Here is a 60948-nt window from a genome sequence, read left to right as displayed (position 1 = left end):
CTGGGATGGGGAAACTGAGGCAGGAGCTGGTGCGGGTCCGCGGCCGGTACCCGGAGCCCTTCACCGGCCCCGGGCGGGCAGCGGCTGCCCCCTCCCGGCCGCGGGGCGGCCCTGCTCGGCCCCGGCAGAGCGCAGCCGCCGCTCGGTTTACGGGAATTTCTGGATTTCGCTGTATTTTCGCCCCTTTCGCCCCCCTCTGTGCGTCCCTTCTCCTCCCTCCCCCGCCCAAAGAAACCTGAAACTCAAATTCACTGGTTTTTCTGCTCCACTCGCCTTTCAGGGCACTGATGGATGCCCAACGCTCCACAGAACCACTGCATCGTTTGGGTGGGAAGGGACCTTAAAGCCCACCCACTCCCACCCCCTTGCCCTGGGCAGGGACACCTCCCACCACACCAGGTTGCTCCAAGCCCCCTCCAACCTGGCCTTGAACCCCTCCAGGGATGGGGCAGCCACAGCTTCTCTGGGCAACCTGGGCCAGGCTCTCACCACCCTCACAGCAAAGAAGTTCTTCCCCACATCTCAGCTCCATCTCCCCTCTTTCAGTGTCAAACCCTTCCCCCTCCTCCTAGGGCTCCCCTCCCTCATCCAGAGTCCCTCCCCAGCTTTCCTGGAGCCCCTTGAGGGACTGGAAGGGGCTCTAAGGTCTCCCCGGAGCCTTCTCTTCTCCAGGCTGAACCCCCCCAACTCTCTCAGCCTGTCCTCCCAGCAGAGGGGCTCCAGCCCTCCCAGCATCTCCGTGGCCTCCTCTGGCCCCGCTCCAACAGCTCCATGTCCTTCTGCTGTTGGTGGCCCCAGAGCTGGAGGCAGCACTGGGGGGGGGTCTCCCCAGAGCGGAGCAGAGGGGCAGAATCCCCCCCCTCGCCCTGCTGGCCACGCTGCTGGGGATGCAGCCCAGGGTGCGGGGGGTTTCTGGGCTGCCAGCACATGTTGCCGGTGAATGTTGAGCTTCTCACCCACCAACACCCCCAAGTCCTTCTCCTCAGGGCTGCTCTCCAGCCATTCTCCGCTCAGCCTGGATTTGTGTTTGGGATTGCCCTGACCCAGATGCAGGAAATGGCTTTAAGACTCTTTGCTCAGACCCCAAAAATCAGAGCATCCCTTCCCCACTGTCCCTCCCGCTGCTCAGACCCCCCCCCCCCAGAAATCGGCTGGCACCCGTTTCCCGCCGTCCCACAGCCGAGCAGAGCGAAACCAGGCAGGTTCAGTAAAAAACAAAACTTTATTTGGTCCGTCAGAACCTGAGTTTGAAAACCACCCATGGATAATTCGTATCATACAGGGATTACTGATCTGATTTACAATTGATAAAATATCCTATGTTTCTTAAGAGCTGGACAGTATTTACAGGGTTAAAAATATTCACAGCTCAGAAAGACAGAAAGAGAAAGGAGGAAAAAAAGTGAAGGACGAATGATGCGGAGGAGGAAGGAGCAGGGAAGAGAGAAAACAGATCAACAAACAGAAATACGGACAGAGCTTGGCTCAGCAGCCCCGGCCCGGGGTGGGGGCGGGAGGGTGCCAGGGCATCCCACCCCCCGTACACCCCTCGGGGGGACACAGAGGGACAGAGGGACACACAGCCCGCACCCCCCCCTGCCCAGCCCGGCTGTGGGCGCAGGGTTTGGGGCGCAGGCTGCCCCCCCAGCACAGTCCCGGCATCTCCCACCACCCCCCAGCTGCAGGTCCACACAGCCTGGGAAGGAGAGGGTACCCTGGGGGACCCCCAAAACACACAAACACACACACACACGTACACACACCCCCACCCCACCCCCCACCCCCCCGCACCAAGCCAGAGAGCCACCATGCCCTGGTTTTGGGGCGGGGGGATCAGCCCCCAGGGACAGTGGCCTCACGAGGCTCGTGCAAGCCTTGCTCTTGTGCTCACAACCTTCTGCAGGACTTGGCCTCTGAAGGATGGGGCTCTCTGCTTCCCCCCACCTCCCCCCCCCAAATCACTGCCCCCCGAGCCCTGGGTCTGTACCTGCTGCCCTTCACCCTTTGCCCCCGCAGGGAAGTGCCCGGGGGGGGCTGAGCCCAGCTCGGGGGGCATGGCTTCTCTCCAGGCACTGCTTTCAGCGGCCGCCTTTGCATAGTAACACGTGTGTGACGAGTTGAAGGGGGGTCCCCGCTGCCGCAGCCCCCCCCAGGCATCTCCCCGTGGCCCTGCTCCTCGCCCCGGAGGGCACCTCTGCCTTTTGCCCCAAGATGCGGTGAAAACCCGGCAGCGGCAGCTTTTTAAAACAACCCGGAGCCCTCTCCCCCCCGGCCCCACGGCACGGGGGGGCACCCAGGACGGGCAAGGTGGATGGGGGGGTCCAGGCACCGCCGGGGATCCCTGCCACGAGCAGACACGGGGTGACCCCAGCACCCCCCGTCTCGGCTGCGGTGCCACCTCGGTCCCGGCAGCGGACGATGGGGGGGACAAGACAGTGGGACGGGCCCAGGGACAGACGGAGGGTCACACAGACGGACAGACGTCAGAGGTATATTCTTATTTTTTGGGGGGGGAGAGTCCTGAGCGTGGTGCCTGGGAAGGGCCTTGACAGCAAACTCCAGCCCCCCCCAACTTCTCCCGCAGCCCCCCCCGGGGCCGGCCGAGGGTCCCAGCGCGGGTACGGGGCAGGTGGGATCCTGAGATGGCCCCGTGCCCCCTCCAGCCGCTCCTCATAAAGTGCGTGGGGGGGGCAGGGGGGGCCGGGGCGGTGGGCAAGAGCTGGTCCTGGCCCTGAGAGCTCACCCCGGCCCCACGGCGCAGGGCAAAGTGCTGGGTGTGATGCTCCTGCTCTGCCCCACGGCTCTGCCCCACGGCTCAGCGCTGACACCTCGGGGGGGCGACCCCAGGGGAAAATAAAGGGGGAGCGGAGCGGGGAGGGGGGAGGCGCTTCGTCATAGGGGCCGGGGGCCATGGAGGCCGGCGACCTCGGGGGTGAGCAGCGGGTTGTGGGTGCCCTTGGTGGACATCCAGTCGTTGAGGAAGGCCTGGGTGGCTTTGCGGTGGGCCAGGCGGTGGGTGATGGAGAAGCCGGCGTTACCCTCCAGCTGGGAGAGGATCACCAGCACCTGCCTGCAAAGAGAGCGAGGGGCTCAGGGCCGGGCGATCCAGGGAACCATGGAGTAGGTTAGGTTGGGAAATACCTTGAAGACCATCAAGTCCAACCATCAGCCCAACACTGACAAACCCACCACTAACCCACGTCCCTCAGTACCACGTTGACCCATCTGTTAAATACCTCCAGGGATGGTGACCCCACCACGTCCCTGGGCAGCCTCTTCCAACACTTGACAACCCTTTCTGTGAAGAAATTTCTCCTCCTGTCCCATCTTAACCTCCCCATGAGGTTGTTTCCTCTTGTCCCATCACCTGTTCCTTGGGAGAAGAGACTGACCCCTCCTGGCTACCCCCTCCTTTCAGGGAGTTGTAGACAGCGAGAAGGTCTCCCCTCAGCCTCCTTTTCTCCAGATTGAACAACCCCAGCTTCCTCAGCCGCTCCTCAGAAGTTCTCCAGACCCTTCTCCTTGCTCTCCAGACCCTTCACCAGCTCCGTTGCCCTTCTCTGGACACGCTCCAGCCCCTCAATGTCTTTATTGTTGTGAGGGGCCCAAAACTGGCCACAGCACTCAAGGTGGGGCCTCACCAGTGCCCAGTACAGGGGGACGGTCCCTGCCCTGGTCCTGCTGGCCACATGTGAGATGTTTCCTCAAAGCCCTTTCTGCAAGGAAGTTGGTTCCTGGGAGAAAGCCCTGTGTGTAGAGCTACGGTGTCCCTGTGCTGGGGTCTGCTTGCACCATCGCTGACCCCAGGAGCAGAAGCAGCCCTGACACTCACAGTGTCCGTTCCCACCAAGAACATGGTCCTTGGTGGAATCTCCCACCCATCACAGTCCTTGGCAGAGCATCCCACCCTCTGCCCACCCCTCCCTGCCACCTCTGCCTTGCCCCAAGCCCCCTGCCCACCCCTGCCTACCCCAGACCTGTGCAGGGGGGGGACGCTGTCCTGTGTTTTGAGGCTGCCGCGTGTGGAGACGACGTTGAAGCTGTCGGTGCAGTCACACTGGACGTGCAGGTAGGACTTGGGGTGACGGTTCTCCACCACCACAATGAGCCCTGCCCAGCCGTGCGTCAAGTAGTAGCAGGTCATTCCCTCACGGCCCTGGGGCAAACAGAACGGTCAGGGGTGGGGTGAAGCCTCCGGGCACCCCCCCCTCCAAATCTCAGCCCTTGGACCAGCATCTTCCACCTCCAGCCCATCTGCTGGGGAACCCCATGCTGCCCCAGGGAGTGTGGCATCCATGGGACTAGGTGACACAGCCGTGACACGGCCCTGCTGGACTGAGGATGCAGCAGAGGCAGGGTCCAGGCTCCCGCCGGCAGCATCACCCCCCTCCAGCCCCTGCCTGCACCCACCTCGTGGCGCTCCCCCTTGTTCTCGGTCAGCAGGATGATGGCGTCTGCCAACGTGGTGGGTTGGGCCTCCACCTGCTCCACCATCACCAGGCGGGAGCTGTAGATGGCCAGGATATAGCTGGAATAATCGGTGGCCGGTCGGCTGCTGGTGGGACTGGATGCTGCAGAGATACACACGGAGGAAGCGGGGGGGATCAGTGAGACTGTCACCAAGCCACAGCCCCTGGGAGCAGGGTGCTGCTGGGCACCCACGGTGAAGATCAAGGGCTCTATCACCTCTGCCTCCCCCAAGGTCTCCCCCAGGAGTGTCCCTTACCCTGGGCGGTGGTGGGGCCTGCCAGGGTGGCGCTCCAGTGGTTGAAGGCACAGCACACCACGGCGTACTCCCCCGGCTCCAGCATCACGTCGCAGTTGACGAACTTCTTGACGGCTCGTTTGCTGTGAGCCATCAGCCTGCCCAGGCTCAACTTGTTCCCACTGGTGAAGGTGGCCCGGAAAACCATGATGCACAGATCCAGCAAGTGGCTGTCCACCGTGTCCGACCGCCTGTTGGGAGGGGGAAGAAGGATCACACGTCACCTGAGTGTCACCGCACAGAGCAGGTGGAGACCACGGGCAGGATGGTGGACCCAGAGGAGATCTTCCAGGCAATCAGCCCCAGGAACAAAGCTTGGGTTTAGCTAAAACATGAGCAGACCTGGAAGAACCACGATGGTGGCCCATCCCTGAGCTCTGTCACCCCATGGGATGGCATGGGGTGAGAGGGCGATGTTTTGGGGATTTCTCCTGGGTCAGGGTCACCGCCTGCAGCCCCTCCACTGCCCAGCTCACCTGCTGCCCTCCTGGAAGAGGGCAAACTCCAGGGCGGCACGCTCCAACACCGTCAGCGATGTCACCGTCACCGGCCCGTTGGCCTTGTTGGGGAACATGCCCTGCACACGCACCTCGTGCCAGTCCGAATGGAGCTTGCAGATGTCCACGGAGTCAAAATACCTACGGGGAAGCTGGGCTCAGCCCCGGTGGGGTCCTCGGTGGGCGCACTGCTCTGCCCCCTGGCCCCAGCTCGCTGTGAGCAGCAGGGACCCACAGGTCACCTGCACCCCCCCGGCGATGTCCAGCCCCGTTTTGAGGCCAGTCTGGATGGGGCTTTGAGTAACCTGGTTACTTAAAGATCACCTAGTTCTAACCTCCCCATCAAACGTGCCACTGTGGTAACTGGAAAGAGCCAGGAAAACAGAGCCATGGAGATGCTGGGAGGGCTGGAGCCCCTCTGCTCTGAGGACAGGCTGAGAGAGTTGGGGGGGGTCAGCCTGGAGAAGAGAAGGCTCCGGGGAGACCTTCGAGCCCCTTCCAGTCCCTCAAGGGGCTCCAGGAAAGCTGGGGAGGGACTCTGGATCAGGGAGGGGAGCCCTAGGAGGAGGGGGAAGGGTTTGACACTGAAAGAGGGGAGATGGAGCTGAGATGTGGGGAAGAACTTCTTTGCTGTGAGGGTGGTGAGAGCCTGGCCCAGGTTGCCCAGAGAAGCTGTGGCTGCCCCATCCCTGGAGGGGTTCAAGGCCAGGTTGGAGGGGGCTTGGAGCAACCTGGTCTGGTGGGAGGTGTCCCTGCCCAGGGCAGGGGGTGGCACTGGATGGGCTTTAAGGTCCCCTCCAACCCAAACCAGTCTGTGATTCTATGACACCCATGTCCCATTTTCTGTCCCCTGCCTGGTTTCCCTCCCCACAGCCTCCTGGGCACTACCGTACTTAATGAAATCGCTGTACTCCATCCAGAAGACGCCTTCACTGCTGCCGTGGGGCATCAGGTCATGACGCAAGGGAGTTGGCCAGTGTGGCCACTCATCGGACCAGCTGCCATTCCAGGAGAAGCGGCCCCAGGGGTTTCGGAGCCGCAGTAACCTGGGAGATGGGGAAAAAACAGCGTCAGAGGCCCAGGAGGAAGGAGAGCACAAGGAACATCATCTTTGAGATGCTCTCCCAGGTCTGCAGACCCAGCCAGCCCCTGCAGAGGTCACCATGCCACTCCTGCCCTTGCCTTTCAAAGCCCTCGCAGCATCCCAGAACTAATTTGCTGCCCCCACCACAGCTGCAGATGTCCACATCCTGCAGCTCTGGACCTGCTGCGGCTCCCTCTGCCCTCAGGGAAGGAGCTCAGTGGAGAAGAGGCTGCCGAGCGTGTGCCCAGGAGTGACGTGGATGAAAATGGGGCTTCATACAGCACCCAGAGTTTCGGGGGTGGCACCCCTTTCTACCCATCCCCCCCCTCCAAAGGTGAGAAGGATGCTCTAACTGACTTGAAAGAGCTCAACTCAGTCCTCTGAGGCTTGTGAGACAACCAGTTCTGCACCACCGTGCATCCTGGAGCAGCACAGCCCTGGACGTGAAGCCAAAGCCAGGTTTATATGACAACAGCATTGATGTGACACCCTGGGATGGAGAAACAGTGCTTGCTGGCCATGAGGATGGGACACCAAAGAGTCCCCGAGGTTTTGTCCAGCATACACTCAATTGTCTGTCCCCAGGGTTGGCAGAATGTCTGCTGTACCACGCCAGCCTCCACCCCGAACTCACCTGAAGCCCTGGACGTCCCGCACGTCCAGGATGGAGTAGGCGTGCCGTGGGCGCAGGCCCATGCTCTCATAGGCCACATCGTCCACCTTCATGTTGCCTCCGCCACAGGACGCGCCCATGAGGAACCTGCACCGGGGACAGCAGAACCCTCGGTGTCCTGCCAGGCCTGGCACAGCGGTGAAGCTTGTTCCAACCGCTCGAGGCACGGGACAGACCACCCCACTGGAGGCTCCTCGATATTCCCTCTCTTCCCACACCATGAACCTCCCCGGAGCAGAGCCTGGGCAGCAGCGAGCCCTCTCCCCGCGCTCACATCCACACTTGAGCCCAGGCTCCATGGTGAGTTTCTCCCACCAGTGCCCTCACCCGCGGGGCCAAAAGCTCTGCCCACTCACGGCCCAGCTTTGCCCAAACCTCACCCATTTTCTGCCAGGCCCTTGGGTCCTCCCCATCTCTGGTGGCTGGCAGGGCTCAGCCACCTGGCAAGCCACTCTGCAGGGGTGAGGACGGGCTATTTGGGGCAGGAGGTCTGCACCATGGGGGGAGACCACGTTCTGGGACCTCTGAGCCCCCCATGTGGCCCTGTTCTGCAGCTGGCAGGAGGAACCCTGCCTTCAGCCATCCAAAATCACTCTGATTTCCACCACGCAGAGCCCAGGAACCTGACTGCCCTCCTGCTCCTCCTAGTGATGACCAAGAGGTCTTCGCTTTTTGCTTTGTCTCCCATAGACCGTGTATAGTCATGCCCAGGATGCCAGGTATGGGTGGGAGAGACGTGCAGGGTCAAGCACTTAACAAAACCTCAAAGCGAAGCAAGCAGGTTCAGTGCCAGCCACCCCAAAACTCCCGCCAGACAACATACAGGGAAGTTCTCCAGGATTTTAAATTCATACGAAAATTAAACAAAGGAGAAATAATTTCTTAGAGCTTGGAGGAGGAGCTCTGCCAACGCCCCAAGGGTGGTGGTCTCCACCCCAGCACTAGCCCTGCTCCTCTGAGCCTCTACCAAGGAGAACGACCCCCCTCGCCCTCCCATCTCCGAGCGTCCCTGCTCCTGCCACGGCGCCCTCCTGCCTCCTCTTACCCAGCCTCCTTAGAACTCAGCATTTTGGCCCAGATGAGGTCAGTGTCAATGGGCTCCTCGCGAGGGTTAGTGGAGCTGACCTGCAGCATCAGGCTCTCGCAGGGGGCACCCGTTAGTGTAGCCAGGCCTTCAATAGCACGCCCTGCCTGGAGGGCAAAGTACGAACCATGAAGCTTGGCCAGCGCCTTCTCAATGAGGGCGACCCACAACTGCTTCCTCTGGGCCTGTGGAAAGAGGGAGAAACACGTCAGGAACCGCCCGGGCAGGAGAGGGGAAAGCAAAGACAGCGTGCACAGACAAGGTCCTGGGCTGAGCAACACAGGACTAACTTCCCTTCCAATGCTGGGGAGAACTCCACTTTTAGAAGACTCTAGTGTCTGAATTCATGAAAATATTCACTTTACAGCCAGGTCTGGGATGTGGGATTCAAGGTCTCGGTGTTTTCCAGCTCCCCAGGTGCAGGGATGAGGAGGAACGAGACCCGGGCACTTGACCCAAGCTGCCGACAGGGTTATTTCATACCATGAAAACCACGTTCAATATAAATTAGGAAGTTTGCTGAGGAGTTCTCTCTCTCTCTCTCTCTCTCCCTTGATGGCTGCCACCCTGAGAACTCCTTGCCCCGGTGCCAGAGTCCTGAGCCCTTCCCTTCCTCCCGAAGCCACAGCGTTCACAGGGTCCCACATTGGCTGGGAGTGCACGGCTTCTGCGGCTGGAATGGGCTGGGGATAGTCCTGGTGTATCATATATTAATATTGGGATTGATATTGGTTTTTTAGCATTATTGTTAATTATTTAGTCTTATCCTATTAAATCTATTTATATTTCAACCCTCGTGTTTCCTTGTTTTCCCTAATTCCCCTTCCTGGGTGGGGAGGGGGCATTGGGTGAGAGAATAATTGTCTAAATGACCATAAATTGTGGATTTTCTCAAACCATAACAGCCCCACTCCCCCAACCCCTGCCCTCCCGCTGCGATGAGGAGCAGCATGGCCAAGCCACCAGGAGCTTGTCCACAAGAGGCCAAGGGTGACCCCGTTCGCTGCCTGCTCAGTGGTTTGTTTGCAGAGTTTAATTTTCCTTGGGGAAACATCCTGGAATGAACACCCAAAAAAACCCGGGCGCCACCAGAGTTGCACCCCGGGGTGCCCAGGCAGGCAGGCTGGCAGGGGTGGGTGTCTGCTTCAGTCTAGGAAGGGACTAACGGTCCTTTCCTTCTGCTTCGATCTGGATTTAAAAAGGTTTAATAATGGAAAAGGGTATCGAGCACATCTGGAACAGCTGCCTTGCACTGGCACATCATGGCAAACCCGACACGCCTTTGGCGGAGGAGGGCACACGCGGCTGTGGGACCAGTTACATTTCACCCATGGAACAGAGACGCTGTTTCAAGGAAAAGCTCCAAAAACTGCCAGGGAGAGGGGTGAAGTCCTCTACCCCCGCCCAGGGCTGGTGGCAAGATGTCATTACGAGATGCAAATTTTACAGGGAGGAAACTCTCCCCGACGTCGCTTTGCTCTGGTGCCAGGCTGCTCTTGGCATCGTTAGGCTAACGACGGCTTCAGAGAGAAACAGAAGCGGCATTAATGCACCCAGAGGTTTGCGGAGCCTCCATTGGCCACGGCAAGGCGGGCTCAGCCTTCGCCACTACCCCCGAGCCACTGTGGCCGGGTCCTTGGCGTGACACGGGGTGCTGTCACCAGCCGTGCTTCGCTCCTGGGCAGGTTGAGGTTGGGGGGGAGGCACCTCCGCTCCAGCCCCTGCCTGCAGCCAGGACGCCAAGGGGACGGCGTACGAGGACAGAAGGCAAGGAGACACTTACAGAAGGCGAGGAGACACTTGCTGGCCTCCGGGTCCCCAGTAAATGGGGTTCGGTACCCGGTGCGTGGAGGGCAGCGGGGGAAAAGCACTGGTACAGTGACAGTGTACGACTCCCAGGTGGCAGCCGAGAGCTGGGAGAGGAAAGGAGGGCAGTGGAGATTTCTTTCCGATGGATAACGCAAGCTTACAAGTGCTTTTCACTGCTTTTTGAGTCCCTCACTCAAATCCATGTTGTTTATTTCTGCCTGAGCCGCAGCCAGGGAGCTTCGGTAAGAGCCTGGTTTTCCTTTATTTTTAAAACTCTCCAGTTTTTCCATTTTTAGCCCCCACATTCAGCTCGCACAGCTAAAGGCTCAGCAGAAAAATCTCGTCACGATTCAGATGCCCCTGGAAACAAAGGCAAGGCAAAACCAGCTCATGTGAAAACCTTCTGTCTTCAAAAAAAAATAATAAAAAATGCAGACTTGAAATTTTAGGAGAGGAAAGATGGATGGAAAAGAAAAAAAACCCAGACAGGCAAATCTTATGCTGAAAATGATGTGTCTGACTGGATTCTCTCTGTCTACTGTGAGGCAAAATGTAGACATAGATGACTACTTCTTCCCCTCTCCGAGGTTTCTGCTTAACTGGACCCGTTTTGCCAACCAGTGTCCTGTCCTGGCACCTACGTACGATGCGCTTTGGGGCTGTGAGTACTTTAAAAGAGAGGATTGGGATTTGCAGGACAAAATCCAACCCAACAGTCCCGTGTCCCTGTCTCCTCCCGACAGCAGCACTTTGTGGTGTTTGGCAGATTTTGCCGCCTGCGTTTCAATAAAGACGTTCTCAGTCTCCTTCATGGACGTGATCCCAGCGAGCGCCCCTGGGCCTGGCAGGCAGGGCAGGGCAGAACGCGCGATGACGTCCCCAAGTGGCCCAGGGACCTTCGTTCATCCTGGCAGATGCCACCCCAGTGTGCTCAGAGCAACTGGACGGGCACTGGCTCGAAACGGGCTGATTTCTCCTTTCCCCTCCCTCTCCACGGTCCCTCCCTGGCAAAGCCAAGCTGCCAGACCTCCCCGCAGAGGAAAGAAGCAGCTTTCCCTCAGCAGGGCAAAGCACACGGGTGAAACTATTTTCCTTTTGCTGGGAAGAATAAGGATGGCTTCTCCTTCAAGTAAGAGCAGGGAAGAGCGCGGGAAAACCAACTGCAAATGAAACTTCTCCATGGCAGCCTGGGAAATGCCAAAAGGGGGCTAAACAGATTTGGCTGAAGAGTTCCGCTGTCCTGAAGGTGCGGCAAAAAGTGGGGTTCTGAGCTGCAAATGCCCCATGCAGCCTCAGGCGAACCCCAGAAGCACTTCTTCCCACTGTTTCCATCAGTTGTCTCTGCGGGGAAAGCTGGGGATGAGCATCTCCCTGCCCCTGGAGCACTGCCCACCCCCTCCCGGCACCCCTGCCCCCTGTTTCCATCAGTCCTCTCGATTGGGAGAGCTGGGGTTGAGCCTCCTGTGGAGCACGGCCCACCCCCATCCCCTGTTTCCATCAGTCCTCTCTCCTGGGAGAGCTGAGAATGAACATCCCCCTGGAGCACTGCCCACCCCCTCCTGGTACCCCTGTCCCCCCCCAGGGCCGCTGACCTGTGAGAAGAGGAGGTACCCGCACTCATCGCAGGGCAGCATGTCGTCCACCAGCACCGTGGTCCACGTGCCATCCTTGCACAGCCGCACCTGGTAGGCACCCTCGGGGCACAGCGTCCTGGTGATCATCACCCTCTCCACCAGCTCCGGCCGCTCGGCCAGCACGGCCAGGGCGCTCAGGAACCTGCCGGGGACACGGGACACGGGACGGTCTCAGCGGGACACGGGCAGGCAGCTGCCCAGCCCTGCGGTGCGGGGGACCGTGCTCCTCAGCCGCTTGGGAAGGGGTGAGGAAGAGGATGGGGTATGCGTCTGGGGGGATAAATGGGTTTGAGGAGGGTGGAGGGGTCTGATCTGGAGCTGGATGAAGGTGGGGAAAGGAGGAAGGGGTGTCAGCCCGGCTCGGTCCCCCTTACCAGCAGTTCCCCAGCAGTCCCTGCAGGATATCCGAGGGCCTGGGCGTCCGAAACACCGACCACTTCACCGATCGGTCTTTGAAGATGCTACAGTTGATTTCGTGGGGTCGCAGCCACTGTTTCACCCTTTGCTGCACGTTGTCACCTTCCGGGAACCCCACGGATTTGGGCCCAGGGTGGAAACTGTCATCTACAAAATTGACTTTGTTCTGCAAGGGCGAAAGGCAAGGAGAGCATCAGCGCACAGCTGCACGGCACCGGGCTCCCCGGGGCATCCCGGGATGGGGCTGGCAGGGAAAACCTCCCTCTGCACCCCAGGAGTGAGAGCGGAGCCCCCAGTTACTCCCATTTGGCCCTTCTGACGCCGTGGTGGGGAGCAGGTCCAGGGCCAGTGTCTGCTGGTGACGGCACAGTGACATTTTGTGGGTCAGGTCCAGTGTTCAGCCCTGCCACGAGCCGGCTCAACTCTCCGGGCCGCCACAAAAATCTGCCTTTTTCCGTTTCACGGTACTTTGAGAAGGTAGAATGTATTTTTAGAAGGGTAAAATATATTTTAGAAGGTAGGATCTCTCATTAAGAAAGAATAATACCAGATACTTGGTATAAGCAATAAATGTCTCGCTAATGAATATACCCCTGGAGAAGAGCAGGAGGCTGATAATAAGGAACATCCCAGGATGTTCCATCCTTATTTCGATGCCACAGGAGGCATCGAAAGCGGCTGAAAAGCAGCCAGCTGCTGGATCAGGCATGAAGTCAACCAGAGTTTGCAGTAACTGGGGGAAAGATAAAGGTGGCAGTGGGAGATCACGACCACCAACTCAACTGGGGGCTGAATTGGACTACCCCCTCTCCCCCCAGCACGTGCATTTCAATTAAAGGACCTTGTAACTTTAAATGACCAGGAGAGACTGTACTAACCTATAGAAATTGTTAAGGTACTAATCAATAATTATAATTAAGGGTGTGTATTTCTGTGTTTTGAACCGTATAAATATTCATGAGAGTTTTTAGGCCGGGGGGGGGGGGGGGGGGGCTGGTTTTGGGCATGACCACCCAGCACCCGTCTCTGCAGAAATGCCATAAATAGAGAATATCTCTGCTGGGTGTGTACATTGGCGTCTGCACAGGGGGGACACGGCCCCGTTTTGGGACAGCAGCACCTCCCCGGGCAGGGACCGTCTCGCACTTTGTGCTGGTGCTAAAAGCCGGACCGTGGGGGACCTTGGCCGCCTCTACAAGTGACAAAGCCGGCGAGCAGCGAGCCTGCCAGGAGCCACCTGGCAAGTAAATGCTCCTCGAGGCCAGCCCTGCGCTCCGGAGGGGACACGCTGGGCTTGGCAGTCCCCTGTCACCCCCGAGGCGCAGCCAGGGAGGAAGTTAGGGGCAGGTTTCCCAATTGGATTCAGCCAGACCACAAAGAGGCAAGAAATTCCCAAGCCAGGGTATCCCACGTCCGAGCCCCCCTGCAATAGCCGACGGGTATTAAATAAAATAGAACGGACTGAAGGGCAGAAAATCCGGTGGGTTTTACTCCCAGAGGCGGGATTGAAGCACAGAACTGCAGCGAGGGGAGAGGAGCAGCTTCTTCAGACAGTTTAGCACAGGGTGAAATAACAACTGGGATTTCCTTGTCATTGTTAATTAAATGAAATTAAGTTCTTTCAGCAAAAGCCAGCTCTAATTTAAATTAGCTTTTACGCACACCAAACGAGTAGTTGTCCTCCCTCCTTTGTCGCAATCCTACGTGAATGCTTTCTACGTGGTGCCTCAATTAGCGCTTCCAGCTTCTCCGGAAGGATGTTTGTCACCTAACAGATGTCACTGCTCAAATACTGGGGTGGGCCAAAATGGACACGTCCCAGGGCTCGCTGGCTTTCTCTGCCCTATCGGCCACCAATCTCATCTCGCCACATCCCAGCCTCTCGGGGCTCAGCGGGGGCTCCCCAGGTCCCCCCCTCTGGTCACGGAACAGGGCACCAGTCCTGGAGTCACCGCCTGTGGGCATCACAAGCTTTCTGTCCCCTGTGGAGTCGCTGTGGTGCTTTGCCAGGCAGCAGGGGTGGAAGAAGCCTTCAGCCTCATGGCCAGGGTCTCCCCAGGGCCAGGACAGCAGCCACAGACCTCACCAGCATGATGACAGTGGCAATGTGAGAGCCACAGCAGCGCAGTCCCCCAGCAGCGGCAGGAAAGCCTATCAAGCTAATTAATCACCTTTATACCGTAATGTCTCCCTTCCCATATCTCGAAGTGCTTTAGAGAAGTTGTCACTATCAATATCCCCGGAGATGGAGGGGAAGAAGAGGCAGCAGAGCTGCAGGGGCAGTGTCAGAGCAGCAGGGACAGCAGCCACGGCAGCGATGAGCCTGCTCACAGACGACGTCCTGCTCCTTATTTCTCCTGCAAGGGGACAAATCTGGACCTCCTTCGCTCCTCCTGCTCTGCCAACATCCCTCTTCATGCCATTTTGGAGCAGAGACATGGCCTGTTCTGCTGCCACCTCCCCGGGACCGGCCAAGGAAGGCTGTTACTTGCCCAGCTGCCAGTAGCCAACTGTCTGATGGGTGGAGAAGAAGGAAAACAGAGCTGGGGCCTCTCGCGGCACGTGGCAGAGATGCCAGAGCAGGGCACCGACAGCAAGAGTCCTGGGTTGTCCTTCTAGCTCTGCAGCACGTGTTTATGCATGTTGTTATTCAGAAAGGGGGAAGGATGGTTAATCCGAGAAGTGTGGGACAGCGGGATAAACGAGAGAGGGGCCAGCACAAGACAGGGAATAAGATGCCCGGTGTGGAAGCAGCTAATGGTCATCTTTGCTGTCCTCCCAGATGGAAGAGAAAGGTAAAGCTAAAAGAGGGGACCACGAACCGAAAAGTGTTGGAAAAAGCACCCCTGGAACAGTGGAGGAGGGAGCACCCACAGCAGGAGCTCGAGCAGAAGTCAGCACAGCAAGGCCAGCTGCTCCATGGGACATGGGGGACAACCGGCAGAGGAGAACTTGGCCAGCCTGACACTCTCCTCCAGGAGACGGCTGAGCAGCCTGTGGACAGAAGGAAGCTTGGGGGCTGCCTCACACCCAGCCCCAGCAGGAGTGTTGGTGGGAGGCTGTAGGTCCACCAAGAGCAGAGCAAGCATGAGTACAGGAGTAGATCTGTCCCACCGTTGGGGCCAGTGTCCTTCCCCGGGACCTGCAGAGCCCTTGGCTCACCATAACCAGTGGCAGAACATAGCAGAGACTTAGTTTTAGGGGGATTTTCAGGAGATGGCCCACACTGGTTTACCAGCTGTTGGCATAGCGAGCTGAATGGGCTCAGCCAGGGCTCCAAGCAGAGCTGGGCTGGATGGGGCAAGTCAGATTCCCCTGGCAAGCTGCTAATTCAACTTGATCATCTCTCATAATTTATCCTTCAGGCCTGATCCCACTGGATGGAACACATGTTCCCTGCCTACAAAGAGGCTATTCACTTGCTTAAAAGAGGGGGATAAGCAGTATCAGGGTCTCTCTGCTATAAAGACACCCGCATCTGTTAGGATGGACATGTAGCAATTAAAGAAACCCATGACCCCAAACCAGGATGATTCTCAACAGCTTCCCTCCCGAGCCAAACATCTCTGCGGTCCCCAGTCCGTGCAGTGGAGGCACCAGCACGGACATACTCCTCGGCCCAGGCAGAAAAAGCCTTGTCCGTACGTCAAAATGGGACTGCAACTCCCTTTCCATCTGGTCCAGAAGAGCTGGAGGCTTCCCCCAGCAGGAGGGCAGAGAAAGAGCAGCGTTCACAGGAGCATCTTATGCCGCTCTGGGAAAAAAATGGGGCCATCACAGCCCTGTTTGAGCCTGAAACCAAACAGATCGAGCCAGATCATTCACAGGGGGAGGGGAGGGTGACAGCGTGTGCTCCTGAGACCCTCACCTGGAGCCAGAGTACAGCTAAACCTCAGCTCTCCTTCCCAAAACAGGGGTGAGACATTTGCAGCTGCAGTTGTGCATTCACGAACACCAAACCCAACAACGCCAAGGCCCAGCTCACGGTTCTCGAGCACCTGCGGGTGCTGGCAGTGGCGGCAGTGTCCTCTGCCCGCTGCATCCCCACCTCTCCTGCACCCACACAGACACTGGTGACACCAGTAAACCTGGACACACTCTTTCCCAGGCACCCCCGGCCTCGGGCAGGGAATTAGGTGGTATGGACCACCTAAGAATGTCCCCTTCAACCCAGATGTTCTCTCTCGCTGATGTAAGATATCACTAGGTTTCAGAGTTAACACTCAGCCTTCCTCACTCTTGCACCGGGAGTGAACTGGATGGGTCGCCTTCACCCCAGAGACTATATTCCACCAATTTAAAATATTACATTTCAGTGTTAATAACCAGCATCCAGCTGTTGCAGGTGAAGATCTGGCAACGGAGCTGGTGAGGGGTCTGGAGCACAAGTCTCATGAGGAGTGGCTGAGGGAGCTGGGGGTGTTCAGCCTGGAGAAAAGGAGGCTGAGGGGAGATCCCATCACTGTCCACAACTCCCTGAAAGGAGGGTGCACAGCGGGGGTGTCAGTCTATCTCCCAAAGAACAAGCAATAGGACAAGAGGAAATGGCTTCAAGTTGCACCAGAGGAGGTTTAGGATGGATATTTGAAAATTTTTTACATTGAAAGGGTTATTAAACGTTGGAAGAGGCTGCCCAGGACAGTGGTAGAGTCAGCATCCCTGGGGGTATTTAAAAGCCGGGCAGACGTGGTGCTGAGGGACATGGGTTAGTGGTGGGTTTTGTCAGTGTTGGGTTGATGGTTGGACTCAATGATCTGAAAGGTCCCTTCCAACCCAGATCATTCTATTAATTTCTCTTCTCTGGCACCCAAGACCCAGAAGGCAGCTTTGCCTGTGCCAAGCAATGCCCTAGACCCACAGGAGAGGCAGGAAAGGGACCCCCTCCAAGCGAAACCAGGAGCAAGGCTGGTTCAACAAGCACTCACCTCCCGGCAGAAGGTCACGATGTTCTCCCAGAGGGCTTTGGCCTCTCCCTCATCCGTCTGCCGCCTCTTCTCCACGTGCATGCTCTCCCGTCTCTTCAGGGGCTTGAGGCCCTTGCGCTGGGCCACGTACTGCTGCGGGGTATGGCAGGCCACGCAGTGCTTGGCCTTCACCTCGTTGAGCAAGGTGCAAGCGGGACAAGCCCACTGGCCCGGCCTCTCCTGGCTGCTGGGCAACTGGGAGGGGAAGAGACGGGCGACCTTGCGGGCGGAGGGGGCCTTGCTGGAGCAGGAGGAGCAGCCGCCTTTGTCACAAGCCCCGCAGTCGGGGCAGCGGGGGGACGGCTCGCCCTGCGTCCCGTGCTCCTGGAAGCCGTGCAGCTTGGAGGAGCCGCAGGCTTTGCATTTCTGGGCCAGGGTGGGGTTCTTGAGGGTGCACTTAGAACAGGACCAGGTGGTGAAGTCGGGGCTGGAAGGGCTGCAGGGGGTGAACCTCACCGAGTCCCCCACCAGGTTGATGGTGTCGCTGCCTTTCTGGGCGCTGCAAGCCTCGCATTTGCTGGCCCCGGTGGAGTTAAGCAGGGAGCAGGAGCTGCACTTCCAGTGGGACGGACTGACCTCCATCTCCTCCTCCAGCACGCTCAGGCGCTTGTTGGACAGAAGCTCCTGGAAGCGGGCAGCGGGGGCAGCCCTGGCCTGGCCCTGCGGAGAGCCCTTCTGCCCCGCTGGGCTTGGAGCCGCCGGCTGGGAGGCTTCGGGCCCCGGCATCTGCAGCTGGGGGGGCACCTCCCGCCGGCTCCGGGGCACTGGGTTGTTCTGGAGCCCTGGGGAAAAGGGACTGAAGGCTGGTATCTTCTGGGCCTCTTGTTCCATAGCCACCGGGCCCTGGGTGGCCACAGCGTCACCATCAGAGATCTCCGCAGAGACTAAAGGCTGTGGGGTCGAGGGGGCCATGTGAAATCCGGCAGGGGTGATGACTTCAGGGACGACCAGCGCCTCTGGTGGGATCTTGGGCAAGGAGAGCTTGCGTGGGCCACCACAGGCAGAGCAGGAGTTGGCCACCGGCGTGTTGTGCAGCGTGCAGCGCTGGCAAGCCCAGCCACTCTCCAGCTCCGCTTCCTCGGGGCTTTTCCCCTCCGAGTCCTCGCTGCTGCTTTCCGCCTTGGCAGCCTCCTCCTTGGAGGTGCCCTTGGGCTCCACGAGCACGGTGGGCTTGGGCAAGATGCCATTGATGACGGGCAAGGGGGAGCCGCTGGGCCCCGGCTCTGGGGTGAAGCCACATACCTCGCAGGTCTCCCTGCCCAGAAAGTTCCTGAAGGTGCAGCGGGCACAAGCCCATTTCTGTTCCTCCACGCTGAGCCGCAGGATGTGGTTGAGGTCGGGCTTCTGGCGGGGGGCTTCGCAGATGGAGCACTGCCGCTGGCCCACGGGGTTCAGAAAGGTGCAGCGGGTGCAGGACCACTCGCGGACGGCAGCCATGGAGCCGGGAGAGTGGGAGTGGCTGGAAGAAAGCAGAAGACAGTGTGAGGCCAGAGCCACCTGGGATGCTGGGCTGGTACCTTGCTTCCAGGAAGAGAACAATCCAGTAATTGCTCTCCAGGCACTTGTTCCTCTGGCACCGACAACCGATTTCTCCAACGCGCTGGCTTCCACCCAAAACACTTCAGGAAGGACACAAGGAACAGCCCTGCAACCCCACCAACCCCGCGCTTGTGGCAGGGATGGACCCTGGTGAGCAAGCACATCGCCTCTGAGCCCAACCTCCACCATTTGGTACATCTGCAGCTCATTTGTAACTCTCTGGAGGAGGTGACGCCCTGCTCTGCCTCCTTGCTCTTCCCGGGGGCAGTTCTTTCCTCCTTTGGTGGAACTCCAGCCCACCTCTGACTTTCTGTTCCTGTCTCTCCCCTCTCCTTTTGGCTCGCCACCGTGGGCACACCAGTTACGCACACTGGGATAACTGTGTTATCCCACATCAGACACCACTGAGCAAAGAAAAGCATGTTGTGGTGTTTGGTGGTGGCTTTGGGGCCAAAAGCCTGGCCAGCCTGCAGGCAGCAGCTCCGTGCCAGAGCCGAGGCAGGTCGTGGCAAACCGGTGCCGGGACAGATCACCGGCAGGTTCTGAGCTCACCGGCGGGTTCTGAGCTCAGCACCAGCTCCTGATCTCTCCAACCTCCGGCAGAGACACGGCTTTTCTCACCAGGAGGCTTTGGAGGGCACCGTGTCCCAGCTCCAGCTTCTGCCCCGCTTACCTGGGGAGCGGAGATGCCACAGAGCCCTGCTCTCAGCACCAGCCCTTGGTTTCAACCTCCAGCGTTGCCCGGGAACGCCTGAAACCCTGATGGAAGAACGGGTCCAACACACGCCAGAGCCACCCTGTTCCAGGGCAGAAAGTTGTAAAGACCTTTTCTGGGCGATTTTCCGAAAGCGAAGCTCAGCAGCGGTACCAGCTCCACAGGCCAGGGCAGCCCCTGGGCTTGCAGGGAGCAGCTCTCCCTCGCCGTGGCTCTCCTGGTGCTTTCAGGAAGGCAATGCCACGCTTGCACTCACGCTGACCAACGAGAGAAGGAATCCCAGCCCTGCACGGTGCCCTTTGTCCCCTGCTTGGGGTGATTTCCCAGAGCTTCAAGCAAAGGTGGGGCTGAAACAGAGCTTTCTGCTTCCTCCTCCCTCACACAACGACAAACCAGTTCTCCTTCAGGTCAACGTGCAGCTCAGAGCCCTCCTTCCATGCACTTCTGCTCCCAGATAACGCAGCCAACTCTAAAGCCCCAACCTTGAACCCAGGCTCCAGGCCAACTGAGAGGTCCTGTTCCAACCCCTTCCACCCTGCCCCGCTTGCCCGAGACCCCAGGCAGGGACAATCCACCCCATGCCCTCAGCTCTTCCTGGGAACAGCAAATTCAGGCCATCCCAGACCAAGGAACCCGCAGCCTCGATCACGGGGGCTGCACCCCAATGGGCTCATCGCTGGCTCCCTCTTTAGTGGACCTTTCAAGGACCAGGTTCAACCATAACCAGGCTGGAAGGAAGACGGGAGAGAAGACGTTTCAGGCGCAGAAAGCTGTGAGGGAACTGGGCTCTGGCTGGTCTCCAGCATCCCGGAGCAGCAGCACCTGCACCACCAGCTCCCCCGGGCAGCTGAGCAGACTGCATTGCAGCAGCGGGGTCCAGAGGGGACAGAGGACACGGGAAGAACCACCCTGGGGACAAGGAGAGTGACCCTTCTTTTGGCCGGGTATGCAAGGAACTCTCCTGGGAATACTCCAACCACATATCCAGCCCGTGGCCCACAGCCATCAGAAAAGCAGCCCCTCCCCCTCACAAGGAGATCAGATACAACCTTCAACTCTCTTTTTAAATCAAACGTTTCTCTAAATAAAGCCCCAACCCAAGAAATCCATTTTATTGCGAGAGAGAGCTTGAAAATTCATTCTGGTTCATACACCGTGCCTTCACAGTTTGAACTTTACAAGGTATTTATTTACTGGAGTTATTTAAGGAATCTTTCCCAGCTAAGAGAAATATAAACATTGATTTTTCTGCCTGAAGTCCTGCAGCTGGGAGCCCCTGTACAGCCCTCTCCCCCGCGGCAGCACCATGCCCACAGCCCCCTGAAAGGGAGCCCGTTCCCCAGAGAGAGAAAGAGAAGGAGCTGGTGCCCGGCCCCGGCAGAGGCGGGGAAGGGAACGGGGCCACGAAGGGCACCGCGATCCTGTCACATCCATTCGTCTTCCCGGACGAGGTTCATCAAACCACAGGCATGGGCAAAAGGATGTCAGCAACCCGCGCCACCCACATCCCTCCTCTTGCAGCATCCCACGCTGTTACCCACCGTCACGCCGTGCTGGAGAGGGCTGGCTCCGAAAAATCCAGCCCTAAACGTCCACTCTGTGCTGTTTATCACAGAGCAGGACCCTCCAGCCACCAACCTTCCTGCCGCACACATGGCTCTGGCACCCACCGTCCTACCCAGCGGCAACGGCTTCTGGCCACGCAGCCACAGGCCCACGGGAAGAAATCACCTTGTCCCTTCCCACACCAGTACAGAGAAGGGAAAAACCAGTAGAACCTAAAAGAGAGAAGCACGCGAGGGGACGGTGGGGTGAGCTGCATCACCAGACCTTCTTGATGCGGTATCAGCAACGAGGCTGCAGGCTCTGGGAAGGCAGCAGGGTTTCACTTGGCCGGGCAGGAGATCAAAGCTCTAGGCAGGAGGTAGGACACTGTCCTGCCACCCCCCGTGCTCTGCCCCGAGCTGTGATCGCTCCCCGGCCACCCTGGCCCCCTCCTCTCCTCCACCCCACAGGAGCTGGCTCCCAACACTGTCCGTTCCAGAGACACCATCCTGCCCGCTGCTGGGATTTCCATCTGCTTGACTTTCTCCACTGACAGCTCTCACAAAAACCAAGAAGCCTCCCAGAAAGACCATCAGCTCTTCCCTCAAAGGTCTGTAGCTCCCCTTGTGCTGTGGTTTGTGCTGGGCTGGCCACTAAAACGAATGACAGGACACCTTGCAGTGGCCAGGCCACCAGCGTGGCAAGCTCTGGCAGGAGACTTCCCTGCCTGCTTCTCCCCAGGACGGTTGTTACACTGCATCGTGGTGCCTACTAGCCACACAGCCTTCCTTGCAAGCCTTGCAAGCCTTCCTTGCAGTAGGAGACACAGAAATGGGAGAGGACGTGGGACAGGCATCTTTGGCTGTCCCCCACAAGCCTTGACCACTGGCAGCCACACCAGGCTGCAGCCTGCTCCCACCAGACTCCTGCCTGGGACTGATGGACAATTCAAGTCCCTTCCTGAAGCCCCAGACTTAATTTGAGGGTCCAAAGACCACAGAGGGCACAAGACTGGAAGGGCCGGGCTGAAGGCTGGCCCTTGGTCCATCCTTACACCGTACAACCCCTGCCTCTGTCCCACACCTCACAAAAACGAACTGGCTGAAGGAGAAACCCAACTGCAGCCTGTCCAAGCTCTGTTCTTCTCCCTACAAAGCCTGGCTGGCTCCTTTCCCGGCAGACAACGAGCCCATGTGAGCAAATACAGTTGTCTCCACCAGCTCTTCACCAGGCCCATCTGCTGGATGATAACACACATGCTCTCCAGCCCCCAAAAACACAACTGAGATAAACATCGCCTGCCACCTTCCCCGGTGCACGGGCAGGAGAGAAGCTCCCCTCAAAACCAGCCGCTCCACAGTGACCTGGCAAAGTCACCCACCCACAGACGGGCTTTTCCTGGGAAGGGGACACTTTACAGGGAGCACGCTGATGGAAGCTCTCAGCAGCCAGTGGGGCTGGCAGCAGGGATCATAAAATCATATAATCATTTGGGTTGGAAGGGACCTTAAAGGCCATCCAGTCCCATCCCCTGCCCTGGGCAGGGACACCTCCCACCAGACCGGGTTGCTCCAAGCCCCCTCCAACCTGGCCTTGAACCCCTCCAGGGATGGGGCAGCCACAGCTTCTCTGGGCAACCTGGGCCAGGCTCTCACCACCCTCACAGCAAAGAAGTTCTTCCCCACATCTCACCTCAATCTCCCCTCTTTCAGTGTCAAACCCTTCCCCCTCCTCCTAGGGCTCCCCTCCCTCATCCAGAGTCCCTCCCCAGCTTTCCTGGAGCCCCTTGAGGGACTGGAAGGGGCTTGAAGGTCTCCCCAGACCAGGAGAGGAACAGGACCTGGGAGAGGCTCTTCTTGGGTGCACACAGCAAGGAAGGGTCAGTGCCCGTATGACCCCACACCTGCATGGACAGGGCTGGCCCCACACGGTGGCCACGCTTCCCACTGCAGCAGCTCTACCCAACGGAGACAGGGTGCACATCAACTGGCAGGAGACACCACCACATTGGCAGGACCTCACCTACCTTGGCAGTCACAATGTTGTAATTATAATACTTAAAAACAGAATATAGAAAGCACTCAACCAAGTAGGCAGCTTCCAGTGTGCGCATCAGGTCCCAGGGAACCTCACTGCCTTGCATAGTTGGGAATGCCAAAGAGCCCACCACCATGGTGACAGTATCTAGAGAGGGATGCTGGCTGGGACACCAAGGCAGTCTTTGCAGGCAGGAGGACATGTGGCTGTTTCCTTCTGGACACTGCTTCTGAGAGCACAGAGGTGGCAGGGGAAGGCTGTCATCAGGAGGGAAGGGAGAGTCACTGCAGAGACATCGTGGCCCTTTGCTTCCCTCTGACCTGCAGGAACTTTAACTGAAGCAGGGCAGAACTGTTAGGACAAGACAGGGAAGGGATGAAGAAGGCACCAGCTGGTCACCTTCCAAACCCACCTTGGGATAGTGATGTCCCCCTCCTAGGGCTCTGCTTGTGTGTCCTGTGCTACAGAGTCCTGGCTCCTAGAGAGACAGCAAACAAGGCAGGGGTCTCCACCACCTTTGGGTGTCATCTGGGACCAAAGGCTTTTCTGGAGCCTCACCAGAGCAGGGCAAAACAGGAAGGAACAGGGCAGGGTGCCCCAAAACCTGCATTTCCATCTTTCCTGCAGGCAGGGAGCTGGTGGGGTGCCAAGCCTGGGTGATGTGCGGCCGAGCTCCGGGGCAAGAGATGGCAACCAGCCCTGGAGACAACCAGCCCTGGAGAGAAGCACCTTGGACTACCAGAGCGAATGGCTCGAGGTGACCTGGGCGCTGGAGCGAAAGATCCCGGGGCTCCACTGCAGAGCCCACACCGGCGATGGGATTCTATGAGCTTGTGTCAATCGCAGGCAGCAACAGAATCAGGCTGTTTCTCTAAATAAAACTCTTCCAGAGCAGCTAAAGCCTTAAAACTTACTGCTTCAGTTCCCTCCTGCAGTAAATAAACAAATAAATAAAAATCAATTGTTCTAGTCAGCAGCGCACAAACCCCGAGTTCTCTGAAACAGAAGGCATTCCAGCAAAATCCTCTTGTTTGACAAATAGAAGAAAAAGCACTACAACTTTGCGGAAGAAAAAGAAAAATCACCAAAAAAAAAAAAAAAAACCCCGCAAACAAAATCCTGCCTGGATCATCCGTGAGCTGCGACTGGCCCCCCCCCCTCCTCCCCATCCGCCTCTTTTCTATTTAACTCCTTCTTTCAAACGTGCTCTGAGCCCTCTCCCGCGCGGACCTACCCCATCTCCAGGAGACATCCCCGCCTGGGCAAGAAGGGGGCAAGCTCGGGGCGGGGATGGTGGTCAGGAGCCACAGGGCATGGCTCCGGCAGTGGAGCCGTTAGAGGGACACGTGGGTGGGGATGGTGGCCCACCCGTCGTGAAGCCCCGGCGAGGAGACGCTGTGGGCTGAGCTGACTCACTCTTGCAGAGCCAGGCAAGGGCAGGGAGGCTGGACCAGGGGAAGGCTGCAGCAGACACGCTGGCAGAGCAGCGCAGAAACACCACCAAGAGGGACTTTCCACTTTTTACACGTTTCTATAGGAGAAAAACAGTCTCTGATTCACACTTCTGAACCCTGAAGGCTGCAGAAGCCTCACCAGCATCGCACAAACAGGGCAGGTTGCATCAGGATTTCCAAATCCTGCCTCTCCCACTCCACCAAGGCAAGACAGGAAAATAATATGGGCTTCAGGAGCATCTTCACCCAATTGACCTTCACCCAGTTTCAGAGGGGTGAAGGCAAAAACAAAGCACCAGAAGGGACTTGTCTCTTTGCCCTCGTCTCCCACTTTGCACCACCAGAGGTGATCTACTGAGCAAGGGCAGAGACAGCAAAGACAACCTCCCCTGCGCTCACCCGTGCTTTCTTGGAGGTTCATATCAAAGCAACCACGTCAGGGGGTGCCAGGCAGGGCCACAAACGTGCCCACAGAAGAGGGGCCCATGGTGGACCTCTCCACCTGCGAGAGAAAGCAGCACCCCACTTTCACAGGAGCAAGCAGGGAGGATCCCACAACAACTCAGGTCAGAAGGGACCTCAGGGGGGTCTCCAGTCCCAACTCAGGCTCCAAGCTGCATCTCAAGAGATCACATCAGGTTGTTCAGGTTTATACAGTCTGAAAACCTCCAAGGATGGAGGCTACACAATCTCTCTGGGCAGCAAACTCTGTCTGTCCTTGGGGCAAAAATGCTTCTCCTCATATGCAGTCTGATCTTCTACTGTTTCATCCTACACTTTTTGTTTCTTGTCCTCCCACCCACACACTGCTGTGAAGAGCCTGGCTCTGTCTTGTGGATGATGCCCCTGTAGATATTGGTAGACCTCCTCCAAAGCCTTCTCTTCTCCAGCCTGAAGGAGCCCAGCTCCCTCATCCTCTCCTTGGAGGACATGGGCTCCAGCCCCCTGACCATCACAGTGCCCCTCCACTGAACTGGCTCCGGTTTGCCAAGGTTTTTGCCCCAAACTGGATGTACATTTAGGAGTTCAAGCTGCAACCTCACTACACCTTCTTGGTTGCAGCCCTGCTCCCCTGGCACAGCCCAGGGGAAGTGTGAAGGGACCCCTGGTTGAAAAGCTTCTACAAAACAGGAACCCGTCTACTTCAAAAGCACCAGCAGTTCAGCCTTCTGGTGACTACAAAGAGACAAAACTGATTTTTTAAGAAACTCTTGCCAGAATAGCTTGGCTTTATCTCCATGTCTGGTGCCTTGTATCCTTCCAGGTCCCACCACCGCAAGCAGCTGTCCAGTCCATGAAAAAAGTCCTCCCAGCAGAGCTGGTCTGCAGCATCCACGACCCGCAGCCCCTTCTATGAAGCAGGACTGGGATGTAACCATCACACTGTGATCAGATGAGGAAAGAAAAAGCAACTCCAGAAAGCACACTGCCTTCTTCATGCCAACTCCGACTCACACCAGCAGCTCCTTCAGCTGGGACCGAGCTCCCGGCTGCACCGTCCCCTTTGTGCCTCCAGTCTGGTAGAAGGGAACCACAACGGCCACAACCACACAAAACCCCCCTTTTTCTGAGACAGTTGATGAAATAAAGATTTCTCAATCCTGAAATATTAATTTTTGAGCACTCCAGAGCTTTATCATATATTTATATCTGCTCTCACTCTTTAGAGTCAGTCCAGGACAAACTGGCAACTAGTTCCCAGGAAACCAGCTTAGATGGGGGAAGGAAAAACGTCTGAGGGACCAGCCCCTTCCACTTCCATGTCCAACCCTCCTCTGGCCAGGACTCCCCTTCTTTCTGGAGGTCACCTCCTCTCAGCCCCAGTGCAGTATCAGTGCTCCTGACCATTCACTTGGGCAAGACAATTGCATTTATGCAGAAAACAGCATTTTCCACTGGTAATAACTTGCAATGGATTGAAGCAGGACAACTGGATTTGTTCTGTTTAACAAAGCAATGGTGGAAGACAAGAAGCACTCATCAAGCGAGGAAAAAAAACAGTCTAATTGCAGAAGGAGACCATGCAAGGGTGAGCACTTGACAGTGAACGGGGCCATTAAAGATCCACCAACACCACACAACCCTCCCCAGAAGGTTCTGGGAGGCTCAGACAGACACTAAGAGTTTTCCAAGCTGATGATGCACTCCAGTTCCTGGGAATTTCTTGGTCCCACTGCACCAAACCTCAAGAGGGTGCTTGCAGAGTTTCTATTCAGCTTCTGCTTTCCCAGCCTGGCCACGGCTCAGGAAGTGCTCGGCCAGCTCAGACGTGCTCCACCGGCCAGCGAGAGAAGAGGCTGCGAGTTTTCATGGGAAGTTCCCAGGGGAAAATTGAACTCTGCTAATGAGGAGTCTGAGAAAAAAACCCACCGGCCCCAGACGTATGGAGTTCGTTCAGCACCGTATTTCTGTGGCAGCCAACAAAACCACAGAACATGCTCTCAAACTGCAGCTTTCCCTGCAATTTACTTTGCCATCACGTCCCCGAAAACAGGGCTTGTCTGTCTTAAGAAAGATGTTAGGGGTGAGAGGGGACATTTTGCTGTAGGACAGGGAAGAAAGGAATTCCAAGGAAACACTCTGTAAGTACAACTGCTTGCAAAGGGTGCAAGTGGGGCAGAAAACATGCTCCTCCACCCTTCACCGGCCATGAAGAAGCCCCATAGAAGCTGTCAAGAGTGGGGTGGGAACTGGGAGGAGGGCAGAGGCAGAGCTGGGACAGGAGCACCCTGAAAGTCCTGTAACGTGCACCAAAGCCTGGCTTCGTTGAAGGAAGGGACTTGAGGAGACCATCATCGCTTGGAGAGTCCTCTCCACGGCTGTAATCCCTGGCTGGATTTGGCCCAGGGGAGAAGGAGCAGAGTCTTTGAAGGGTTCTACCCATCTGAATACGTGGTCACTGGGGCTGCAGGCCCAATGCCACTGCAGGAATGCACAGTGACACACGTCTGGAAGGACCATGCCTCACACCAGCTTTCCTCCAAGGCTAAAGACTTACAGGCAGCATTATCCTACACTGATGGACTGGAGATAAACTTTTATCGTTCTTCATGCAAAAGCATCAAAGCAGAATCAGAATCCGGAAGGCTTGCCTTGTGAGAAAAACAGGACGTGCACCATTAGCCTTTAATATACCTTAATTGCTTCAGTGTTGTAAGATCCTGGCTTTCAGAAGAAAACCAGTTTGGCCAGCAGAGCGCTGTGCAGCACGGGCACGCCAAGACAAGACCATTCTCAGAGGCTCCTTTGCTAATGAACAGGTTGCCCAAACCTCTGCCAGGGCAATAAGAAGAATCCCTAGGGATACGAAAGGAAGAGGCGGACCGAGTATTTCAAGGAGGCCAGCAAAGTTCGAGTTCTTGCTTTGCTCAAACATCACGAGCTTTTGCGAGCTCTGGGTTCACAGGCTTTTGATGATGGACCAGGTGTCTCACCCAAAAGAAGCATCTTCAAGGTCTTTGGGATGCAGGACCCAGATGAGATGGCCAACGGCAATGGGACCTCTTCAAGACTTGGGATGGAGAATGTGCTCCACTGGCACTCAGGGATCATCACGGGACAGGCTTTGCAAGGCAGGAGAACAGCTCGGAAAGGTCCCTCTGGAGTCCCAGCCCTGGGGACAGCCACCAGCGCAGCCTCAGCTCCTCTCAGGCTACACCGTTTCTCATTAAGATCAATCCCAGCCTGTTGGTATAATTAATAACCTCTTCTTGCCTGCGTGCAAGCATGGGAAATTTGGGCAGCTGCAATCACAGCTCACTTCAAAGAAACCAATTTAGCACAGCGCTGCTGCTGCCATCGTTCCTGGACTCAACTCACCTTTCCCCGTTTTTTGGGGTATCTGGGGAAATTAAGACCAAACAATATCAAGCTCCAGTTCCACCCAAGTATTAGATTAGGTGAGGAAAATTTGCGTCATTAACTCAGGCCAGCACCATACTATGTATATCATTAAACAGATTCGATAACGTCTTAATACGTTGATTTGGCTCAAGGTGGTGATAAACTGAATGGCCTCAACCCGTATCTCGCCTTACTTTGACTACATGACGAAAATCCACACACAGAGGATATTTGAACTCACTTACATACATAAAGTACATCAGTTTTATATGGTTTTGTCACAGTTGCATGAAATTGGTGTAATTTAGGCATAGAAAGCGCAAAGGATCTCTGTAGATACCATGGTTCCGCTAAAAATTTTGGGAGTGCTTCAGCGTGTCTGCAGCTTCCAAAAAAGCTGCTCTTTCAGGGCAAAAAGGACCACAGTCCTCCAGCAAATGCAACACAAGAATTCAAGAATTTAATATATATTTTTTGTTAAAAAACCAACAGACCAGGAAGGCCTGAACCCTCGAAGACTGATGGACCCAAGTTAGGCTGGACACTTGTAGCTTCAGCTTCTTGCACACTTAGGGAACACTAGATTTGTTCTTTAGGAAGCCTGGTAAAAATTGTTTCAGCTATCTCACATGTTTTTTATAATTATGCTCCCTCTTTGGTCTAAGCAGCGTCCCAGAAAGTTTCCCCCATAAAATAAAGTTGTCCAGCAAAATTCATGAGCACCTGAAACAGAGGAAGATTCAGACTCCACTGAAATCAATCCCACAGACCCAAGATGATACATCTTACAGGTCTGCTACGGAATAAAACAACTACCTGTTTGCAAGATGGCTTGTATAAAAAGGTTTGAAAAATACAGATTTTCACACCAAACAGAGGCCTCCACGGTGAAAAACTGAAAGCCAATGTGATCCACAACCCAAACAGAGCAGGGGTCTCACCAACGTTCTGGGGAAACACATGGATTAGGAGAGGTGCCGTAGCCCAGCTTTTGGCCCTTCAGACTCATCTTCTCAGCAATGCCAGAGAAAAGTTTTCTAGGAAGCAGCAAAAGGGAATTCAGGAATTATATTTTCATGGGAATGACCGCTCACGATCCTGCTATGGACCCAAGTCCCACAGCGATCTCCAGCCACCACCCAGCGGGTGGCAATGCACACCGACACTAACCAAACCTCTTGGACCTTTGGTTGTCCACCCTGAGAATGACAGGACCAAAACTCAACGTCAGGCACCGAGGAAGAGGGCAGATCTCACACCCCGGGCAGATCCCATCCCCTGACAGTTGGGGACAGGACTCCCAACGCCGGTCCCAGGGGTGCCCTCGCTCGCTGATGTTGAGAACAGGTTTAGTACAAATGTGCTCTGAGGTTTCACTTCAACAGCCCCAGCAGGAGGGAGTTTGCAGTTATTCACACGTGGAGAAGCCTGAACGAAAAATTTCAAACTCTGAAAAGATCCCCTTGGTTAGGAAGGAAGATTTTTGAAGGAAGGGCAGGGGCTCCAAAAAGTTATTTAATCATTCTCTGCCTGGCCTATAAATTCTTTCCTGCTTTAAGGCAGCCTGGAAAACTTCTCAAGAGCCTACCAAGGGTCAATCCTGGGAGAGACCTTCACCGGTCGGCAACACAGATGAACAGAGAAAAGGTGAATCAGGGTGAGGGGAAGAGAGGTTCAGCTGCCAGGCAGCAAGAACCTACAGTCAAAAGCCAAGCAGGTTCAGAGCTGGCAGAAGAGAAGCGATGCCCGCTGACCTGGCTCAGTGTTCAGCCTCAACTCTCAGCCCAAAACACTCTGAACACGGCAGGAGAGGACATTATTACAGAGCAAACACAGCCCTGGCAACGTCAGGACTGACAGAATCCCATCACACACCCAGCAGGGACCACTGAGGACACCGAATCCTCTGGGATGAGCTGTAGCACACCCCCTCCATGGAGCAAGGTCCTTTAAATCTCAAGGTGTGCCAGGAAGAGGGTGGGAGATACCAGGAACACCTACTGGCCTCCTGTGCCCACAGAACTCGAGGACAAACACACACCTCGAGCAACATGAAGCCAAATCACACCCCGGAGGCAGCCTCTCCTCTTGCTCTCCCTGCTGATCCGGACAAACTGGTGAGCAGGACACATCATGCAGGTGCCACTCCTTCAGGACCTTCAAGCCACCACTGAAGTTAGGCTACCACAAATCAGGGGAGATCAAGAACAACAGCGGGAGGATTTACAGCCAACGTGCCAGATCTAGGAGGACAAGCAAGATGCCAAGATGCCGGGGAGTAACAGCTGGGAAGATGATGTTCTTTCTTACTACTGTTACACCAATTCATTTCAAATCATGGCAGGTTTTAACTTAAGAAGCCAACAGAAACTGTGCCCTTTAAAAAGGGCACAAAAGTTGGTAAGAGCAATCAAGCAGGAGAAGATCCCAGGGAAGAGCAGCGTAGAGTTAATTCCTCTCTCTGAGCACTAACAGTAGCCAATAAATGGCATCCAGGGAGGCTGCAGAACATCACCATGAATTTTGCCCAGTGAGGAAGAAGGGCAAGACTTTGCTGTCTTCGACGCATTGCTGAGACCTAAACGAGGCTGACATACCAAGGGGAGATGTCCTTTTTTCTTCCATCAAGGGTGTGTGCCACCCTCTCAGATCCACAGGTCAAGGGGTGGATCTGAGCTCCCTCCTCTGTTATTTCCTCTTAACCATCTCCATCGCAGAACTGCTGAGGCTCTGCCCTAAGCCCTGCCACCAGCCCTTCTCAACAAGCTCCCCACCCCTGCAGATTAGCCACAGGAATCCCTGCTCAGAGACAACAGGATGGGGACATCTTCATACCAATGATGACCTACAATGCTTGGTTGTGAAGAGTGGGAGGGATGGCCAGAAGAACTCAAAGCGTAAGGATTTCAGATGAAATGTGGGAGGGAATGGAGTAGAGGACATCTCTTAGGATGTCTCATGTCTGGAGAGCATGGCGTGGGACAGGATTGAGGAGCTGTGGGTGATGCTCCATGAACAGCTCCACCTCACGCTCACAGCCAGCGCCACCAGCTCAGCTCCAAAAGCTCCCTGTGCTTTCAGAGAGTGAATTAAATCCTTTCTTCCCAGGATGAAAAGGAAATTCAAAGCTATTTGCTGCCTTTGAGGCCTGAAAGGCGAAATGCTGCTGTTGGAGGAGCCATACAAGGCTGGAGGGGACCATCTACACCCTCACGTGGCCCTGCAGGGGCTGTGGGGCGGTGGGAGCTATCACAACGCAGGCGCAACCATGGGGAAGGAGGTGTGAGGATGTTCCCGAGCCCATCTCTCGTCTCACCAGTTCCCAGCCCTGCCCATAACCAGCTGCACGGGGCAGGCCGCTATTTGCTTGAGAAACAGCCAGCTTTTTCCCTAAATTCTGCCTTTAAAGAAATAAATCAAGGCATAGCTCCAAGGTACAATTAGGAAAAAACCAACAGTCGTCAAGAGCTCGGTACCATTTGGGCTGGAGGCAGAGAGAAAGACTCGTCTTTCCCTGAGGTCTGAGACTAATGAGAGCGGGTAGAAGCAGAGCCCTCAGCCTCCTCCTCCTCTCCTGGGGCTTTAACTTGGCCATTGTCCCTGCTCCTGGCAGAGCTGCTGCTGGGTGCTCTTCCTGCCAACGAGGAAACTTCTCGGGGCCCAAAACCCACGCTCTGCAGTGGCACCATTCCCCTGTCCCACTGTCCCAGACCACGCTGTGCCCTCCCCATAGCTGCCACCCACGCTCAGGACACCACGGGCAGGACCTTGTGCCAGCACCGTGATGCATCGCCAGCGGCTGTCAGGCTCTCTTCAGGGTGATTAACTGGCCTTAACGAAGAGCTAAGCCAGTCCTGTGCCTGAGGAAAGCAGCTCACGCTTAACGACCCCGCCAACAAGCTTTGCGCTGATCTGCAGAAAGGAAGAAAGGTTGCCAAGGGACAGGGGAAGAGAGAGGAACTCTGGCAACTCCTGACATCCCTGGAGCCCATCCGAGTCGGCCAAGCCACAGCCGAGCCCGTGGTCGGATCAGGGCATGGTGATCAGGCCACCGCAGCCACACTACAAATGTCACCTGGCAGCAAGGGGAAAGGCGAGGATGGAGGTTCCTCCCAGAGCCAATGCCACCAACCAGCAAGCCCTGCTATCTCTCAATGGGCTTGAGCAGCTCCTTTGGTGCCAGGAGACCAGAAGGCAGAGGGCAAACCTGAATGTCCTACTTCAGGAACTATGTCTGCAACCCCTCCGGAGAGCACCGATGCCAAAGGAGGATCTCAACGCGCAGAGCAGAAGCCCAGGGTGATGTCCCAGATGAGATGGGTGTAGGAGTTTGCACACACACGCTCACTCTTTCCACTGAGTCCTTGCCTCCACACAGACCTTTCAAGTAGACTCACATTGACTGCCAGATCCTGGAAAAAACATGACCGAAGGCTCAGTGCAGCAGAAGAATTCAAGAATTTAATGTTTTGCTGCCCTGGAGCCACGTCCCTCCACATTTTACCGACCTGGGGTGCGTGGTCACCTGGGCTGCTGGCCCGCATGGAGAGCGGGGGCTTTCAACAGCAATCAACCCCACCAACCTCACAGATAGCTCCAGCTTTCCCCACTCCGGGATCATCCGCACCTTCTCCAGCTCCGTTCCCAGGTTACGTCAGGTCAAGCAGATGAATGCAAGACTGCACAGAATTTGTTGCTGCATCAGCTGCGGGCTCGGGTGTCTGTCGCCGCGCTGCAGCCAGCAGGCTCTGCTCTCCTCGCAGGGGGAGGAAGAGGAAGAAAGGGGGGAGAAGCCGCCTCAGGTGCTGTTCAGACTCGGAACCAGCATCTCCTCCACGCAAGAGGAGGAAGAAGCGATTTATTCTGACACACGGTGAAAGCCTGCAGCGGGGCTGGCCCTTTGTGTCAAAGCTGGTGTACCACAGGGAGGCTTACACGCCGGAGCGGAGAGGGGAGGGCACCAAGCAGTCAAGCCATATATGCATCACTCACACAGGGAGACGAGCAGCAACGCAGAAGGACCAGGCTGCAAAAGATACCTGCCTGCCCAGCTGGGGTTCTGGTGGCCAGCAAGCAGGTTGTGCGCTAGCCGACCATCGCAGCTTGTCCTCGGCACGGCACTTGGACACACACCTCTGGGCATAGCCCTCTCTAGGGGCTTCATGTCTCAGCACTTGGGCCCTGAAAGCAGGTGATTTGGGCACAAGAGCCTCTGGGATGAGACACAATGGTGTAGACACAGTGGAGCATCCTTGCCATCCAATGTGGCACAGGTGGGATGTCCGTATCTGCACCTTGAGTGAAGTTCAAGTTGGCTGTGGAGTGTACACAGTTCAGGAGGGCAGGAAATAAAACCTCTTAACTCGTAGGGGAGCTGTAATAAGAAGGATCCTGGGCTACATCAAAAGAAGCATGGCCAGCAAGGCGAGGGAGGTGATTCTCCCCCTCTGCTCTGCTCTGGGGAGACCCCATCTGGAGCACTGCGTCCAGCTCTGGAGTCCTCAGGACAGGAAGGACATGGAGCTGTTGGAGCGGGGCCAGAGGAGGCCACGGAGATGCTGGGAGGGCTAGAGCCCCTCTGCTGGGAGGACAGGCTGAGAGAGTTGGGGGGGGTCAGCCTGGAGAAGAGAAGGTGCCGGGGAGACCTTAGAGCCCCTTCCAGTCCCTCAAGGGGCTCCAGGAAAGCTGGGGAGGGACTCTGGATGAGGGAGGGGAGCCCTAGGAGGAGGGGGAAGGGTTTGACACTGAAAGAGGGGAGATGGAGATGAGATGTGGGGAAGAACTTCTTTGCTGTGAGGGTGGTGAGAGCCTGGCCCAGGTTGCCCAGAGAAGCTGTGGCTGCCCCATCCCTGGAGGGGTTCAAGGCCAGGTTGGAGGGGGCTTGGAGCAACCTGGTCTGGTGGGAGGTGTCCCTGCCCAGGGCAGGGGGTGGCACTGGATGGGCTTTAAGGTCCTTTCCAACCCAAACCATTCTATGATTCTGTGATACTAGGATGCCAGGTGTCCGTATTACCAAGAGAAGAGGCAGCAGCACAGAAGCCTCCTCTGGAAACAACATAACTGTACTGTCCAGTTGGTCTCCAGTGAATGCACAGCCATGGCTGTCTCCTCCTTAGCTTGTAAATCCTGCCTGCCTGCCAGATTCTTTCTTTCCACACAACCTCCTGGGAGATCTGGATAGAACTGGGAAAGACTTCCCCATTGCAGTCAAAGAAACACCACCAGCACCTCCAAGAACTAAGACTTGACGCCTGCACACACTTCTCCATGTGAATCTGTGCAGCCCTGTGCCTGCCACAGACAATGGTGCTTCCAAGAATCTTGGATTCTCCTCCCATGAGGCTTCTTATGGAGACAGGCACTGACAGACCACAGATCCTGCCCAACCATTAAGGCTAAGACAAGTCCAGAAACCAAACATGAATTCCTCAAGTCATGGCAACCGTCCTCTGAATTATTCCTACTTGCTAGTATAACGATTTCCAAACTTTTGGGTCAAACCAGAGCTGCTCCTTGCAAACAGCGATAACCGAGCGTGGGAGCTCACACTCGCCTGCATCCCAGACGGGAAAGCAGCTGGAGCCGCGTCTGAGTGCTGCCAACGGGAAGACGAAAGACTTTCAGAAACTCCTCTTTTTCCGCTGACACCGTCTTTATGGGCTCTTCTCTATGTACCCAGCTCCTTTAACTGCCAGTTTTCCACAGGTGGTGAAGCTCCAGATGCTCCTGGGAGGCTTTTCCAACTTTATTTATTCTATTTAAATAACAGGGGCATATGGTTTATTACAGCTATTAAAGGGTTTGTTTATGTACGTAGGAGGAATCTTAAAAGAACAAAACACATATCTGAGCCTGGGATTCAGAGAGCTACCAGGACCTATGAGCACCCAGACACTGGACACCAGCAGAGGAGCAGAGAACCACCTCTGTCTGCAAACATCAGCCCAAGGGCTGTGATGAGTTTCGAGCTCCTCACCTACATCACACGAGGTCCTGCACTGCTAGCGAGGAGATTCATACCAGCCCAGGAGACCACCAGGACTCCTGTTCCCTTCCCATAACAGCTGCCACCCCTTGAACAGGATGATGGTCCAATCTCCAAGACGTGGCCAGAGCCAGACATCAGGTTAAAGATGATCTAACCAGGTGCTGAAGCAGCTACACACGGTCCCTGGAAGCGCTGGATCAAGCTGTGGCTGCTCCCTCTACAGCCAGAGGAGCTGTGGCTAAGGCCAGACCCAGCATAGCCAGCACCACCTGCACACTGGAGCTCCGTGTCCCCTCCTACCCAGGTAGGTAGGTGCAACAGGGCTTACAGAGAGGGTCTTCATTACCCTAATTTCACTAACACATCACAGCAGGCCCTGGACATGAGTTGGGTTGGCCCAGCTGAAAAAAGGTATCATGCAACACAGCAGCTCAGCTTCTGTGGGGGAGGAAAGGAACCCACCAGGGAAGGCTGTCCCAGAAACCTACTGACGTGTCCTTCACTCCAGCTGCAGAAGCAGCAGCCATGGTACCATTGGAGGAGCTCAGAGACCGGAGCATGGCGATCCTTCAAATAAGCCTTCATCACCTTTTTCCAGGTCCCATTTGAAACAGGCCCCAGAGAATCACGGAATGGTTTGGGTTAGAAGAGACCTTAAAGCCCATCCAGTGCCACCTCCTGTCCTCGCCAGGGACACCTCCCACCAGACCAGGTTGCTCCAAGCCCCCTCCAACCTGGCCTTGAACCCCTCCAGGGATGGGGCAGCCACAGCTTCTCTGGGCAGTGGAGCACAGGCTGCTGTTTGGAGGAGGATCTAAGCATGGAGGAGCTGAGAAGAAGTCCTTTTGCTGCTACCAACCTGAGAAAGCGGGAAGGAAAGGAAGCACCGATGGGGATTTCTACGGTTGCATTTTACAAGAAAGACTTCCCCGCTCTCAGCAGGGAGGGAAGGAGGCGAGGAAAGGGGCAAGAAACTGAACTCATTAAGCTGCTCTCTCATCTGAGGAGCTGGGACAGCTTCAGCAAGGAGGGTGGACTCCTGGGACCAAAGGATGCTCGATTCCCCCCATTTAGCTGCCCACACCTGAGGTATGTTTGAACAATCACTTCAAAAGCAACCCCTGCAGAGGAAAGCCAGCTGGCTGAAGAAGCAGCTCTACTTGTTGTTTTCGTTTCTCTGCCTTTAAGCCAATTAAGGAATTTCTTTTTAAGTGAGGGTCCGTGGTCTACCTCAGAAGAGCCTGCGCTCCCTGGAGGACAGAGCAGGGCAAGGGTGAGGTGGCCGCCTGGAGTCAAAGCCCTGCAGAACCTTGACCGTGCTGCTCCTCTGCAAAACCCCCAGCTACTCCAAACCCCCAGAACCTCACTGGTTTTTAACACACTTCAGCAGCAGATGCCTCTCCCCTTTGCACCTTGGTTTTCTCACCGGTACATCACACAACAAGCAACTCTTGTTGACATCAGGCAGATCTATCCTCGCGTCTTTCAACACCTGCCCCGTGTTTTAAGAACCCAACGTGGAAAACACCTCTGAAGCTTCACAACCAGCCAAGAAGGGCATAAAACGAAGGCATGGCCTGTACTTTTCTTCTGCTCTCCTAACACCTGACCTCATTGCAGGGTGGGCCAAGCTCAAGCGTGGTGGGGAGGGGGATACAAACACAGATGGAGCACGCACCCAAGGAGACGGTACTGGCGGCTGGGAAACACGTTTGCCAGGACAAACGGCTCCTGGGGTGGGACTGTGCAGAGAGATCCCTTGGGTGAATCAAAGGGCATAGACTTTGCCCTTCACACACCGCACAGGGCTATTTTCTGTTCCTGCGTGCAGGGCAGTTTGGAAGTACAGATCCGGATGAAGACCACCTTCTATTATCTTCAAGAACAGAAAACAACTTCAGATGTCACACACCTGAACAACAGCGTTTGTAACTTATGCCAGCACCCCTCACACCACACCACTTTCCAACACACCCGGTGCTAGCACTAGGGGCTGGGGTCAGAGAAGAATTTTCCTGTTTCCCAGGACTAAAGAGATGTGGGACTAAGGCTAAACATGCTGTGGTAACTGGGAAGAGCCAGGAAAATGGGGCCACGGAGATGCTGGGAGGGCTGGAGCCCCTCTGCTCTGAGGACAGGCTGAGAGAGTTGGGGGGGTTCAGCCTGGAGAAGACAAGGCTCCGGGGAGACCTCAGAGCCCCTTCCAGTCCCTCAAGGGGCTCCAGGAAAGCTGGGGAGGGACTCTGGATGAGGGAGGGGAGCCCTAGGAGGAGGGGGAAGGGTTTGACACTGAAAGAGGGGAGATGGAGATGAGATGTGGGGAAGAACTTCTTTGCTGTGAGGGTGGTGAGAGCCTGGCCCAGGTTGCCCAGAGAAGCTGTGGCTGCCCCATCCCTGGAGGGGTTCAAGGCCAGGTTGGAGGGGGCTTGGAGCAACCTGGTCTGGTGGGAGGTGTCCCTGCCCAGGGCAGGGGGTGTGACTGGGTGGGCTTTAAGGTCCCTTCCAACCCAAACCATTCCATGATTCTATGACAAAACCTGATGGGACTGTAAACCAGGCACTCTCAGGACTCACCTTACTCCCAGTGCAACCTCCCTCTCATGTGGGGAGGCTGAAAGAGGAGATTTACTGGTGGCCACCAACCCGAATTACTGTTCAGCTATGATTTATGCTGCAATTTGCAGTGCTGTTAAAATAAAATTGGAAGAGTGGTGGGGGAAGAGAAAGAGAGAAGGATGAAGAAGGGAGGGAGGGGAAATGGATCAGGAGCAGAATCCAAAGCTGTCTGTTCCCATCTCTCACATCTCCATTGAATAAATCACCCTGTATTTCCAGCTGCTGCGCTCCAGCCTTCGGTTCCTGCAATGCTGATGCCTGGGCTCACTTCACGGGGGGGGCACACACTGGGTACGGTTAATAAAAACCTGTCCTTCTCCACAGCAGTGGAAGCGTCAGGCTCAATAAATACAGCAGGTAGAGAATGGCACGAAAAGTCCAGGGCATGTGCAGGCTGGTGGCTGCTCCCAGAACTTCTGGACCACAGCCACCAAGGCTCCAAATGACAGGAGAAGGGACACCCTCACCCCAAATGTCATAGAATGGTTCAAGTTGGAAGGGACCGTAAAGCCCATCCAGTGCCACCCCCTGCCCTGGGCAGGGACACCTCCCACCACACCAGGTTGCTCCAAGCTCCCTCCAACCTGGCCTTGAACCCCTCCAGGGATGGGGCAGCCACAGCTTCTCTGGGCAACCTGGGCCAGGCTCTTACCACCCTCACACCAAAGAAGTTCTTCCCCACATCTCATCTCCATCTCCCCTCTTTCAGTGTCAAACCCTTCCCCCTCCTCCTAGGGCTCCCCTCCCTCATCCAGAGTCCCTCCCCAGCTTTCCTGGAGCCCCTTGAGGGACTGGAAGGGGCTCTGAGGTCTCCCCTTGTCTTCTCCAGGCTGAACCCCCCCAGCTCTCTCAGCCTGTCATCCCCTGCCTTCTGCCTTCTCATTCCAGCACTGGTTAAACACCATTCTTACCCGCCGAGGTCAGAAGTGAGCTAAATTATGGCCTGTTCCTCCAGGAGCTTCCCAGCTCTGCACACTAGATCTGCAGAAAGAGGGCTGAAGTCACGGATCAATATCCCTACGTGCGAAGAGCCACAGGATTCCCCCCAGAAGACCTCCACTGACCCCTTCCATGAGGAGAAGGCAAGGAAAGGGCATAGCACCTTGGAGCTCTCAAGGAATCCTGGCTCTGCTCTGCAGGACTGGATGCCGATATATAACCTTCAAAAAAATCGAAAGCAAGACCTCTTTAGTGAACTCAAACGGAATAGCTTCCTCTTGACATTAGAGGAGCTCACCCCGCCTCGAGCCAGTTCCTCTTTCCTGCGCTGCCGAAACCATGGAGGAAATTCAGAATTACATCCAAGGAGACTTTGGTCTTTCACCACCTCAGCATCCCTGCTCTTTACACAAAGAGCCAGGCCAGCCTTGAGGATTCATGTCTCACTACAGAAAATACCAGAGGGCAAATTAACGAGAGGCCAAAACATTGATCCAAACAGACATTGGTGAGCTCTCCAGTCCTGCTACTGAAGCACCTTCTCGTGGTGCTCCAGTCAGCAATCGAGCCATGGTTCTTCTGGCAAGGGAGACGATGGGATCCAGTGCAGAGGCTGAGTCCCACCAAGAGCAACGGATCCGTTTGTGTGTGTGCAGCTGACCTATAAAGATCACTTACTTCTCCTTCTCATCTGCCTGAACTTTAGAGGGGACAATTACCAAGTTCCCAAGAAGCTCAGTGGGATAAACCACGCTGATCGCGCTGTGGTTGGGCTGTGAATGCTTCCTCTCACACAGCCGACCGGCCATTTTCATTTCCTTGCACTGATGGCTCCTTGGACAGTCCTGGGCCAATCTTCAGTACCACTGTGTGCATGTCAAACACTCCTGGATGTGCAGAGCCAACCCAGACCTGTGCCCTCTGTGCCACAGCCACCAGCAAGATGGGTCCTTCAGCGCACTGTCATCCCCCCCAGCCCAAAACCCTCCCCTGCACCTTCCTGCCCCACTGGCCCCAAGAGCAACGTGGCAATCAGCAGCCCCTTGAGGCCACCCGGGACAGCTGCAATGTCACAGGAGATCACCCATTGGCAATCCAAGGAGCTCCAGGAGGACATTCTTTGCTGTGAGGGTGGTGAGAGCCTGGCCCAGGTTGCCCAGAGAAGCTGTGGTTGCCCCATCCCTGGAGGGGTTCAAGGCCAGTCTGGATGGGGCTTGGAGCAACCTGGTGTGGTGGGAGGTGTCCCTGCCCAGGGCAGGGGGTGGCACTGGATGGGCTGTAAGGTCCCTTCCAACCCAAACCAGTCTGTGATTCTATGACACAAGAGCATTGCACCACTTCTGAATCCCACCACTGCAATAAACAAAGGTTCAGCACAGGAACCCACCCTCAGATTCAGTTGTGCACTTTGATAAACGGTGGCTATTGGGTTCCTCTGGCTTCTCAGAGGATTTGGTGGGTTACATGGGGCTGGGAGGGCCAGGAGCAGAGCAGAATGATGCTGTGTTGAGCCACAGGGCCATCCAGCTCCCTAACCTGCTCCTTCTGTTCATGCCTCAAGCTCTAGAGCTCCTGCCACCTTAACTGAGCCAGCAACACATCTGGCTGGCTCCTCCGGCAGTTAATCAGGCAGTAATTACCAGGGAAGCCCCTACGAGTTATACTGTACCCTGGAGGCCTCTGGACGGGGTAATTCAGCCTGTACCACTGTTTACTGCCTCATAAAGATGACACATACTTAAGTTAGTGCTTTGACAGCTGGAATCCAGAGGATGCTCCTGGCTTCAGCACGTGCGATTAACCCTCACGTGTCCACAGAGAAGCATCCTGCCACCAGGGCAATCCTCTAACAGCTCAGCGTCCCTTCCCTGCGGCAGAACACAGCCCTTCCTACCAAGGAGGACACATCCTGCTCTCATTGAAAGCTCCTGAACCTCTGCATAGAATCATAGAATGGTTTGGGTTGGAAGGGATCTTAAAGACCATCGAGTTCCAACCCCCCTGCCCTGGGCAGGGACACCTCCCACCAGACCAGGTTGCTCAAAGTCCCGTCCAGCCTGGTCTTGAAGTCCCTTCTCCAAGTTCCACGCAGCTGCTGGGTAACCTCAGCACACACACTCCTCAAGGACAGCCTGAAGGACGTCACTGTCAACCTACAGACGTGGGACAGAGAGGAGACAGCGCACGTGCCCTGCCTGCAGCAGACTGAAACGCTGCACAAGACAGATGGGGGCTGTCAGCTGCTGTATGCTCCCCACCGTGTCACTACAGTCCCTCCAACGCCGGCACTGGGAGAGCCAGTGCCCACCCCAGCACATCCAAAGGACGCCAAGCATCTAAACATTTGCTGTAGGAAAAGACCACCCAAGGAAAACAGGCCAGGCTTTGCCAGGAGATTCTCTGGGGGGGTTGTGTGAAGCAATGATGTACCCAACGCACGTCACCGCGCGTGCCATGGAGGTTGCTGGGCAAAAAACCCAGCATTGGGCTGTTCGGGGCCACCAGCTGCAAGCCTGCAGCTCCTGGGAAAAAAATTTCTTCCACATTTCAGAATCACAGAATGATACGGGGTTGGAAGGGACCTCTGGAGATCATCCAGTCCAGCCCCCTGCCAGAGCAGGTCCACCCAGAGTAGGTTGCACAGGAACGTGTCCAGGCGGGGTTTGAATGTCTCCAGAGACAAGAGACTCCACCACCTCTCTGGGCAGCCTCTTCCAGGGCTCTGACACCCTCAAAGTAAAGAAGTTCCTCCTCATGTTTAGATGGAACTTCCTGTGTTCCAGTTTGTGCCCGTTCCCTTTGTCCTGTCACTGGGCACCACTGAAAAAAGACTGGCCCCATCCTCCTGACACCCACCCTTTAAGTATTTATAGGCATTGATCAGATCCCCCCTCAGCCTTCTCTTCTCCAGACTAAAAAGACCCAAGTCCCTCAGCCTCTCCTCAGCAGAGAGATGCTCCAGGCCCCTCATCATCTTTGTAGCCCTCTGCTGTACCCTCTCCAGCAGTTCCCTGTCTTTCTTGAACTGGGGAACCAGTTGAACCCAGAACTGGTCCCAGTGCTCCAGATGGGGCCTCCCCAGGGCAGAGCAGAGGGGCAGGATGACCTCCCTTGACCTGCTGGCCACGCTCTTCTTGATGCAGCCCAGGATGTCATTGGCCTTCTTGGCCACAAGGGCACATTGCTGCCTCATGGGCATCCTGTTGTCCACCAGAACTCCCAGGTCTTTTTCTACAGAGCTGCTCTCCAAGTGTTTGCACGTTTGTCCCTCCCCACAGACGGACACCCCAGCTGCGGGGTAAGGCAGCGGGAGAGGCCCTGGCTCCTCAGCAGGGAAGGTTATAGAGGACCCGTTTGCTACAACTGGTGGCACAATCTTATGAGAAGGTCCATAGGGCAGGTGCCAGCCACCACCAGGGTTCTGAATAATAGGTGTCTCCTCCTTGGTGGCCCAAGGAATCAGGGGAAAAAAATACATGTACCTACACACATACCTCTATCTATCTATAGTTTCACTTTTCCAAGGTCTGCAGGTTAAAATCGGGTTAGAATGAGAGATCCTGCTTGCGTCCACCTTCTCCCCACTCCACAGCTGGGGAACACTTTAGAAGGGCAGGGTATATGGACATCCCATCCCCTCCACCCCACAAGGTGGCAAGAGCCGGCCTCCCAACATCTTCTTTTGCTCTTGTCAATCTGCCACGCTTCAAATTGGAGCCAAGGTGGCCAATGGTCTCCTGGGGGGCATTAACATAAGCGTGGCCAGCAGGTCCAGGGAGGTCATCCTCTCCCTCTGCTCTGCCCTGGTGAGGCCACAGCTGGAGCACTGGGTCCAGTGCTGGGCCACCTGGTTCTAGGACAGCGAACTGCTGGAGAGAGTCCAGTGGAGGCTACGAAGATGATGAGGGACTGGAGCATCTCTCTGCTGAGGAAAGGCTGGGAGCCCTGGGGCTGTTCAGCTGGAGAAGAGCAGACTGTGAGGGGACCTCATTGATGCTGAGCAATAGCTAAAGGGCAGGTGGCAAGACGATGGGGCCAGGCTCTTCTCAGTGGTGCCCGGGGACATGACAAGGGGCAACAGATACAAGCTGGAACATGGGAAATTCCATCTAAACATGAGGAAAAACTTCTTTGCTTTGAGGGTGGCAGAGCCCTGGAAGACGGTGCCCAGAGAGGGGGATGAGTCTCTGTCTCTGGAGACATTCAAACCCGCCTGGACGCATCCAACCTGCTCTGGGTGGACCTGCTCTGGCAGGGGGTTGGAGGAGATGATCTCCAGAGGTCCCTTCCAACCCCGACCGTTCTGTGATGCTCTGAAACGCAAGAGCCCAGCTCTACAAGCGATACTGCTCCGAGCGCTGGGAGCAGCGGGGCTGGAACCCGAGCGTCTGGAGCCTGAGCCGAGCCGAGCTGAGCTCTGCACCGCTCTGGGCAAGGGCAGGCCAGGCCCCTCCGGCTCCCCACAACCTGCCCACTTGGCAGCCTCTAAGCACCCGCAGCCCAACCCCTCATCCTCGCCCCACGCGCTGCCCCCACTCTCCTGCTGATCGTCCCACTGCCATCCAGAAGGGCTGCGGGCAGCGTTCACACTTCACTTCCAGCTTCCTTCTGCTTTGAATGTCCTGCTGCAGCCTCCTAAGTGCCATCTGTAACGCAGGAGCAGCTTCCTTCTCTTCAGGTCAGTTCTTCGCACCTCCTCACGGTGACCTCCAGCACCTGCCCCTGGCAGGGATCCAGCGACGCTTGTGGGCACGGATGCTGGGAGACGCGCGGGCTGCGTTACCGGTGCCTTGGCAGCACCAGGCGGAGCGGGAAGACTGGGAGACACGGCAAGAAGCACGGGAAGGCACCCAATTCAAATAAAAGCCCGGGGCAGTTTGTTGAGGAGAGCGGCTGATATAAGGCACAGCTCCCCACGGGGGGCGGGGGGGTGTGGATCCCTGGGCAGGGACAGAGAGACGCAGCCCCAGTTTCCTTAATGCAAACAGCATCAAACCGCAGCTCATCTGTGCTCCTTGGACAACTACCCTTCTGTTCGTGGCAGCCCCGCGCCGGGGGGGCTGTTTCACCCGAGGGAACAAAGGGCTGCAGAGGGTTTGCTCCGTACGCGCTCCCCTCCGTCTCCTCCACGCACCGGCACCCGCCTCCAGCCCAGACGCATCAACGCAGCCTTTGAGAGCCATGGCTCACAGCGGCGGGCAAAGGGAGACTGTGGTCCTGTGTGTCTTCTCCTCCCCACCCGCACCCTGGGCTGCATCCCCAGCAGCATGGCCAGCAGGGCGAAGGGGGGGATTCTGCCCCTCTGCTCTGCTCTGGGGAGACCCCCCCCAGCGCTGCCTCCAGCTCTGGGGCCACCAACAGCAGAAGGACACGGAGCTGTTGGAGCGGGGCCAGAGGAGGCCACGGAGATGCTGGGAGGGCTGGAGCCCCTCTGCTGGGAGGACAGGCTGAGAGAGTTGGGGGGGTTCAGCCTGGAGAAGAAAAGGCTCCAGGGAGACCTTCGAGCCCCTTCCAGTCCCTCAAGGGGCTCCAGGAAAGCTGGGGAGGGACTCTGGATGAGGGAGGGGAGCCCTAGGAGGAGGGGGAAGGGTTTGACACTGAAAGAGGGGAGATTGAGATGAGATGTGGGGAAGAACTTCTTTGCTGTGAGGGTGGTGAGAGCCTGGCCCAGGTTGCCCAGAGAAGCTGTGGCTGCCCCATCCCTGGAGGGGTTCAAGGCCAGGTTGGAGGGGGCTTGGAGCAACCTGGTCTGGTGGGGGGTGTCCCTGCCCAGGGCAGGGGGTGGCACTGGATGGGCTGTAAGGTCCCTTCCAACCCAAACCATTCCATGATTCTATGATTCATGCAGAATGGCATCCTGAGGGCACCAAAGCAAAATTACTCAATTACCCCATTTCTGCACTTGGAGAAGGACCTGAACCTACGTCTCTAGGAGCAAAAGTACTTGGCTACCGCAGTGTCAGGAGTGCCCCAGACCCAGGTAAAGGTGCTGCTCTCCTTTCTTAGGGTTGGTACTATTGACGGGACAGGTCCACTCTATTCTCCATGTGACAGCAACACTCCAGACAAGGGCTTCAGGCATTTCTGTTCAGATTTTAGCCGACCCCGCTGGGTAAGACGAACGCACAAGCTCTGATTGACTCCCTGCCCTGGATTTTGCCCTCTCCTTGGAGAGGGTAAGCGGGCAGGATCACCCTGTTACCCACAATTGTGGGAAGTGAAGTTGGGGAAGGCTGGGGGGCAGAGGGGGAAGCAAAGGGAGAATTTTTTGGGGTACCTATCAATAACTTCATTCTCCGCTACTCTGTACCACCCTCCAAGTTCTTCACAGCCCCAGAGCTATAAAGTAGCCCAAATGTAAACACCTGAGAGGCTTTGTGAGTGAGGGGGCTGCTGGAGCAGCCAGCACAGAAAGCAGATGGGCAGGACTGGATGAAACCCCACCCCACACTGCCAACTCCTTGGCACCACACGCTTTCTTGAGCAAGACATCGTTCCAGCTGCCGCGTGCCTTGGTGAGAACTGGCCAGAAAACAGTTAAAAGCCCGATGTTCCCATCAAGCAGGTATCCACGACAACCCGCAGCATCATTTTGCTACCAAATCTCAGCTGATTCTTGGGATTCCAAGCCACGATGCTGATTCTTGGGATTCCAAGCCACGACACTTCCAGAGGGAGCACAACCCACACAGGGACGTGACCACCTCACTGCAGCACCTGAGGAACAGGAGCTCCCCTCCAGTACGATGAACAGGCGCCAAGGATGATGTTAGTGCCCCTGTGGTTTGGAAGAGTGATCTCCTTCTCCCTCCTCATCCCTCGTCTGTGGATATAGGGTCAGAGGAGATTTTGGTTATCCACAGCTTTTCCACAGTCTCTGTTCTTCACATGGAGGCTTGGGAGGGGAGTTGGACCAGCTCGACCCCAGAGGTCCCTTCCAACCTCAACCAGTCTGTGATTCTTGCAAGGTGCAAAATCAACTCTCTGAGAACATCCAAATCCAAGCAATTTGCTGATAAAAACGGGGAACTGTGCCTGTCCCAGCCCACGGCCCCAGCGCTCTCGGGGTAACCATAGTCCAAAGAGCACCGACACCGGCCCACCGCTGTCAGACCTCCTGAGGCTGATGCCCGACCTGAGATCCGATGACAGAAACCAGAAGCAGGAAACCCTGCAGTGTCACCTGATGCTTTACCAGTAGCTTTTCTTCCCAGACGTCTCGCTTCTCCTCTTCCCCAAGAAGAAACATCCTCCAGACGCCACTTCTGCTTATGCCACGCTCCGAGGTGAAGTGCCCCAACGCTGCACCACCACGTCCCCCCTCCATACGGCTCCCTGCCACCACCGGTATGCCAGTGTCCCCATATTCACATCTCCACCAGCCTCATGGTGGCTCAAAGCCCCCGAGACAGGACTGGGTGATGCTACCCAGCCGTTTTGACTTGCTTTTTCCCCCCCCCACATTTAAGCCACGGGGTTCACAAACACACCAAGGTCACAGGTGCTCGCTCTGGGTTTCTCTCCAGAATTAAGTGGCGGTTCTGGAGAGCTGGGGGGATATCAGCAAGTGCCCTCCCATCAGCTGCCAACAACAAAAGCAGGTCTCCTCACTTCCTTCTAAAAGCGGAAGGATTTATATATTTTTAGCATTTAAAAATAAAGAGTCTGTTCCTGCCTCCACAGCCATTGAGGCCCAGAGGTATTTCATTCTGAAGAGGCTTTTATAGAAAAATACAAAGCCTTTGCAGAATGCTGCGGGGAACCCCAGCAAATGCATATTCTCTGGAAAAGGAAGGAGCTCAGAGAGCTTCAGCCAAACTGAATGGTGGGCAGAGACGCTTCGATTCAGCCACACGGATCTTGCAACACTTTCCCCCCAAAACCTCTCCTGAGCAGAGCTAACTCAAGCAATTCTCAGTGCTATGAACCCTTCACAAGACATCCAAAGCACTCTGAAACCTAGGTATCCTCCCAGCCCAGTGCCGAGACACCACCAAAAGAGCCACAAGAACCCAGCAGGTCCAGCAGGGAAGAGCCCCATCTCTCTGATGGTCCCATCAAGATCCTGCTCATCTCTGGGTCCCATCAAGAATTTGACCAGGACAGGACCCTGTTGTCCCTCTTTATGAATGCTGGGGAATGAAGAGCGGGTGAGCAGAAACACCCCCTTAAATCTCACCTGGGAGACAGTTCAGTGCCCTAATTCCCTCCTCACACCTTACAGATGTGGAAGGATGGACACTGAAGAGCTGCCACCACCACTTCCAGCAGGAGAAGCGACCGTGAGCCCACAGCTCCCAAACCATTCAACTGCAGCAGCAGCAGCAACTGAGATACGTCCTACCACCAGCACCTGGACTTGTGGCCCTGTATCTTGCTGCTCTCAGCTTCATGAAGGGTTTGGTTTGTGAGGAAGCTCGGCCGTGATGGGTCTGGAGGCTCAGCTCAACGCTCTCATCCAACAACAGCCCAGGCCAAACACCTTTAAGCGTAAGAGCAAGGAGAAGCCCAAGGGGACTTCTAACTAAGCCAGAACTTGTCTGGCTACACCCTGCTACCAAGGATGTATTTAAAAGCAAGATCTTTGCCCCAAGCAGAGATTTCAGCAATAAGATCCCTCTAAAAAACACGCACGGAACACTCGGTTCCTTTAGTCTGTAAGCAGCTATGTCCTCCTGGCATGCTGGGGAAGGTGGGGATGTGCTCCTGTTTAAAAGGTGGGATGCTGACACATAGAAAGAGACCATCCAGAAGAGACCAGGGACTCAAATCTGGCAGTTACAAGTCTACTGCTTCTACCAGTAAGGCCCTTTTTCTTCTCCCTCCTGTCTACCTGGCTTCAGCACACAGGGAACTGGGACCACCAGCCTCATCCAGGCAACAGGAGACACCACAGCCTCCTCTCAGCTTCTAGAATCTCAAAAGCCAAACAGCACAGATTATTCCCACCCCACCGTGAGGGAAGCCTCCCTCAATTCCCCCACCAAGTACAGCCCAAAGTCACTCATGAGGTACTTGCTTCCCTGTTTTCCTGCCAAGAAAGGTCTGCGCTCGTCCCTGAGGCGTGAGACAGACCTGAGCAGGCCTGGCTCCGTGCCACGCTCGAGCAGCCAAAGCATTATCAGCTCTGAAGGCGGTCGCAGGCAGGGACAGGAAACCAGCAGGAAAAGCAAAGTCTATCCCAGAACTCCTGTCCAGCCCCAAATTGACTCCCCGCTACTCCGCTTCCTTCCTGCCCCACACAGCTCCGGGGATGAGGATATTCAGAGGCAGGGCTCCCTGCCCTGACTCGTTCTAGCGACTTAATTTTTTTAAAGGAATATATTTATCTGTTCCTCTCTGGAAACCAACCGTCCGCTGCTGCTTCTTCCCCCTGATGTTTCACCCGTCTCGCCATGGGAACGGCGGGTGCTTTGATGCCTGACAGCCCGGCTGATCTCAGCAGGTCTTTTGAACCCACTTCCATAATCGCTGCCTAAAGTGAGTTCTTCCCACGCAATTCACTGCTCCGTGAATCACGGCCAGTGATTTTCCTGTCTCCAGGAGCCATGCGGCACTCAGCCGGGATGAGTTCTCCTCGCCCTTTAGCAGGGGAAATACATGATTATCAGAAGAACCACTCCTGTCCTAACAGGACACCGGCTTTATCTGCACCGAGACCGGCAGTTCCTGTTCTTGCCCCGACATCCGCTCCTCCGCGAAGGCTGGTTGTTCAGGAAATTTATTTCCAGGTGTCAAGATTTCACTTCGTTTCTCAAGCTCCTCCAAGCTACAGACTTCAAATCACGAGTCTCGGCTGGCACTCATGAGGCTGCGGAGACACAACCTTTTCAGTGCCCGGTGCCAGCTTTGCCCTGGAAGCTCCTAAACCTCGGTGGTGGTTGTGTACGGCCACACCAAGGTACTCATCTGTGAGCCATCAACACCTTCCCCAAATCTTCATGGCAACAGAGGGAAAACCAGCAGTCCAGAGGGAATAATCCCGCAGGAAGGACCCAGCTCTGGTGGCAGGGTCCCTCTAAACAAGAGGGGACAAACCTACACAGCACAGATCACCACCCAGAACCCCTGGACAGCCACAAACGTTGGTACACACAGCAACAGGCGCTGGGAACTGCACAAAATAGAGCTTTTAAAGGCCTCTGGGGCATTGCTCGGAACTCAAGTCTGTGACTGAGAGCAAAGACAACAGCTAATTGGTTTCACACGGTTACCAGCTCAACAAGGAGAGCCCAGACAGGGCTACGAAGGAGCCAAGCGGGAGGTCGCTTGCCCGGGAGCCTCCCGCAGTCGTGTCCCAGCCACCCTGAAGCAGACTCGCGGCGGCAGAAAAGTACAGAAAACGAGGACTACACGACAGATACGACACGACCATCACAGCAAACGCCTCCCGTGGAAAGCCACAACAGCTCGGGGAACACTCAGAAGCAAGCGGCTATTCCTAAAAGACTAGCGGCTCCAGACAGACTCGAGCGAGTACAAACACCCAGCCAGGCTGGAATCTACACAGAGCAGGCATTAGGCAAAGGCTCAAATATTATTAGCACAAAACACGGCAGCCTCTGCAGCCAGGCCCCCAGGCAAAGGATTTTTAGATGCTTTTGGCATACCTCTCAACCTGTCAGAGACCAAATGCAGGACACCAGCCCTCCAGCACGAAGAAAAATCCCTCACTTCAAGTGGCTGATGGGGAAGGGGATGATGGGGATGGGAATGATGATGGGGAAGGCGATGCCTCAGAGACACGTCCGAGGCGCTGATTTTATCGAGGAGGGATGGAAACGGAGGGTTGGAAACACTCAGCTCTTTTTCAGCATAATTGTTTTGGTGTGTTTTGGTGTGTCTCGTTCCCCTGGATCTGGTATTGAAAAGCATTTCGCTGCTTTTGCACGAAAACAGCTTTTCTTGCTCTTTTGAGTTCAGAAACTGTTGCTACTTATTGCCACCCAACCTGGAAGCACAATCCTCCGTCTGTGACACTGTGGTGGTTCAGGCTGACAGACACCCACAGTGCAGTGGGTTGGTTGGGAAGAAGAGAAGCCACAAGAACACGGCAAACTCGTTAAGGGAAGCGAGATCCCATTCCCAGGCAGCCACCTTCACCATTTAGGTGCGTGAGGAAGAGCTGGGATGAGTCCTGCAGTCCGTTCTGCAGGAGACATCAGCAGCCCTGTGACAAGGACATGGCGTCACCCAAATCAGGGGAAATTTGAGCTTTTATGCGGAATCGAACTGAGCCTCTGAATGAGAGGACCCGACACCCAAGAGGATGCAAAGCACCTTATTTCCCAAAGGCAGCGTCCCAGAGTCAAGCTGAGAGGTAAGCAGGTAAGCAGGCTCCTTCCCCTCCTCCTTACCTTCGCACCCGGTGGTGTAAATGCTGATGCTGCCGCGTTATAAGGGCACTTTCCCAAACGGGGCCACCGTGACTACTCCTATACCAGCTCACGGCTGGGTGCCCCGGGTAGGGCGCGCTAGTGAAGCCGTGGTCCGACTCCGTCTCTGCGGCCAGCGATGAGGCAGAGCTCCCCATGGTTCCCCCCTACCCCGGCCGCGCTGAGATTTATCCTAGGTTAGGTCCGAGCCGCGCTGAGATTTATCCTAGGTTAGGTCCAAGCCAGGGGCAGGGGCAGTTCGGGTGGAAGAGGCGAGGCGCCGCGGCATGGGCTGCTGTAAAGATCCCAACACACTGGAGAAAGGAAGGTCGGTTCTGATCAAGAGTTAAAAAACAAACAAACAAACAAAAGAGAAAGGGGAAAAAAAAAAAGGAAAGAAAAAGAGAGAAAGGTAAGGTGTGATTTAAGCAACAACCCTCCATCTTTAGAAGCCTATTCATGCACGCTCTGACCAGCATCCCCGTCCCAGCGCTCACTGGGATGGGAAGGGCCCTTTCACTGAATCCAGCTTTTGCTGCCTGGGGACGGGGAGTAGGGGAGCTGTAGAGGAGGCTCTCCCCAGTTAAGTGCTCCAGCTAGCAGAGGAAAGCACACCAGAGCCCAGCAGAGAGCCCTTGCCACCACGGGAAAGCGGCACAAAAGGGGACAAGCAGGTCTCGCTTAGAGCCCAAACCAGCAGCCCTCGGGAATGACACGCACACAGAGCTCCGAGAGCTCCAGGCTCTGACAGGGACACCGGGTTTTTGGCTACCTCAGCTACGAGGAGTACGATTTGATGGCTTGTACGCAGTGAGGAGATTTGATTGTTCTTGTTATGCAAAATAAAATATCCCTCTTTTCCTGTTCCCTGCTAACAGCCCTGTAAGGCTGCAAACACACAGACCGGGCAGCTGCACGAGTAGGTTTTCTGTGACAGAGCAATGAAATAATTTCTTTCAGCTCACACCGATTTTTAGCTGCTACTGAGCATCCCCCTCTACCCACAGAAGCAGGTTTGGGGCTTTGACCGTTCTTCCTTTTCTCCCTCTCTCTTTCCTACTTTTTTTTTTTTTTTTTTGAAGAATTTGTTCTTTGAGCATCCTCACAGTCAAACCACGTTTCCTGTCCTCTAGTATTTCAAGAAGTTTAAAGATCCCCGTCTCTCCTACAAGGAAAAAGGCACGGCAATCTGGATGCGAATAAGGAAGAAGGGATCGAGGGAACATTTAACAGAGCGAAGAAGAAGAAAGGAGGAAGAAAAAAAAAAAAAAAATTAGCCCAGCTGAGCTTATTCAATTACCCACCAGGATTTATAGATGAATGAACTGTAGAAAGACCTTTGCGAAGAAACTACTTTGTGCAGTAAAAAGGCTGAAACAAAGACTCCTAAAATACAGATTTTCAATCCCGGGATTGTTCTAAGGGATCAAGAAAAGCCTTGATAGATAACAGACCCTCGAATGCGGCCGCTCAAGGAGCCGGTGCAGTTTTGCTACGGTTTAATACCGGAATGAGCCCACATGAGGCCATTATTAGCTGGAGAACGTTAACTGCTCTGTCATGGTCTCTTCCCTGCAAAGCCCGGACTAACCAAATAAAACCGAAAAAAAAAGAACACAATTTTCCCTACGTGGATTTCCTCGTTGCAAACGCTCTGCCGAGCTGCCGTGCACCAGCCAAGGCATTTCCGAACTTCGCTTCCCACGACCTGCCCGACAGCAAGATTTCACTGATTTTTTTGCAGATCCAGCCCAAATGGATCCCTGGCGCTTCCCTTCTCATTTCCTGCTAATCAGGCAGTTGATTTGTAACAAATCTGATTTTCTGGCTAAATGAAAGCCACGCGATGTGAGGGGAAGAGTATTCCCAAGTATCGCCATCTCAAGTCTAACCAGAGACACCATTCGTCCCACACCTCCGGCGTCTTTGCCTTTTCCGCCGCATCCCTCCACGGCTACTCCGTAGCGAGCCCAGGCGTGGGGGATGCAGCCACGAGACCTGCTGGAAGAACAGACTCCATCTCTCACCTCAAGACTTGGGTTCTACCATGAGAAAGTAAATAAATAAAGGCGAGATGGGGAGAACCACAGCCCCGTGCAGTTCACCGCAGGCTGAGCTGAACAGAAGGCAGGATGCTCACTCAGTTTATAGCCTTTCTCCTCCCTCGAGCAGAGCTAAACTGATAAATAATGCAATTCCACAGGCTGGGTCGAGACCACTTCCGCAGTTGGAGAAAGCAGAACCCTTCGCTTCCTCCTCCAGACGGAAAGGCCAATTTTAGCTCACCAGAAGAGGCGAGAGACATGCCTGCTGCCCGCATCCCTGCCGGCTCCCAATGCCGTGCTCCTGCCTCGCTCCCTCCTCCTCCGCCAGGTCTGCACGGGGAGAGGAGAGGCCGGGAATCTCGTTTTAAAGCCCTGCGGTAAAACCCCAGGGTGGGTGGAGCTGGGGAGTGGAAGGGAGCTATAAATAGGTGGAGGATAACCCGGCTAAGTCGCAGTGATCTCCAAGACTGTCTGGTCTAAGTGGGCTGCTTGGCTGCGAGCGCTGCGTGAAATCGGATTTCTCCGGGCAAAGCAGTAAATCCTTTTCTTCAGGGTCACCCCTCGCACCAGGTGAGAGCAGCCCATAAACAATATTTGGGGGGGGCAGGGGGAAGAAGGGAACGTTGGCCCCAAGGAGGGTAGAGGGCGAACCTGTTTGAAACCAGGAGGAGCGTCAGAGGTGGATGCAAAGCACGCACGTGCTCGCCATGCGGGGCCAGAAACCGGCTTCGGCCAACGCTACGCAAATGAAGAGCCTGCAAGAAGTAAAGGTGAGAATGAAAACCGTACCCTGGCGAGGGACGGGGGCAGTTAAAGAAGCTGCAAAGAAGAAAAGCCCCTCTGGAAGCACCCAGCCTTATTTTTGAGGAGCTTCTCCCATCAGGCAGGGAGATGCCCCAGGAGATGCCCTGTGCGTTGCCCGAGCTCAAGCCGTGGAAGGGAAGCAAAATGCCAAGAACTCTTCTGTCTTGGCAGCAGGGAGCAGGATTTTCCTCCTAATTAATAAAGCACTGCTTCCGCCTATCTAATCAGGGGAGGAAGCAACAATGTGAACAGATTGAAGTGTCTTCAGAAGGGTGGATCTCACTCACAGCAATTAACAGTTAAGCACCTTAGCGAGATGCTGAGTTTGGATTTTGGGGTTTTTGCCCCTTGCAGCTGCAATAATTAATGGGTTTCAATCAACACTGTTTAACTGCTCCCAAAATAAATCCAGATTTGATCTTTCCACCTCCAGGCCGCTCGCACCCACTTACCCTGATCTGTTGGGACGTGATGCAGACCCTTCCCCAAACTGCCCCACCAGCACCCTGAGCAGCAGGAGCTTAGAGCGAGTTCAGGATGGCAAAGCTCTCCCATGGAGGTTCCTCCACAGCCTGGATGCTTCCAGATAAACCCTGTTCCTCACCACCAGTCAGCAGCACTGACCCTTTGGGCTCTTCTGTCACGCTACCCAGAGGGAAGCAGGCAGGAAGGGTGGGGAGCTGGGTCTGCCCAACCCCCTTTCCTTCCCTCTGGCTCCAAAGAAGGTTTGAAGAGAGTGAAAAAAAAAAAAAAAAAAAAAAGAAAAAAAAAAAGAGAAGAGAAGAAAAAACACTAGCCCAAGTGTTTCAACCCATCTAGGAAGCTGCAGGATCATCTTTTCCTAGGATCCTCCCCAAGCTCTTCCCTTTGGCAGGCAGCAGGAGGAAGAGACAGAGATCCCTGGAGCTGCTCCAGCCCATGAGGAAGCCAGCGAGGCAGACTGGCCCCAGTTGGTCCCATGTGCAGAAGATTCCTCCTTGTGCTGAGATATCCCCCACTCTCCTTTCCTTGTTAATTTATTCATCCGTGCAGCACAAGCCAGCTCAGCTCCTGCCGGAGTTTTCCAACCTCTCCCGGTTCTCAGCCTCCCAGACTTAGGGAGAAGACTCTGTCACTTCATTAGCTCATCTACTCTCCCAGCCTATAAATAAAGTCACCTCTGAGCTACTCCCTGGCTCCAGGGAAGATCCGGGAATGAAAACACAGACATCCCACACACCAGACAGCTCTTGATGGAGGTGCTGGGCCAGCAGCTGGCCCGGGAGAAGGCACAACCATGTACCTGGGGGAAAAAAATCCCTCAAAAGCTGTGCCCAGAGGAAGCCACAAGCAGGAGGCTTTCTTCTAGGATTGAAGCTGCAAGTCCCAGCCCTTCCCTTCCCTCTGCTGGGTGAACTCCCCTGCCTGGGGGCTATGACAGGCTGGGACCTGGTATCACCTCAACAGCGAAGGAGGAGCTCTCTGCTCTCGCCCACATGCAGTCTGCTGCTTGCAGGGAGAAACAAGAGTTCCTGAAGAGCTTTGGATGCCCAGGCCCCAAACACAGCCCTGGCAGGAGCTGCCTCCTCTCTGGGCACTGCAGGATGGAGCTCACACATCCTGAATGCAAAGCACTTCATCAGGGGCAGATGAGGGCAGCTGGAGGAGCTGTGGTTGGCTTGGGACATCAAGCTGGATGAGACCACTTCAGAGAATCATACCATGATTTGGGTTGGAAGGGACCTAAAAGCCCACCCAGTGCCATTCCCTGCCCTGGGCAGGGACACCTCCCACCACACCAGGTTGCTCCAAGCCCCCTCCAACCTGGCCTTGAACCCCTCCAGGGATGGGGCAGCCACAGCTTCTCTGGGCAACCTGGGCCAGGCTCTCACCACCCTCACAGCAAAGAAGTTCTTCCCCACATCTCAGCTCCATCTCCCCTCTTTCAGTGTCAAACCCTTCCCCCTCCTCCTATGGCTCCCCTCCCTGATCCAGAGTCCCTCCCCAGCTTTCCTGGAGCCCCTTGAGGGACTGGAAGGGGCTCCAAGGTCTCCCCGGAGCCTTCTCTTCTCCAGGCTGAACCCTCCCAACTCTCTCAGTCTGTCACTTCATCCGTCATAAAGACATGGCCCTCTACTTAACCTTGCCACCATGCACAGGAGAAGATCTCCCCACCCACCACCGAAGGAGACACACACTCAGGGGGTCCAGGGTAAGCAGGGAACATTGTGCAGGGACAGGTAAGGTCCACAGCATGAGACATGTCAGCGCAGGGGGATTACAGAGTCCCAGAGGAGGTCAGTCAGGCACAGGATAACTGAAGACGGATGCAGAGTGGAGGCCTGATGGGCTGCCATGCCAACCACACTGGGAAGAGAAGCTCAAGCATTTGTGTGCACAGCAGTGATGGACAGCGGGGTCCCAGCCCCACACGGCAGCGTGGCAGGACCCGAGGACGTGCAAAGCCAGCAGGGTACGAAGCAGAGCATGACTTGTGTCCACCAGGCTGAGGTGACCCTGATAAAAGAAGTAACCCCAGGGGAGGAAGGGCGTACAACCTGTCTTTTTCCACAAGGTTGGGGGGGGGGGGGGGGGGAAGGACAGACAAGCGACGAGACATCCACCTCAGACAGACGCAGGACAGACTGAAATCCAGGATGCCAAACACCGACCCAACGAGAGCTCAAGAGCAACAAAAGCTCCCATGATCGCCTGTGGGAATCACGGGAGAATGAGGAATTATCTCTTGCAAAGCAGCAGAGCAAACCAGGATGCTCTGTGTGCCTGCCACGAAGCTGGTATCTTGGTGACAAGAAGCAAAGTTTTGGTGCTCTTTCTTCCTGTCCTCCCCTGCCAGGGCAGCCCGAGTGCTGCGGCCTTGGCAGGAAATTCAGGTGTCAGCAAGTTCCAGGTTCCTCACAAAGCTTCTGGCAGGGAGGAGTGGAAAGGTACCACCAAGGACAGACCAAGGCAAAGGTACAACAGGAAGGACTGGCCAGCGTTTGGCGCACTCAAATGGGACGTGGGAGGCTTTTTCAGCCCTCGTGATGGACCACGGAGCTTGGAGCATAGTCCTGTGGCTCAGAAAGTACCACCTCACCTCCCAGGGCCAAGGAGTCTTCAGGTTCCCAAGGCAGCGCACAAGCACCGCAAACAGGAGAGGGAAATGGAGAGAAGGGTAAAAATTACCCAGGCAAACGTTTGCGTGGGGCAGCAGGGCTGGGAGCAGAGAGGCCAGGCAGATGCTCTGGCCTTAGAGGAAATCCAAGGGACTGGAAGCTGCAAAACGGGCTATTTTCCAGATCGTGGTGAGAAAGATCGGGGCGCCACTTGCCGAGATGACATTAGCTGAAGTCAGCTGCCTGGAAACACATTTCCAGATGGGCTGTTAATGACGTAACAAGATAATTTAACCTGGAGTCCTAAAGCAGCACAGAACAGGACCTCCCGCTTCACGCTACGCTTTAGCAAAGTCCAGAACAGCAGCACATCTTTCAGGCCACGGACATTGACGTGCAAAGGCGCTTGAAGACCTTTACCTTCTTCCAGCTGCCTTGAAACTGGTTCTGGCCTAACTTTACCCCAGAAGAAAAACCTCACACACAGCAGCCGAGTTGGGCTGAGCTGCATTTAATGCCCAGCACTGACTCTTCATAAGTATGTGGGCAGAGGAAGAGGCGTCCAAAGCCTGAAGCAAAAGATTGATAGGAAATGGAGATTTCTTGTAAAGCCAGCTTAGACCCAAAGCAACCAGCGTCAAAGTCTGACCAAAGTTTCCTCTTTTCCCTTGCTCAGGACGCCGTAAACCAGTGATAGATTATCCAGTGAGCTACTGGAAATCTATCACGGTCACTTTGAGAGTGGAGATTATACAGATCTGAAAGGGCAATCAACATCTTAATTATAGGCTGCAGGGAGAAAAAGAGGGAGAAGCAGTGGACAGGAAGGTTTCTTCAAAATAAGGGTGAACTTCAAAATTCATCTCCATCGTCAGCTGAAGAGCAGGAAGGTCCTTTTCTGAATAAGCATGAAAATGGCAATAAAAGCACCGCCGAAGGTGGTCTGAATTCACACACATATTAAAAACACCCCACAAGCAAACCTCTAAAACCCTGGTGCTCTATTAAATCAATTAACATTGCTTCAATGAAGTGCAATGAGCCGCTCGTATCCTCCAGTTTACTGGCCAATTGTGGGTGACTTTTGAGCACAGCGTTCACAAAAGCGCGTGTGGGCTGGCAGGGCTCATCTCATTAGCACCATCGTCTCATTAGCACCATCTCGGTAATGCCACAGAAAGACAGAAAGGGGAGGAAACAAAGCAAGCCAAGCCACAGCAGCCGATCTGGGGAAGCTTTCCCAGCAGATCTCATTTCCAGATCTTTTCCTCCTCCTATTTCTAATCCTCGTAGCAGAGTTCTGTCATCCTACTCAGCTCACAGACTTGCCCCGGCTACAGAACACGCCAGGCTGAAAAATCACCTCCACAGACCGCCTGCGGAGACCAGTTACATTATGAAAACAGGAAGCTTTTACTTGCCTGCCACTAATATGCTATGGATTTAATGGGAAGCAGCATAAGCGGGGATGCTTTGCAGGAAGAACACACATGCGGGACTCTTGCCAGGAAAAATGCATCTTGAGTAACACATGTGCTTTTAGTTTCCTCTTTTTTTTTTTTTTTTTTTTTTCCTCTAGAAAGGTTTAACTCCACTCTGGGTTACGCAGCAGCAATCAAACATTTTTTTCCCCTTTCTCACTTACAGCAGAGTGTTGATTGGTAAACAGCAGATCTTCCTGTCTGAGGCTGTGCCAGCCTGTGCCGAACAGAACTGTTGTTATTGCACATTCACAGCTAGAGATAAACATGAATAAGAGCCACAAGTAAGAGCCAGGCACCGGCTCTTCAATACGTTGCTTTATCAGGTTCACCTTGATTCAACTGCTTCTGACAACATCTCTCCCTCCTGAAGGGGCAAGATGGCACAAGTAGCAAGGACAAACATTTAAAAAGACAACAGAAGTGACAGTAGCGCAAAAAAGTGCTCTTCTGTGCTCGCTAACGTGCACAAACTGTGCAGCTCTGAACTCCACCTGCACTTAAAACACTCAAAAGCACAACACGGAGATAAAGGGGCCCGGCAAAACCAACCTCTCAAACACGAGCGACGGAAAAACAAAATAGCTTTCAGCACATTTTTCAGGGCAAATCTGCAACGAGAGCCACGGCTGGCGCAGGACATAAAGTTACAGCGAACCAGGGAAGGTAAAAAATTTGCAAGTCATCTCTCATCTGCAAGGTGACACTCTGCAACGGCACGAGTACCATCAACCAGCCCAGGAAAACTGGAGCCTGGAAGCCAGAGGAGGGTTTCTAACCTTTCAGAGAGCAGATCTCTGGACCAGCTGCTCCAAAAGCACCGGGGAAAAAAAGCACAGGGTTAGTTCCAATAATTAGTTCCTGGATAAGTTCACGACCTGCACAAGATGACTGTCTTCAGTAGTCATCACCCAGTAGGGAACTGGACTTGATGATCCATGAAGTTCCTTCCTGTCACTCAACCAGCTGAATTTGTAGAGGGCCGTAGGTGCCCAAGCATCACACAAACACGAGGTCGTACCCAAAAGGACATGGGGGATTGTATCTCCAGCTCATGCTAAGCTGAGAGATAAGCAGATGAAGATCTAGCCACGGCAGGAGGGAGGGGAAGAGAGCTGCACCAAGAAGCGGAATCTCGCAGCCGGTGAAAACCCAGGGCACGGACGTGGAAAGCAAAGTCTCAGAGGTGGAGGTGGTGTCCCCTGAACACCCTGTCCCCAGCCACTCCAGCCACAGCTTTAATTCTAACACAGATTAGACAGACAGTAAATATGTAATTCATCCAAACCCCATCCCTTGCTAGAGAGGGCTCCCAGTCTCCACCCCACTGCCCTGCCCAGAGCCACCAGGGCTCTCTCCACAGGGGCAGCACTACCTGGGTGCCTCCTTCTGCCGTTTGTACGCAATTTAGACTTTTCCAGCTACACTGGACACCACGTCCTGATTTCCAACCAGCTGGCCTAGATTTAAACCACTGTGTCTCTGGCAAGCGCAGAGGTAGGATATGTCTGACAGACAACAGTGGCATTTGGCATTTCCACTAGAAACGGCCAGGAGATAAAAGCATTAAGAATCGCCGAGAACACCACAAGAGGCTGCCGCCTGTTCTGCGAGCACGGGGGAGGTGGGACAGGGAGAGAAGAACCCAGAGGGGACCGTTCCTCTTTCAGCACGGCTCGGTTCAATAACCTAATGGAGGAGCAAGACGTTACTGCTCACCCCTCTCCTTCTCCACATCACACCCGTACCCTGTCCTGGGACATCCAGGCGACATGGATTAGTGATGGATTTTGTCAGTGTTGGGTTGGTGGTTGAACTCGATGATCTGAAAGGTCCTGTCCAACCTGGACAACTCAATGAGCCTGAAAAACCCAGGAATCCTTCTGCACACTGATGTCGCAGCCATGCCGTTATTTCTGTTAGGAGATGAGACTGTAATTGAAATTATATGACTGGAATAACACCTGAAGTGAGAGATCTAACGGTGGCTGACCCCACTACGACACTCCTCTTTCCTCACCGGAGGAGTCATACTGACTTACTGTCTCCCTCACAAGCGGCTCCTCTTCTGCTACACCAGTACAGCTGGAACTGTGGGATGTGTTCAGTTGCACAACACCTTAAGCAATATTTGCCCATGAGAGCAGTTATTTGAACAAATACAATGATCACAGGAGGAAAATGCTGTGCTCTGAGATGAGAGGGCTGAAACGTAATGCAGATGCTGTGAGTAAGAAGCTGCCTTTGCTCCAGCAAAGTCAGCCCTAATGAGCCATCCAAGACACCTCCACAGTGATGGAGCTGGTCTGGCTGCATCCTTGACCCACCTCAACCCAAACAGGCCGATGGAGAGGAGAGCACATTAGAGGAGTCACTCTCAAACGCCTTGCAAGACACATCCAGCTGCCGTAACCTCCCGTGGTGCTCCAGACCCCCAGCCTTCCCTCCAGCAGGCTCTCCATGGCATGGTCAGGCAACGGGGACAAGGGCTTTGCACATCCACAGTAGCATTTGCAAGGTCCTCCAAAGCTTCATCAAAACTCATCCAAGAACAGGAACGTTACTTCATCCGTTCTGCAGTTCAGAACCAGCCATGGCGCAGATCTCAGCTGACACCTGCCTGGTGACAGTCACCACTCAAAGACCAGAGTGCTCATGTCTACGCTGACCCCAAACCGTACAAGATTCCGGCAGACCTTCTGCTGAAGCTGGACAACAAAGTCACACAGAGACTCCAGCTCGCCCATAAGCATCCAGGCAGACCAGGTGGGCCAACACACAGCACACTGGTGTCCATTCGACCCATCCCTGGCCTAGACAAGGCCACACCAGCCTGGTTCATTTGAACACAAGGACAACACCATCAGACGTTCTCCTGCAGAGCAAGCGTATCCTGAAGGTACAAGCTCAGCCTGGCTCCATACCACCTGGTCCTGCCTCTGCAGAGCAGGCTCTGAATGGCCAGGCTGAAGGAGCCCAGCCATGTCAGATACAGCACAGCCACCTCCCTGTCCCAGTGCTGGGCTGGGAACTGCCACGGTGCTGTGGTTACTGCAGGCAAAGCAACGCAGAGTTTCTCAGATCGATTTATTTCCCTGCCCTTGCATTGCCCCAAACACACCCTGGGGACAGTCACGCAGTTGCCACCACAGCTTAAGATTGCGAGGTCCTGGAAGACCCCACGTTTTCTCTTCCACTCTCACATTTTCTCCTTCGCCATGAGAAAAGCAGGGGACGCCAGTATCTGCACCCACAAGAGCACGTGGCCTTCACACAGACAGTGAGGAGCGGGGAACACTCACAGAAGGAATCAAAACAACAAGACAAGAACGAGAGGCGTGGGAGACAAGCAGCGGGGTGACCGTGCTCACAAACCAGAGGAGAAAAGCTCTTTTTCCTTTCAGCCCCTCTCAGCCCAGCACAGAGAAAAGTCAGAAAAGCCTCTCACCCAACAAGGCTTCTGCTCTGCAGGTCCGATGCCCGACTGGTGGGAGGTCACCCTGGTGTCCCTGGAATGGAACGGCTGCTGTTGGCACCGGCTG

General features: G+C 55.3%; 1 protein-coding gene across 1 annotated transcript; it reads right to left on the bottom strand.

Annotated features, from left to right (window-relative positions):
• Nucleotides 1–2892: 2892 nt before the first annotated feature.
• CAPN15 (calpain 15) lies at nt 2893–50136 on the bottom strand. Its single transcript, XM_074158643.1, has 12 exons — nt 49961–50136; nt 16889–18386; nt 11921–12129; nt 11505–11688; nt 8065–8288; nt 6981–7106; nt 6156–6308; nt 5242–5403; nt 4727–4956; nt 4411–4571; nt 3978–4156; nt 2893–3070 (listed from the first exon to the last, which is right to left on the bottom strand). Exons 1-12 carry the CDS (start codon nt 50134–50136, stop codon nt 2893–2895), a joined length of 3480 nt encoding a protein of 1159 aa, XP_074014744.1.
• Nucleotides 50137–60948: the final 10812 nt, after the last annotated feature.

Source organism: Numenius arquata, chromosome 14 (genome assembly GCF_964106895.1).
Source record: "Numenius arquata chromosome 14, bNumArq3.hap1.1, whole genome shotgun sequence".
In the NCBI taxonomy this organism is placed as follows: Eukaryota; Metazoa; Chordata; class Aves; order Charadriiformes; family Scolopacidae; genus Numenius; species Numenius arquata.
Note: the sequence above shows the minus strand (reverse complement) of the source record. Positions and strands in the feature narration are given on the sequence as shown.

Excerpts from the sequence above, each read along its gene's own strand:
- CAPN15 (XM_074158643.1), bottom strand. The coding sequence starts at position 50,136 with ATGGGGAGCTCTGCCTCATCGCTGGCCGCAGAGACGGAGTCGGACCAC. Across the intron at positions 6,309-6,980 it reads CGGGACGTCCAGGGCTTCAG|GTTACTGCGGCTCCGAAACC; the intron begins GTGAGTTCGGGG and ends CCCATCTCCCAG. Across the intron at positions 4,572-4,726 it reads AGGCCCCACCACCGCCCAGG|CATCCAGTCCCACCAGCAGC; the intron begins GTAAGGGACACT and ends GTATCTCTGCAG.